The sequence below is a fragment of the Quercus suber genome, unplaced genomic scaffold (genome assembly GCF_002906115.3).
Source record: "Quercus suber isolate HL8 unplaced genomic scaffold, Cork oak 2.0 scaffold_286, whole genome shotgun sequence".
Taxonomy (NCBI): Eukaryota; Viridiplantae; Streptophyta; class Magnoliopsida; order Fagales; family Fagaceae; genus Quercus; species Quercus suber.
The window spans coordinates 445,396-517,484 of NW_027069742.1; the positions used below are offsets into that span (position 1 = coordinate 445,396).

Sequence of the window (72,089 nt, forward strand, 5' to 3'; positions counted from 1 at the left end):
CAACTATATCTCTTGGACTTAAGGTCATATATAGAGTGTCAGTCTTCTTTCCACGAGCCAATACTCTGGTTCCCTTTGTAATCTTCCAAGTACCACCAACAAATAGTATTGCATGCCCTTCATCATCAAGTTGTCCAATAGAAATCAGATTCCTCCTCAAGTCAGGAATATGTCAAACCTTCTCCAATAACCAAACAGACCCATTGGGCAATAATATTCAGACATCTCCCATACCTATAACATCCAAGGCTGAACCATCAGCCAAATACACCTTACCAAAATCACTTATAACATAATTCTGTATGATTTCTCAGTGTAAAGTGGTATGAAACAAAACTTCTGAATCCAAAACCCAATCATCAAGTGGACTGTCTACTACAAGAAGGAGTGCATCCTGTACATCTTCTGTTACAACATTAGCAGAATCATCTTCATTCTTATTCTTAGGACATTTGCATTGCCTCCTAAAGTGACATGTTTTCCCACAGTTCTAACATTGTACTTGTTGGCCTGATCTAGATTTACTTTTATTCCGATTAGAATTTCTAGATTTTGATCTGCCCTGATTTGAATCTCTGTCATTACTTCTGCCTCTTGTCTCAAGGTTTAGGGCAGAACCAAATCTTGAGGTTTCCCCTGCATATCTTCTACGAATCTCCTTAGCCATAATTAAATCTTGTATGTCATTGTACTTCAGCTTTTTTTTCCTGTAGAATTGCTCACTGCCATCTTCATTGCCTCTCAACTGTTTGTCAAAGAAGCCAAAAAACGATCAGTGCACGGATCTCATAATCAAAATCAATCTCTACAGACGACAATTGATTTGTGATAGTGTTAAATTCATTCAGATGTTGTGCTACTGATGCGTTCTCTGCCATCTTTAGATTGAACAGTTTTTTCGTCAAATGCACCTTGTTGTTTGCTGACGGCTTTTCATATATACCAGACAAAGCCTTCATCAGATCTGCTGTGGCCTTCTCCTTTACAACATTATATACAACAGACCTAGATAGAGTTAACCTGATAACTCCCAATACCTGTCTATCAAGAAGAGCCCATTCTTCAGCCTTCATAGTCTCAGGTTTTGTCCCCAAAAGAGGCAGATGCAATTTCCTCTCATATAGATAATCTTCAATCTACATCCTCTACTACGCGAAGTCTGTGCTATTAAACTTTTCTATTCCAAATGCCTTTTCTGTTTCCTCTACCATTGTTCCCACTCAAACCTAACCCTAGACTTTAATACCAGTTGTAAGGAATTCAACCCGAAATTCCCAAAACGTGAGAAACAAAAATAGAGAAAACACATGTTAAAAGAAAACAATTACACGCACAAGACAATATTTATGTAGTCCGGCAATTTGCTTACGTTCACAGAGTTGCAGGGATTTCACTATTATAAGGGAAAAATACAAAGTGCGGTTACATTGTTTCAATCTCTCAAGAATGACAACAACCAAGCCGGAGCGCTATGGACTAAACCTTAGAAAATCTCTCATTAAAAACAACACAATATTATTCGGGTCGGGTTGAGTTGTCAACCGGATCAAACATAACTAGGCTCCAAAGCCCAACACAGAATAGTTGTGTCTCTTCCTAACGAAGTGCCAAACGGCACAGATTGCCTTGGATTAATCATCATAGCTGTCGTGGGAAGCTCAGCCTGAATTTGGCGATGATGTAATGAATCATCAAAATCTTTTACCACTAATTGAATATCATCCTCATCTTCATATCGTGTGTCTAATTGAAAAAATCTTTTTTTTTTTTTTTTTCTGCTACCCTTCGGAGCCAACGAACGGAGCCATGGACCAAATTGAAAAAATCATCATCAGAGGAAAAACACCCCGTCTTCAATTGAGGACACTCATTGTCTTGATGGCTAAGAATTCCACATCTATAGCAAAAAATAGAAAGCCTTTCATATTTAAAGACAACCCAACTGGGCTCAAGATCTTCAATTTGAATTATTTTACCACGCATAAGAGGCTTGGTAATATCAACATTTACTCTTAATTCGAAGAAAAGGTCCCTAGGCAATACCACTCTAGGGTGCATCCACCATGAGAAGCTTGCCCATCTCATTGCCAATTCGAGTTCCTACAGCCTTATTCATACTTTTAATCCTTATTCATACTTTTAATAGGAATATTAAAAATACGAATCCAAAAGGGGGAATGACGGAAGGGGATGTTGGCTGGATTGGAATCACCATGAAATTGCTTCATCATGATCAATCTTTTATCAAAGGACTAGGGACTTTTATCTAATACAACTGTCAAATGCTCCTCTGAACAAAAAATAGCAAGAAAGAGATTCTGTCCGACCTCTTTAATAGTTACACCCTGAGAAGAACGCCAAAGATTCACACAAGTGGCTTTAAAAGCTTCCTGGCTGTAATCTTTAGTAGTTTGCAACTTGAACAAGATGCTAAACTGTGCCTGCTGTTTAGAAATAGCTACCTCAGAAGCTTCCACAGCCTTAATGCCTTTTTCCTCTTCTGACAGTTTGAAATGTTTCCAGAGTTATTCCGTAGATGCATCCATAGTAAGAGAATAAAACAATAGTAATAAAGAGCTATGTAAGATATAGGAAAAGGAAAAGGAGAAAGAAAAAACAAACCTTCTATCACAATCTAATAACAGAGATTGGAGAAGTTAATAAGTCTCACAAAGGGAGAGTGAGTTTGTAGCTTCCACAGTCAAAGACTACTGAGAGGCCTAAGAGAGAGAAGTCTTTATCACTCTCAGATAGGATAATTTTACTTACTCTAAAGAACTTTAATTGGTTGATATTGCAAAAGTTAATCAATTCATTTCAAAATTAATGAAAATGATTCAACAAATCTATATAAAATTATTCTATAAAATCTCAAGAGAAACCTTAATAGGTTGTCTTGTAATGATACTTATCCAAAGACCATTAAACCACTTTTACTGCATTCAAACAACACCAAAAATAGAACATTAGACCGACGCAAAATGTATCTGTCTTTTCTATTTTTTCCTAAAAAAATTATTAACAAAAAAAACCCAAAAGTCTTTATCCTAATCAAAAGTACTTAAAAAATCGCGCTTTCGGGTTGGTACGAGAATATGTAAACGTGGGAAAGATCCGGATAATTTTTATTTAGATAATTTTTATTTTTGTATAGCCGACAAACAAAGCCTTCAAGTCTTTTTATAATTGAAACTTTTTAAATGGAATCAAAGGAAACCTGAAACCCAAGCTAAGTCTTGCTTTGTTCAAAGGCGTTCTCCTCATTCTTTGGAAAAGATATTGTTGATAAGGTACTTGGGATTTCTCTTTCATTTTCACTGTCCTATTTGTTTGCTTTCTGATTGAAGATAAAAGCATACAATTTTGATTCATTTTGCTTCAAATTGTGTCCAATGCTTTGTTCAAAGGCGTTCTCCTCATTCTTTGGAAAAGATATTGTTGATAAGGTACTTGGGATTTCTCTTTCATTTTCACTGTCCTATTTGTTTGCTTTCTGATTGAAGATAAAAGCATACAATTTTGATTCATTTTGCTTCAAATTGTGTCCAATGCAAGGTTTGGGGTTTTGTTGATCATTAATTAATGCCTTGGAGTGATTTGGCATCTGGGTTTTGTTTCTTTGCTTATAAATTTAAGCTTTTATAGTGATTTTGTATCTGGGTTTTGTTCCTTTGCTCATTAATTAAAGCTTTAGAGTGATTTTATATCTGGGGTTTGGTTTCTTTGAAGTTTAGTTGGCTCTGTTGCACGAAATTTGAGATCTTTAGTGAGAGATATATAGGTAATGAAGGTTTTTTATAGGTTAAATAGTGAAAGACACTCAAAATTCCACAGGATTTTCAATGGATTGAGTGCTGTTCTCCTATTTTTCTTCTTCTGCAAGAAGGTAGATATAATTAAAACCCCTCTTCTTAAGCAATCTTCCTTGTTTTTCAACGCAAATTCGACTCCTCAAGCTGTTTTCGATGATAGCTCGGGTCACATTACAGTAATTCATCGTGGAATTGGTGAAATCCGTGCTAATGCATCGGGTTTAGGTGATGAGTCTGGTGAAAATAATGGTGTGAGCAGTTCTTCAGAGTGCAGTGGATTGCATAAACATGATGGTTATGCCAACCAATGTGAGTACTTGAAAGCAAATACGGAATGTTCTTTGGATGGGTTATTTGATTACTTAAGGTTCTTTTATTGTGACTGTCAAGATTTCAGCGTATTGGGGTATGCAGTGTTGGGTGTGTGGGTTGCCTTGTTGTTCTATCTATCGGTTACCACTGCAGCCGATTACTTTTGTTTTTCGCTTGAGCAGCTCTCAAGCCTGTTGAAGCTGCCTCCAACTGTTGCTGGGGTTGTGCTTCTGCCTCTTGGGAATGGAGCACCGGATGTGTTTTCCAGTATTGCTGCTTTTGCGGGTACAAATACAGGTGATGTGGGTTTAAACAGTGTGTTGGGTGGTGCGGTGTTTGTTACTTGTATTGTTGTTGGGACTATTTCTTTATGTGTTGCAGAGAAGAGGATTCAGATTGATCGGAATTGCTTCATAAGGGATATGAGTTTCTTTCTAGTAACTCTTTTGTCACTTTTGTTGATTTTGATCATTGGTAAGCTGAGTGTAGGGGGAGCCATTGCCTTTGTATTGATTTATGTGGTTTATGCAATTTCCATTGCTGCAAATGAGATTTTGAGGAAACATGCTTGGAGGTTGAAATTGGATGTTATTACACCATTGCTTCCTGTCCAACAAAGTGAAGGGGATGTGCCTATACATAGCCCCTTGTTTGAGACTGAGACCAAAAGTGATCCAACGCCTCTCCACAATTCGTTGCCTCAATTGATGTGCCCTTCAAATGGGGAAATATATTCAAACCAGACAATGCTTGCATTGGATAATGAAACCCCTCCGTGGGGGTGGAATGGTGAGAGCATGGAGAGCAATGGCTTATGCTCATGTTGTAAGCTGTTTTGTTCTAAGCTTTTTTTACTGATTGAGATGCCATTGACAGTGCTAAGGCGGTTAACAATTCCATTAGTCGATGATGAAAAATGGTCGAAGGCATATGCTGTTTCGAGTGCTACATTGGATCCCATTCTTCTGGCATTTCTGTGGAATACCCAAGATAATTTGGGTTCTGAAATTAGAATAATTACTTATTGTATTGGTATAGCAGTTGGTTGCACACTTGGTATTCTTGCGTTCTGGTATACTGTACCTGATCATCCACCCCAGAAGTTATTAATTCTCTGGGTTTTAGGTGGATTTGTTATGAGTATTGTATGGTTCTATATGATTGCTAATGAGCTTGTTGCTCTATTGGTGGCATTTGGTCTAATCGTCGGTGTTAATACATCCATCCTTGGAGTGACTGTTTTAGCTTGGGGCAATTCAGTAGGTGACTTGATATCGGATGTTACATTGGCAATACATGGCGAGGATGGTGTGCAGATTGCTTTATCTGGATGCTATGCCGGTCCCATGTTCAACACACTTATTGGTTTGGGGTTCCCCTTGCTGCTTGCAGCCTGGTCAGAGGGAGGTTCATACACAATTCCACTAGACAGTAGCTTGGTTTACACCATGGGGTTTCTCATAACAGCACTAATCTGGGCACTTGTTGTTTTACCTTTGTGTGACATGCGCCCTACTAGGACATTAGGAGTGGGCCTTATTGCCCTTTATTTGATATTTCTTTCTTTGAGGCTGGTCAGTGCTTTGGGACTTTTCTCATTTGCAATTTGAAGTTGGCATTTGGGTTATGTTGTAATTGAAGGACCAGTTTATCCAAAACCTTTGGTGCAGATATAATGGTATGACCGTATGAGTATTGTTATACAGACGCTACCCAAATTTGCAAATTTATTTTTATATGTCTAAATGGTATTTATCCCCAAAACAGTTCTCAAAAATTGGTTCTCCATGTGTGTGTTTCTTAAGTGATAGGTCATAATTTCAAGGATAAAATACAAAAAAGGTGTTTGGGCTAATACTATGTAATATTGAGACTCTTCAAAAATATTTAACTTGCTCTCTAAAGCACAAATGACACTTAACAACGTTTGAAAGTTCCCAACTCCTCCAAGTCTTTTGTTTCTTAACTTTCTTTCCAACAATTTGCCTTGACTGCACAAGTCTCACAGTAACTGCATTCTGACAATTATATGCAAAAGAGAGTGTCTAGGTAGTTAATAGTAGATAAACAGCAGTTAGAGATGGAGAAGGAAGGAGGATGAGCAAATGAATTTTCAAACGATGTTAAGTAAGGTTTGTATTTTGCCCAAATCTTGGAATAATTTTTGTATTTTTTTTCCCCAAGTTTTAATAGTGAACCTGAGGGCTTATTACTATTCTAACTTGAAATATTGTATGGCACAAACCACTTTGCGTGAGTGACCCAATTGTAAGGATTAGTTGGGGTCTTAAGTTCTGACTTCTGAGTTCGAACACTTGACCTTGAGGGAATCACATTGGTTCATTATCATCACTCTTTCTCTATGTGACTTTTTGAATGTTGTAGAGGTGAGTTAAGAGCCCCATTAACCAAAGTTAGCCCAACACCATACACCATGGTCTGGATTTCGTGGGTTGGGTCTTGATATATATATATTTTTTTAAAGCTCAAGTTGGGCTTAATATAAATAATTCAATTCGATTCATGCTATTAATAGTTTATTAAGAAAATATGACTCCTAATGCCTATTGCACAACTTATTTTTGGGGCCTTCCCTAGCCTAGATCATGAGTTATTTTTGGCTTGTTTGGTATGTGATTCCAAACAATAGTTTTCAGTATTTAAACACTGAAAATTGTGGTTCTTAAAAAAAAAAAAAAAGCATTACATAACACATGGAGAAGATGTGATGTAAGAAGAGATATTTAATAGGTGGAGCCGAGGTGAGAATAGTTATCTTCCTCTACTACATGACGTCACAGGAGCACGTTTAGTTGTCTGTGCCTAGATTTGCTAACATGCTCCTCCAGCGATGCACACGTCAGCAACGGCATCGGCACGAGCGCATGTTGCGCTTGTAAATCGTAAGGTCTTGTCACTTTGACTTTTGGAAACCTCGAGGAAACTATACCTATCCCTTGGTCTCATCCCATTTTGTAAAAAATATCTAATAATTTTGTTTTGGGTAAAAAAAAGTTGCCATAAGTATAATGATTAATGTTGTGTGTAATACATTTGGCTCTTCTAAATTATTTTATTTATTTTTCTCTAAAAAAAATATTGTTATTTATAAGTTTGGTTGTAACATTTGTTATTTATACATAAAAAGTTGTGAATGATGTAATATAAAGTGGAATTAAAAAAATGAGACATAGGATTCTAATTTAAAATTATATTTACATTTTTCATGGAACTAAATTATACTAAAAACATTGAATATTTTGAAATTAAGAGTGTTTGAAAAAAAAATTTCTTTGGAAAATAATTTAATTTTAAGTGTTCATTTAAAAATAACCGATCTAGCTTTTTGCTAAAAATAGAATACATAAAAATTAAAAGATAAATAAATAAGTTGATTGATTTTTTTTTTGAAAGTACTTTAGCAAAAAAAGTAAAGTAAGACCCCCAATAAGTAAAAATTACTTGACATTTTGAGAAAAACCATAGTGTGAGACCCCTTTAGTTAATTGTATTTACTTTTGACCAAAAAAAAAATAGTGGGTCACACAAAAAATAAGCTACTAAGACAAAAAATAAAAAGCTCATTTATTGCGAGACCCACAAACAATAGAAGAAAAAAAATGAAGCTAAAAACTAGTTCATAATCTAGTCTCAAATGCACTTAAAAAAGAAAAAAGAAAAAAGAAGCTAACTATTCACACATCTAAAATAAAAATTAGCAAAAGGTATATATTTTAATAAACAGTGCAAATAAGCTACCATAAGTTGTGGGGTACCCAAACAGACACTAGCATTATCTCTCATTTTTCAAATAAAATGCATATCAAAATTTAGATTAAAAAATTACGAAAAGAGTTTANATTGGTAATGGTGTTTTTTTAGAAATGTTTTGTTTACTCATTTTAGAGTGTTTAAACACTGAATTTGAAAATTCCTTTTACCAGTTTTCAGATTTCAAATAACGTTACTCAAAAACATTTTTGTAAATATTTTGAAAAACATGGGGGCACTTGATTAGCAACACATAAAGCTTCCTTTTTCAATTCCAACTAGGGGCCCACTTGTCAACTTAAAAAAAAACACACACACACACACACACATATTAAACACAATATATTTATTCACACACTGAAATATGTTATTTGAAACATGGTACTAAACACATTTTTTGCTTTATAAATACTGTAAATACGTGTTTTTACAATACTTTTTAAACTACAGTTTTTACATTATTTTAAATAACAATATTAAAAATCTCCAACCAAATAGTCTCTTAGCCTTCTCAAGTGGTGGCACTTTGATTTTTTTTTTTTTAAAGGAGAGGTGAGAATAGTTATCTTCCTCTACTACATGACGTCACAGGAGCACGTTTAGTTGTCTGTGCCTAGATTTGCTAACATGCTCCTCCAGCGATGCACACGTCAGCAACGGCATCGGCACGAGCGCATGTTGCGCTTGTAAATCGTAAGGTCTTGTCACTTTGACTTTTGGAAACCTCGAGGAAACTATACCTATCCCTTGGTCTCATCCCATTTTGTAAAAAATATCTAATAATTTTGTTTTGGGTAAAAAAAAGTTGCCATAAGTATAATGATTAATGTTGTGTGTAATACATTTGGCTCTTCTAAATTATTTTATTTGTTTTTCTTAAAAAAAATATTATTATTTATAAGTTTGGTTGTAACATTTGCTATTTATATATAAAAAGTTTTGAATGATGTAATATAAAGTGGAATTAAAAAAATGAGACATAGGATTCTAATTTAAAATTATATTTACATTTTTCATGGAACTAAATTATACTAAAAACATTGAATATTTTGAAATTAAGAGTGTTTAAAAAAAAATTTCTTTGGAAAATAATTTAATTTTAAGTGTTCATTTAAAAATAACCGATCTAGCTTTTTGCTAAAAATATAATACATAAAAATTAAAAGATAAATAAATAAGTTGATTGATTTTTTTTTTGAAAGTACTTTAGCAAAAAAAGTAAAGTAAGACCCCCAATAAGTAAAAATTATTTGACATTTTGATAAAAACCATAGTGTGAGACCCCTTTAGTTAATTGTATTTACTTTTGACCAAAAAAAAAATAGTGGGTCACACAAAAAATAAGCTACTAAGACAAAAAATAAAAAGCTCATTTATTGCGAGACCCACAAACAATAGAAGAAAAAAAATGAAGCTAAAAACTAGTTCATAATCTAGTCTCAAATGCACTTAAAAAAGAAAAAAGAAAAAAGAAGCTAACTATTCACACATCTAAAATAAAAATTAGCAAAAGGTATATATTTTAATAAACAGTGCAAATAAGCTACCATAAGTTGTGGGGTACCCAAACAGACACTAGCATTATCTCTCATTTTTCAAATAAAATGCATATCAAAATTTAGATTAAAAAATTACGAAAAGAGTTTATACATCCCTATAGCATAACCAAAATAAATAAAAAATTTATATATATAGAGAGAGGATTTTTTTTTATATAAATTTTAATCATTATTATGTGCATAAAGAGAGTTTATATTTTTGAAAATATATTAATTTCTAAAGTTATTACTATTACGTGCATTAAGAAATATATATTATAACTATTATAAAAATTAATAAATTATTCTTCAATTTAAGAAATAACTATTTTTAAACAAAGATTCCATTACAAGATCTACAAATATGTACTAATAAACACTCCATTATTTTTCGGGGAAAAAAATAGCTATAGCTTGTAATATATATCTTTTTTGTAGATAAGTGTAAATCACCGACTAAATAGAGATTATAAGGTAAGATTTTACTAATATTCAAACTTATGATCCATTCAATAAGAAGTGATCGATATTCAAAGCATATTTATCACGGTGCATGAGTAATGAGTGATTGTCTTATGTCAACAATTGCGGTTCAGCACTAATATGAGTGATTAAAGATATCAACTTTTGTCACTTTCATTTGCTAAATAATCAACTTTTGCTAAAAAATTAAGTACTTTTTGTCATTTTTGCTTTCAATAAAGACTAAAGTTTGAACTGGCATGCAAATCTACAACCCCAATTCATTGGCACCTGGCAAACAGAGCTGTTAATTTCACACTAAATTTTGCTGTGTTCCGAGGGTCAGTTGGTAAAAATATTCGACTCCCATGAATTTTAGAGACGACCAACAAGCTCATCATACGTGACACTCACGTGTGATCTCTGCTCAGTCGTACTTTTCACCTCTTTGACCTCTTTCTCTGTGTCTTTTACGTGAGCAAACGTTTCAGATACCAAAGCCTTTGTTGTTCTGAGCTGGTCTCTCTCTCTCTCTCTCTCTCCCTCTCTTGCATTCAGTCACTTATATATATCTTCAACTAACATCATCGTTTACCTATAGACTGCATGGTCTTATAGCTAATACTTCTACTAAGGCTTAGTTTGATTCATAAAAAGAAATAATGGAGATAGTTCAGTCTCATGATTCTCTTTCCCCTTCATCTTCTTTTAGTTCTTCAGTGGTGAAGCCTATGACTATGAGACCAGAATCACCGTCTCATGGGGGCTTTGATTTGTATGGGAAGCGTAGGCTAGTGCTCAAGGTTCATGCCGTGGAAAGAGAGATTGGTTTGCTTGAGGTCAGCTTTATTATTATTATTATTATTTTTTTTTTTTTTGTATTTTTCTTATTCAAGCTTGATGATTTGCATTAATATGCTACGTGGGGTGCTCTAGAAATCGTGGATTTGAACTTTGAAGTAATAAATTGACACTTTGAAATTTGAATGATAGGCTTTCTATGTTCTTTATTGTTTTTGTTATTTTTGGATAAAACATTGATGTATAATGCATCTATATTTTTGAGTACGGATTTCTGGGTTTTGAGAGAACAGTCGAATAAATTGTGATGTCCTTTCTATTTTGGATTTTCATGAGCGAAATCTTGGGAACCCAATAGGTTTTTCTTTCTTTGGATAAATATGGGTCCCAATAGTTGATTTTAAGAACTACTTCAATTTGTAGGGATGAACAGAAACATTCAGTTAATCTTTTTTTGCTCAAAATTAACATTCAGTTAATTTCTTAGATCACGAAGCACACAGATTTAATGATAGATTTTGATGACTTCATGAATATTCTTGCTGAGATCCTGTGGTGTATATATGCATGTTACTGCTTGACAAGAAGTTTTGGGGAAAGAATATTATCCCGGGTTCATGTGATATGCGCCCTTTTGTTTCTCTCTTTTATGTCACTTGTGCGGCTCCCAAGTTTTCATCTCTGTAGCCAATCTTTCCCATCCAATCTCCTGATTTCATAATTATTTTTCACTATATATATATATATGATATATTGTAATGGGAAAAAAGTTAAACGAATGTTTATAGCATTAGTTTATGAAATATTTTAAAAAATTATTTAAGAAATAAAAAAGAAATAATTAATTTTTTATGAATTTTTGTATTCTTTATAATAGTAGTGTCAAAACTTTTTTAAAATATTTTGTTAACAATTGTTCTAAAGCTACTCATTAATAAGACTCATTATTGTAATAAAGAAAACTAATTAAGTACAATTTTTTAGATGCAATATATTATGTTTTTTTTATTATTAAATTCGAATACATATTTGCATTGACAAATGCACTATAAATAATATTATCTTTTTAAGTGACTATTAGTTCACTGCAGCTATGTGATTACATTCAATTGAAGAATTTTATACATTGATTTAGAAAATTATACTGAAGATAATCAAAAGCATTCACATCAAATATACTAAAATAATTTAACTTATAGTAAATCAAAAAATTATTTTATTTATTTTAACATCTAATTTTACAATACACTCACATCAAATACTTTATTATTTTACCATTTCATTTAAATATTTTTCATTTTATCACGCAAGTCTCTCTCTTTAACTTTCATTTAAATATATATTTTTAATGTTTACCATCCAGCTAAAGTAAAGTGCTTTTTTTTTTTTTTTTTTTGATAAAGCACTTTTTTGTTGACACTTTTTTTTTTCATACCTTATAAACATAGTTTGTTGGCACTTTAGGTGTTAAGAAATTTAACTTTTGACACCTTTAATGTAGTGGATATCCTTTTATGTTTTTAGTGCTAAAATAATAGTTGAGCTATTTTAGCACATTTGATGTAATGTAAATGCTCTAATTCTTACATATTGAAAGTAGGATTAGTGATGAATCCATTTAAAAGCAAGGTTCCTTTGGTCATAATATATCAACTTAACGATGTGTGAAAAAAATAATACTCCCCCCTTTCTATACAAATAAATAAATAAATAAAATAAAATAAAAATAATAATTAAAAACTTGCTTACATGGATAGACACACGCTCGCTAAAGGTGCTTCTTTCTGGGAACGTACACAAAGGGCTGCTTCTTTTTAGCGTTAATTTGATTTTTATATGCTAGACTTTTTTTTATTTTTTTATCACAGGTATGATGTTTAGCGTTAAGGATCCTATCGTGCTCTTTCTTAATGACAATTATTGTATCGACTTTGTTGCAAACATAACTTTTCTACAACTTTTGAGTGGGGTTCAATTACTTTTGCATAGACCCATTACTAATACCATTTTCATTTTTACTACTCACAACATGCCATTTCAGCAAATTGTGAACAATGTGTGTCAATAAACTTATTTTTATTGTATAATATTTGAAGGAGGGAGCGAAGAGAATGGAAAATGGGGTGTCAATTTCTCTCTTTCATTCTTCTTTTTTTCCCTTAGCAAGTAGCTGTTTAGTAATTTACGTGTTAACCCCTTGTTTTTAGCATATTTAGATAACTATAAAGGAGTAATTATTCAGGAATTTTGGAATAATAATTCATCCTCTCACAAAATAGTACATCTTATTAATTAAAATGATGAAAAAATCTACCATTTATATGAGAGATGAGAACATTACTTTCGAAGTATTAAATAATTTTCCACTATAAGGGGCATTTTTTCCCATCAAGTAGAAGATAAAACATCTATTGTCTTTCTAGAGTAAGAATATTTATTTTTTGATGTATTATTAGAGATGATAATGTTCTTACAGAAGATTTGATTGCAAGCAGGAGGAATTAAAATCACTTGAAGGCATGCAACCTGCTTCCATTTGTTGCCAAGAGTATGTGTGGATTCTTTATTAGTATAAATTTCTGTCTGGTTTTTTCAACAAAGTATGCTATTATCCATGCAAATTTATGTTGCAATATGGCTTCATTTGACCTCTAACTCTCTATTTTCAGGCTAGACACCTTTATAGTGGCTAAACCAGATCCTTTTATTGCAAAGTATAACTCTTGAGCTTAACATTTCTTCAACTTTAATATAGGTTAATTTTACGTTTCTAAAGTTAGATGATCCCTCTCTTTCTAACAGGAATCAGGATATCCAAAAGTCCCATCATTTCTGGAAGAGAATCTGGTACCTTTCGATAGTCTTCTCTTTGTTTCTACTTCATGAAATATCTGCTCCTTCATTGAATTAGTTGTGGTTTATATTTGCATTTATAGGCAAAAGACTTTATTTAATTGGAAATTTTTGTTGCACAAGATCAATCTATTCATCTATTTGTAAAATGAACCTATGTTTAAAAAGAGACAAATATGTTAGACTAGTAGGCTGACAAATACGTTGATCCTTTTGTATGTTTTGTGGCTAAGGCTTTGTTATTGTATTGGGAATTGCAAAACTATCTTTTGTAATTGTTAATTTTTGCCAAATTATACAGTTTATTCATGACCACAAATGTAGAGTAATATGGTGAAAGTCTTAAACTCAAAATTCAATTTATTGGGACAATGAATGTTGAAATGAATTATATGCACATCTTAAATTATATACTATTGTTGACCAGGGCCAAATGTTGTCTCAAACTTCCATGGATTTGCTGCTTTAGCGGCTGCCAGATTCGTCTAAAATTGCCAAACTTATGTATCTGCTGTCGGCCATGTAAGTTCCAATGGCCTGGATGCGGCTGCTTTAAGAAGATAAGTTGTCAAACGTGTTGCAATTGCCTGAAAAACTCATGCTTACCTTGTTCCTGCTGCTGCTTTAAGAAGATGAGTTGTCAAACGTGTTGCAGTTGCCCGAAAAATTCATGCAATTGCCCGAAAAATTCATGCTTACCTTGTTCCTGCTGCTGCTTTAAGAAGATGAGTTGCCAAACGTGTTGCAATTGCCTGAAAAATTCATGCTTACCTTCTTCCTGCTGCTGCTTTAAGAAGATAAGTTGTCAAACGTGTTGCAATTGCCTGAAAAGTTCATGCTTACCTTCTTCCTGCTGCTGTTTCAAAAGGTGTTCATGTAAATGTAGAAAGGAAAATCTTTGTTCTGGTTGTCCAACATACTCGTGTAATCCATGTAATCTATGTTGTTGTTGTTAAAAAATTGTAAATATATATCGCAGCGCCTTCTTCAACCCCTTCTTATTTTAATAGTATTAGGATCCTATCAATTTGAAATACATCAATTTTATAGTTTAGATTAAATATTACACAAATCTAAAAGTGCATCTAATGCTACGTTGTTTAAAATTTTAAATGATGTGATATTCTATCTAGAAAATAAAATTTTAACCATGAAATGATGAAAAGCATCCAACGGTTTAACATATCTCCCCATAGTCTTGACTAGTGGACTATAATATGGTCTATATTCAACTTTAAATAATGACCTTCCACATTGATTACATTCATTATTTCTTAACGGTTTAAATTTGAAATAGTGATAATATCATGGCATTAATTAGAGCAGGTGATTGGAGTTTGAATCTTGTCTTTACTTTACCTATCATTTAAAAAGTTAAAAGTTACAATTGTTAGATCCTACTTTTAAAGAGTCCAACTAATGACAAAAATTCACAATATTTTTAAATTAGCCCATTATCTAAAACATGGGACATTAAAATAAATAAATAAAAGTTGTAGATTGTGGTGAGCCCACATATGAGGTGATAGGCTAATTTAAGAATATTGTAAATTTGTCCGTGAATTTTTGTTGTATCCTTAACTTTATTACTTATTAAAAGGGAGTTTTTTTGTTTTTATTTTTATTTATATGGGAATTAAAAGGGAGTTAATTTATCCACACATGAGGGTAACTTTAGAGTAACGGTTAAATTATTAAATTCACAAATTCCTAATAATTTTAGTTTTTTTGTATAATAATAGATTCTAGTTAATTCAATTAGTAAAATTTCTAGTTGGTGAATAAGAAATTTGATTTTTAATCTTAGTTTACACTAAAAATTTATTGGTGTCTTAATCTGATGATAAAAATCAATCATTATGAACACTATAAGTTTAAAATACTATCATATCTCTATATAAAAAGAAAAACAAAAAGTAAAAAGTAAAAAGAGAAAGGTTTGTGGCATAATTGGTAGCGTATCATCTAGATTGGCAAAACATGACGTTTTCTATTTGCTTTGTATGCCTTGTTTGATTGTGTTGCGCTGATTTTTTAAAGTTCCTGGCAAAGTCTTTTCACCCTTGCCATGTAGGACCAGATTGGGCACCTTTATGAAAGTCTGCCATTAGTGATATACATTAAACCAGGCATTCCTCCTTTTCCAAAAGTGGATCAAAGAATTCGGTTGGTAAAATGTCCTCTTCTGGCTAAGTGAATAGATATCTGCAAATGTTTTGCACATTATTTTACCAAAGCAATCATCAAATGGCCAGACCTGTTTTGGTCCCACAGAGACAAATGGGTTTGATTTTGTAATGCTACTCTATTTCTTAGTCATGATTAATGAGGCATAATGCAAAGTGTACACGCCTTGAGATTCAACATGGTTTTGTTAAATTCAACCAAAAAAAAAAAAAAACTCATGGATTTGACTTCCATGGATTTGCTGCTTTAGCGGCTGCCAGATTCGTCTAAAATTGCCAAACTTATGTATCTGCTGTCGGCCATGTAAGTTCCAATGGCCTGGATGCGGCTGCTTTAAGAAGATAAGTTGTCAAACGTGTTGCAATTGCCTGAAAAACTCATGCTTACCTTGTTCCTGCTGCTGCTTTAAGAAGATGAGTTGTCAAACGTGTTGCAGTTGCCCGAAAAATTCATGCAATTGCCCGAAAAATTCATGCTTACCTTGTTCCTGCTGCTGCTTTAAGAAGATGAGTTGCCAAACGTGTTGCAATTGCCTGAAAAATTCATGCTTACCTTCTTCCTGCTGCTGCTTTAAGAAGATAAGTTGTCAAACGTGTTGCAATTGCCTGAAAAATTCATGCTTACCTTCTTCCTGCTGCTGCTTTAAGAAGATAAGTTGTCAAACGTGTTGCAATTGCCTGAAAAGTTCATGCTTACCTTCTTCCTGCTGCTGTTTCAAAAGGTGTTCATGTAAATGTAGAAAGGAAAATCTTTGTTCTGGTTGTCCAACATACTCGTGTAATCCATGTAATCTATGTTGTTGTTGTTAAAAAATTGTAAATATATATCGCAGCGCCTTCTTCAACCCCTTCTTATTTTAATAGTATTAGGATCCTATCAATTTGAAATACATCAATTTTATAGTTTAGATTAAATATTACACAAATCTAAAAGTGCATCTAATGCTACGTTGTTTAAAATTTTAAATGATGTGATATTCTATCTAGAAAATAAAATTTTAACCATGAAATGATGAAAAGCATCCAACGGTTTAACATTTCTCCCCATAGTCTTGACTAGTGGACTATATTATGGTCTATATTCAACCTTAAATAATGACCTTCCACATTGATTACATTCATTATTTCTTAACGGTTTAAATTTGAAATAGTGATAATATTATGGCATTAATTAGAGCAGGTGATTGGAGTTTGAATCTTGTCTTTACTTTACCTATCATTTAAAAAGTTAAAAGTTACAATTGTTAGATCCTACTTTTAAAGAGTCCAACAAAAATGACAAAAATTCACAATATTTTTAAATTAGCCCATTATCTAAAACATGGGACATTAAAATAAATAAATAAAAGTTGTAGATTGTGGTGAGCCCACATATGAGGTGATAGGCTAATTTAAGAATATTGTAAATTTGTCCGTGAATTTTTGTTGTATCCTTAACTTTATTACTTATTAAAAGGGAGTTTTTTTGTTTTTATTTTTATTTATATGGGAATTAAAAGGGAGTTAATTTATCCACACATGAGGGTAACTTTAGAGTAACGGTTAAATTATTAAATTCACAAATTCCTAATAATTTTAGTTTTTTTGTATAATAATAGATTCTAGTTAATTCAATTAGTAAAATTTCTAGTTGGTGAATAAGAAATTTGATTTTTAATCTTAGTTTACACTAAAAATTTATTGGTGTCTTAATCTGATGATAAAAATCAATCATTATGAACACTATAAGTTTAAAATACTATCATATCTCTATATAAAAAGAAAAACAAAAAGTAAAAAGTAAAAAGAGAAAGGTTTGTGGCATAATTGGTAGCGTATCATCTAGATTGGCAAAACATGACGTTTTCTATTTGCTTTGTATGCCTTGTTTGATTGTGTTGCGCTGATTTTTTAAAGTTCCTGGCAAAGTCTTTTCACCCTTGCCATGTAGGACCAGATTGGGCACCTTTATGAAAGTCTGCCATTAGTGATATACATTAAACCAGGCATTCCTCCTTTTCCAAAAGTGGATCAAAGAATTCGGTTGGTAAAATGTCCTCTTCTGGCTAAGTGAATAGATATCTGCAAATGTTTTGCACATTATTTTACCAAAGCAATCATCAAATGGCCAGACCTGTTTTGGTCCCACAGAGACAAATGGGTTTGATTTTGTAATGCTACTCTATTTCTTAGTCATGATTAATGAGGCATAATGCAAAGTGTACACGCCTTGAGATTCAGCATGGTTTTGTTAAATTCAACCAAAAAAAAAAAAAAACTCATGGATTTGTTGAAACTTATAAGCTAACTTAAACAAGTTGTAAAGGGTTACCAAAAAAAAGGGTCATAAAGAAGGTATGTACTATGTAGAATGCAGAATGCAAATGAAATTGCTTTCAAAAATTGAATGTAAATGATTGGTCATTAAAGGCATTTTTTAGGTACTAGATTGACATGCCACCTTTATAGGAAGGTGAATTTGAAGATTTGAACATAAAAGATAGGTTGGTATGCCGTATATAGGTCTCAATGCTTGTTTCTTCTACAAACACCCAACTCAGGTGTGGTTATCTTGAAGTGATCAAATCAGAGAGTAAACACCAAAAGAGAAAGAAATATCCCAAATAAGCCAACTTAAAGCAAGTGATTATTATCACTAATTGACCATGGTACTAAATTCCAATTAGTTATTGGTATGTAGTTTACACAACAAAAACATAACATCATGTAGGAAAGATCCTTGAACTAACTAGGTGTGGGTATTGGAAAGTAGTGGACAAGGAGACAAAATAAATATGTAATTGGTAGCATCCCCTTTGTCACAATCGGAGTCAGACTTTTGGTATTGCTTAGTCAGAGTTTTGGTATTACTTAGAGGTTAAGCTAGGCTCACCTTTTGTTTGTATTTCAGCTAAAAAAAAGAAAACCATGTATAATAAATCACCAAATAACATCTTGGACAGGCATTAGGACATACCTTTTTTATTAAATAATTTTAACTTTGGGCATCTGTTCATGATGATTGCTCTTTTATTATCAAATAAGATACCAATTGGTTTTGGTGTAGGTAGGGATGAACTCTAGGTGGTTTATGATAATTGCTCTTTTATTATCAGACAAGATACCAATTGGTTTTTAGTATAGACGTGGATTGAATCCTAGATTGCTTATGATGATTGCTCTTTTATTACCAGACACAAATACCAATTGGTTTTTGGTATAATCAAATATTGAACTTTAGATTTCTTATTTAATTACAAAATATTTTATCAATTGAGTTAACTAAAACCTACGAATCTAGAGTCACAGTCTAAAAATTTTCTTACCATACAATGATTTTGATTTATTATTATTATTATTATTATTATTAATTTTTAATTAGTGTGAGATAGAGGGATTGGATCTGGAATAAAAATTCCACTAAAAGGGTCTTGAAATTACCAATATGGCAATAAAAAATTTCCATGTTGGTATAATTTTTCATTGCTAATCAATACAATTAAGCAACCTACTAACATGCGCATCCCTCCAAAATGAACTTCACCAGGAAAGAAGTCCATGTGCAAATATGCACATCACTGGATAGTGTATATTTCAATCCCTCCGTTGCTTATTAATTAACGGCTGTGCCATGCCGCATGTGTTGTCATTTTGTCAATAAGCTTTGATGAATTAGCCCCACCAAAAATTTGGGTCAATTGTATTTTGATTGATTCACTTCAATCCTTTCATAGTTTCATACGCCAAAAATATGGGCCGATTGTTTTTGATTGATACACTTCAAACTGATCATACACCAAAAATATGGGCCAATTGTATTTGATTGATAATCTTTCAAATCCTTCCTCCACCAAAAATAGATAAATTTTGTGAAACTTTTATGTCACAGTTTTTGTTGCAATCCAAACATGTGCATATGTGATTAATAGAGAAAAATTGATGAATCTATATGAAAGTAATGGTTTACCATTTATTGTGTTACACTACATTTTTTCCTAAGTAAAATATTTTAAATGTAAAATTTTTACATGTAAAACATTTTTAAGTAAAATATTTTTAAATTTTTAGTATGACATGTAAAAATTTTCATGTATGAATCGCCAAAACTAGTAGCTCAACTGCTGGTGTTGGAGGCCTGGTGAATGGATTGTTGTTTCAACATTTCCAATAACTTGATTGTCGACACTGGTCACATGAGCGGCAACTCCAATGACTAAATCACTGGACGAAATGGCCAAATAACCATAAAATCCTAACAATATAATTAGTTGTCAACGTTTTCAAACTATTTTTTTTTTTAGCACCTCGAGTCTCAGAAAATCGAGATATGCGCTCATACCTCGAGTCTTTGATGCTCGATTTACTAAATCACTCAAACCGATCATTAACTAATGTAACCGCCTTCTCTGGCAACTAGATTGCAAGAACCAACAGTTGGAAGGGCTGCTCTAGCGATCGGACTAGTCACCTAGTCAGATTGGGGGGTGGCCCACTTTGTATTTTTTGTAAAAAAATTTACAAAATTTTTAAAGGTAAAACATTTTACATCCTTTTACAAAATAATTTTAAGGTCAATAAAAAATAATTTACAAGTTTAACCACATTTTACATGAAAACAGACTACTAAAAATAGAATAGCATCTTTTGGAAAATACTTTACTTCAAAGGAACCATTATTAGTTGTGATAGAGGTTGTAACTAGGGCTGTCTAGAATGAACCGAGACCCGACCCACCTGAGGAAACTGACCAGATCCGACCCGATTCCGGCCGACCCGACTACTTCGGTGGTCGGCGGCGGTTCTTCAACCCCAGAAACCGATTCCGGCCAAAGTTTTCCAGATCCCGGCGAAAAAACCCAGATTTTGGCAATATTTCACTTAGATCCGGTGAGATTTTGACCGTATCTAGCAAAATCTCATCGAATCCGGTGAGATTTTCGCCGGATCTGGCCAAATCTCATCGAATCCGAGGAGATTTTCGCCGGATCTGAGTTTTCTCACCTTTTTCTTGCCGTCTTCTTGCCGTCTTCTCAGATCTGTGACTCCGACCACCACCTGTTGATGGTCTAATCCGCTCGATCCGATTACTCCGGCGGTTGGCGGCGGGTTCAATGTTTTGCCACCCGATTCCGGCGGGTCGGTTTTGGGTTGGGCACAAATCCGACCCGGATCGACCCGTGGACAGCCCTAGTTGTAACATGTAGTGTTGTCCTAGAAGAACCCTCAAAAATATCAAATATTAACCCCTATGTGTCCCCCACTGATTGGTTTAGGACCATCAAACACCACTTCCCCCATAATAAAAAATCCCACAATATGGCCAACCCATTCATTTATCGGCCACAGAAAACCAAACTGAAATTATGCAAGAAAGCCATTCCCGTAAAGCAACACCAAACAACTTGTCCTTTTATTTGCCACATGGTCCTACTCCCACGTATATATAAATAAATAGGTGTGTATAGAGTATAGATACACAAAAAAAAGATACCCACCAACCCTTTATCCTCAAAAAGATTCAGATTTCGGACCATTACCTTATTCTCTCCAATTCCTCAGGACTCAGTCAGAACAAACAAACACAAACCAATGGCCATTTCCTCTCTCCTATTCTTCCTCTCCCTCCTCTTCTTCCTCCCTCTCACACTCTCAACCCAATCAGACCGTCCACAAACCTTCATAGTCCACGTGTCAAAACCCCACAAGCCTTCCCTCTTCACCTCCCACCACCAATGGTACACCTCCCTCCTCAACTCTCTCCCTCCTTCACCTCACCCAACAAAGCTCCTCTACACATACCAACATGCCTCCAATGGCTTCTCTGCTCTCCTCACGCCTTCTCAAGCATCGGCCCTTCTTCACAACAACCCTTCTTCCATTCTCTCCGTCACACCTGACAGAATCTCTCATCTCCACACCACACACACCCCTCAGTTCTTGGGCCTGACCGAAATATCTCCCCTCTTGGATACCTCCGATGACGCCGAGAACATCATAATCGGCGTGTTAGATACCGGGATTTGGCCCGAACGCCATAGCTTTACCAACTCGTCTGTGTCTTCTGTTCCTCCTGGTTGGAAAGGAACATGTGAGACATCAGAGGATTTTAAGGATTCAGTTTGTAATGGAAAGATCATCGGTGCTAGAGCGTTTTACAAAGGGTAAGTCCAGTCTTACTTGGTGCGCAAGCAAAGAAAATTATAATTTTTACTTGTTGTATTGCAGTTTTGTAATCTATGTTAGTTTAGAATTTAACTTACTTTAAGGCTTTGTTGTATAATTGCCTGCTATGCTTCATTGTAAATGATGGTTTATTAGAGATAGTGGATAATATTCTGAATTGAAAGTAACATTGATCTCTAGTCTAAAGTTTTCAATTTTTTAATTTGGGGTTTTTGTTCCGTGAATTTAGGCATATTGGCGAACCACGTATATCTGCATATTGTTTTTCACTGTATTGTTCACTATTATTGCTAGATCGAAAATCTACTAAGTATATAGCAAAGATGTAGTCAAGTCAAATCTTATTTGGTTTACAACTAAAGAGATCATAATTATACTTGTATTTCAAGTCTTGTAATCTATATTAGCCTTGGTGCGCAAGCAAAGAAAATTATAATTTTACTTGTTGTAAACTACTATAAGACTTTGTTATATAATTTCCTACTATGCTTCATTGTAAATGATGGTTTATTGGAGATAGTGGCTAATATTCTAAATTGAAAGTAACATTGGTCTCTAATCTCGAGGTCTCATAGGGTATTTAAAATTTTCAATTTATTGATTTGGGGTTTTTTGGTTACTTGTTCTGTGAATACAGGCATGTTGGCGAACTACGTTAATCTTCATATTGTTTTTCTCTCTGTTTTTTTTTACCAATATTGCTAGATTGAAAATCTACTACAGCTGTTCATATAGCAAAGATGTAGTCAAGTCCAATCTTATTTGGTTCACAACTAAAGAGATCATAATTATACTTGTATTTCAAGTCTTGTAATCTATATTAGTCTTGTAATTTGTGTTTAGTCTATTATAAATACCCTAATAGTAATACAGTCCATTGTAAAACACGATTCATATAACAAAAATGTAGTGCTTTGCTTTGAGAAATCAAATAATTTTAAAGGTTGTGATTGAAAGATAATCGACCTGTATTCTAAATCTTGTAATTTCAAATTTGTAATTTCAAAACATGATTTGTATAGCAAACATGTTGTTATCAATGGCTTTCCTACATGGACATAGGCCATTAGGCTAAACCATGTTAATTCTTTGACTTTGTCTCTAAATGTTTGGTTTTCCTTTTTCTTTATTTATAGATATGAGTCTTATTTGGGGGGACCAATGGATGAAACAGAGGAATCTAAATCTCCAAGGGATACAGAGGGTCATGGGACTCACACAGCATCCACAGCTGCAGGGTCAGTGGTTTCTGATTCTGGTTTCTTTGAATATGCTAATGGTGAAGCTAGAGGGATGGCAACTAAAGCCAGGATAGCGGTGTATAAAATTTGTTGGAAATATGGTTGTTTTGATTCGGATATACTTGCTGCTATGGACCAAGCTATTGCTGATGGGGTCAATGTGATTTCTCTTTCTGTTGGGGCTAATGGTCATGCTCCTCCTTATGATCATGATTCTATTGCAATTGGAGCATTTGCTGCAGTACAGCATGGTGTGGTTGTTTCATGTTCTGCTGGGAATTCTGGACCTGATCCATATACTGCTGTGAACATTGCTCCTTGGATTTTGACTGTTGGTGCTTCTACTATTGATAGGGAGTTTCCTGCTGATGTGGTTCTTGGCGATGAAAGAGTTTTCGGGGGTGTATCATTGTACTCAGGGGAAGCTCTTGTTGATTTCAAGCTTCCATTAGTCTATGCTGGAGACATTGGAAATAGGTATTGCTATGTGGGTAGTATTCCGCCTTCGAAAGTGACTGGGAAAATTGTTGTCTGTGATCGAGGAGGGAGTGCAAGAGTAGAGAAAGGAAGCGCGGTGAAGCTTGCAGGTGGGATGGGAATGATTCTGGCCAATACAGCTGATAGTGGTGAAGAGCTTATTGCGGATCCACATCTTATACCGACTACTATGGTGGGTCAGACAGCTGGTGATAAGATAAAGGAGTATATCAAATTAAGCCAGTTCCCAACTGCAACAATTGTGTTCCGTGGGACTGTAATTGGGACTTCACCAGCGGCTCCAAAGGTTGCAGCCTTTTCAAGCCGGGGTCCAAACCATTTGACAGAAGAGATTCTCAAGCCAGATGTTATTGCTCCTGGTGTTAACATTTTGGCTGGATGGACTGGGTTTGCTAGTCCAACTGATTTGGACATTGATCCTAGGCGTGTGGAATTCAATATCATTTCTGGTACTTCTATGTCTTGCCCTCATGTAAGTGGCATAGCAGCCTTACTTCGAAAGTCTTATCCAAATTGGTCACCTGCTGCAATAAAATCAGCACTGATGACAACAGCTTATAATGTGGATAATTCCGGGAAGAATATCAATGATCTTGCTACTGGTAAAGAATCAACGCCATTCATTCATGGGGCTGGACATGTTGATCCGAATAGAGCTCTTAATCCTGGGTTGGTGTATGATATGGATGTTAATGATTATGTTGCATTCCTTTGTGCCATTGGGTATGATACTAAGAGAATTGCAGTGTTCTTGAGGCAGCCGACTAGTTCTGATGTATGTGCAAGACAATTAGCTACTACAGGAAAATTGGCTAGTGCAGGCGATTTGAATTATCCATCATTCTCAGTGGTTTTCAATTCTGATCAAAATTTGGTTAAGTATAGGAGAGTTGTGACTAATGTTGGAAGTTCAGTTGATGCAGTTTATGAGGTGAAAGTGAATGCTCCAACAGATGTTGAAATCAGTGTTTCACCAAGTAAGCTTGTGTTCAATGCAGAAAATCAGACTCAAACATATGAGATTACATTTGCAAAGGGTATTGGGTACAGTTCTGCTAGCTATGGTTCAATTGAGTGGACTGATGGAACTCACAGTGTGAGGAGTCCGGTTGCTGTTAGGAGGAGAAGTGGTTTCGCAACTGACATGTGAGTTGGCATTTGGGAAATTGGTTTGTCCCCACCCAAGAAGGGATGGAAGGATGGAGCTTTGCAAGTGGAGGTGCTTAATGCATATTTCATGGTCATGGTCTTTGTTTTCTATCATATTTGTAACTTAATTATCAGCCTCTTGTACAAAATGGAATTAATGGCTGATGAGGCACTGTAACTTAATGTTCTTGCATAAATCTGTAATATTTATGAGTATGAACCAGCATTAATTGCAACACTGCATATTGAGAAATGATAGTGTGATGTTAATACAATCTTACGTACAAATTCAAACTGGATTTTGAGTTTTATGAGTTGCTAGTATCATGGAAATCAAGAGAACAGTGTTTGATTGTTTTGGAACAATAAGTCAGATTGTTTACCTGAAATGAGGCTGCTACGGAGTTGCATAAAGGAAGCATGTAGAAGTCTTTACTTGTGCCTGCCTTGAACACTTCCAAAAACCAAAATATGTGCAGCTTCACACTCTTGGCCTTCATAAGCCAAAGGGTATTTCAGTACCTATTTGGCTATTTGGCTGTATGCATGGTCTGGCTAATACATATAACTAAGGAAAAGGCATACGGCCAAATAGTTAGTTATTTTCTTGTGAAAATTGAAGATCAATCTAGAAATAAACTAGTACAGGATTATTATTATTATTATTATAGTGTTGCAAATCAAATTTTTAAGCTAAATTGTAATTTACATCCTCTTAGTTTGGGGTTGTTTCTAAATCGATCTAGGGACTTTCAAAACTTTTAATTTATACATTCGATTATTACAATGATGTCAATGTATCCCATTCATTATGATTTATCACACTTTCAATGTTAACCCGACCAAAAACTATGTTTGTTTGTTTGTTTGTTTTTTTTTTTTTTTTTTTTTTTTTTTGGGGGGGGGGGGGTAGGTTAATGGTATAAGATTCTAAATGTATGTTGACAAAAGGAATAAATTGAAATTGTTACAGTATCCGAGAGCATAAGTTTCTAAGTTTTTGTAATTAAAGGATTGATTTAGATGAAATTTCAAATTTAGAGAGTTCAAATAATATTTTTGCTTTTTATAAAGAAGCAAACTGAAAAATTAAAGAATGTCGAGATGCATTTCATAATTGTGAATGTCATCACAGCCCAATAATCACAGAAATTCATGACTATTACCATAAGAAAATCATAATGGAGAAGGGATAAAGAGTTTAATAAGTAAGTTTATACAATCGACTTGACATCAAACAGTCGCTTTGGCCGAGTGGTTAAGGCGTGTGCCTGCTAAGTACATGGGGTTTCCCCGCGAGAGTTCGAATCTCTCAGGCGACGTTTCTCTATTTTTTTGCCTCTTCATTCAATCCTCACTACCATGTAGAAAGATGTTTCACACTTCCACTACCATTATTATTCTTGGGGACAGTTTCTATATTTAAAATAATAATAATAATAATAGTAAATCTTTTGATTTTTAGAAAGTAGAAGTTTCATTTTCAATCGCTAAATATAGGGGATATTTTGTTCCTAAAAAAAAAAAAAGAAGTAAATATAGGGGATATATTTGATTTTATACATAATTTCACAACATAGGTCAATATTTTCTGCCCACTATTTTTTTATATAGACCCACCAATTTTTTTTTTCTCTACCATTCACAATTAATAGCTTAAGTATCTAGTGAAATTGGGTAAGTTAGTAGAATTGTTGTATTTCAATGGGAGACAAGTTAGACAACTACTCACTAAGCATTACATAAAGAGATGTTTGGGGGTAAAAAGCCAAACCAAACTTAAGAGCCCTTAAGATCCTTAGTTTTCCTAGCTAAAGTTGTGTTCCACTCAATTACATTGTCTTTTTACATGTGAAAATTTGGAAGAAAAGTATATCAATTTACTGAAGATCGATAGCCAAATTACATCAATGTGTAACAAGAATGGGATGTCTCATCGACCAAATTATGAACTACGGCCTCCTCCAGAAGGTCTCTTCTTTGAGACATAATAACCAATGGACTTGGCAGCCATGGGTTCCCCCAAATTTTGATCTCTCACCCATCGCCTATCAGTACCCTGCAAAGCAATTCTCTATATAAATGTCAAGAAGTCTTGGTAATACTTATTGATTGGGACTTGGAAGAGCTACGATTATGTTAACTACTCACTATCCTATGCAATGCACAATATATATATTAACCTCATGCAATTCATTTAAAAATAGAGACGACGTTAAAACAAATGAGTAACTTCCCTAGATATTATACTTAAGATTTTAGATATTACAAGTTTAAGATCTTTTTTTTAAAATAAATTTGAATTTAGAATAGGTGCTCTCAACCCAAACCTATCTTCTCTCGTTATGTAAGTGCACAAAAATGGATTGAATTCACCAAATGAACCAAATAGAACTGAATGGGACCAAAGTGGATCAAATAGGACCGAAGGGGACCGAATAAGACTGAATGGACTGAATAAGACCAAGTAAGACCTAATGGACCGAATAGGACCGTATGGGACCAAAGTGGACTTTGTAGGACCAAATTAGACCGAATAGAACTAAAGTGGACCGATTGGACCGAAGTAGAATGAATAGGACCAAAGTGGATCGAATAAGACTGAATGGACCGAATAAGACCAAAGTGGATATATTTGGACTGAATAAGACTGAATGGACCGAATATGACTAAAGTGGACCGAATAGGACCGAGTAAGACCAAAGTCGACTGAATGCGCCAAATTGGACGGAATTGGACTGAATGGACCGAATAAAAGCAAAGTAAAAATACTAGACTGTATAGAATCGAAGTGGACTAAATAGGTGGTATATGACCAAAGTGGACCGAATAGGATAGACTAAGACCAAAGTGGACTGATTGGACCGAATATGACTAAAGTGGACTGAATAGGACTGAGTAAGACCAAAGTGGACAGACTAGACCGAATAGGACCGAATATGACCAAAATGGATCGAATAAGACTAAAATAGACAGACTAGACTGAATAGGACCAAAGTGGACTGAATAGGACTGAGTAAGAGCAAAGCCGACCGATTGGACCGAATGGGACTGAGTAAGACCAAAGTGAACCGAGTAAGATCAAAGCGGACAGACTAACCCGAATAGAACCAAAAAGGACCAAAATGGACCATTTAGGACCGAATTGGACCGTGTAAGACCAAGTAGATTGAATAGGATATATTCTTGAGTGATGATTAATTCATACCTGAAATAAAAAATGCAAATCAAATGTGAAATCAAAAGGAGAAGACATACTAAGAAATTTGTAACATTGCTCTAGTCTTTTTCTCCTTTACAAAATTTTAGGAACAAATAAATTTAGAGTTGAAAGTTGTAATTTATGATTTTTTTTTCCCATTGAATGGTTAAGAATTAAAGTGAATTAATCAATAAATCCCAGAAGTGTGTGTATGCGGGCGCGTGTGTATATATATATATATATATATATAATCAGAATCCTATAGACTACTTTTCATAGAAATAATCAGATTGGAAACATATTTTCAACAAGACTAACGCTAGTTTCACAATTTTTATTATTAACATTACAGGTAGTGATTACAACATTACCTACACATCAATAAATAACAACTTTTATTAGTTCCAATCGAAGTTATGGAAAAATTATGTTAGTGGATTTATTGATTCAATGAGTTTGTACGGTCAGTCAAAACCGTTCGAAGCACAAGCACGTTAAAAATAGCAGAGGAAAATAGCCATAAAAAAATCAAAAGAACATAATAAACGAGATATAAAAATAATAATAATAATAATTAAAAAAAAAAAAAACTTCATAACTTCACTGCTAGTTTTTTAAAAAAAAACATCACCGCTAACAAAATTAAAACGACCACAAAGTCCACAAGTAGGCAAATTAATACTTTCATTAATATCATGGAGTACTTAATACATTCTCATCCTTAAATTTGGGTCCCAAATGCTATTTTCGAAGCCTCAATAACATGTTGGCCAAAAAACAATAGGGTAAATTCTATCAAATAACATCATAGCACTAAAAAGCATTGAATTTCAGGTTATGCACTTTGAACTGCTGGCTACAAAGAAACTGAGGAGCGGGGCAAAAGAAACAATATGCAGTGTTCTTGTTGTCAACAGTTCTAGTGACCATACTTTTGGAACTCGCAGTGTTCATGTTGTCAACAGTTCTAGTGACCATACTTTTGGAACTCCCACTCGCTATTGTCTGCAAGGGAAAAAAAACACTTAATGAGAAGTCACAGCTCACAATATCTGAAGTATACAGAGCAGATAAGGATTAAGCCATTGCATGAAATATTAGATTGCACCACATGGCCCATGGACTAGAGGAATGTCCGGTTCCTCCTCCAATCGGAGAGAGCCATGGTTTGAATGCCCCGAGGCTCATGACCTAATGTTGTAAGCATAAATAAATACATTAATAGATTGCCATAAAATATAGTCCATACCCAATGGGCAAACTTGGCGAGTTTTCAACCATCGACTGATGCAGTGGAAGTGGAAGGCATGGTTGCAAACACCTACAGAAAAATAAACCATGTTTGTAAATAAAACAATTTAGCCATTGAAAAACCAAGGCACATATGAACAAATCAATTTTCACATTCAGAAAAATCAATTGGTCATCATCAGGCATATGATGACAAAGAAGATCCTTCTCAAAGAAGAACTCCCAAGTTATTAAACTTTGAATCAAAGCTTCAACGAGTAATGCACTATTTACTGTCAAACTACCTGCCAAAAGTGGGGGAAACTAAGACACAAAGCTTGAGAATACACATATCTATGGGAAGACATAGGTCATAACTGGGATCCTAAAGTTCACAGAACTATAATGTTGCAAACAGATACTTAAATTAACCAATAGAACAGAAGTTCTTCCTCAAAACTAAAGAGGGGGACCTGCACAAAGAAAGTAACAAACTATCAACAACCCACCATTAGTGCCTTCCCTTCCCAATCAAACCACCAACTCATACTCCGGTTTGTCCTTAAAGTTGAAGAGGGTGTTTAGACCATCCTCAGTTTGGACACAGTTAATTACTAAGAATACAGTGGGTTATGGAAAGATACACTGGAAAAACAAGATGAAGAGGATGTTTAACAATCCTCAGTTTGATAGAGTCAATTAATGAAAATGCAGTAGCATATGTAAAAACACCATTGTCCTTAAGAAAAAATTAAAAGAATCCTTGCCAAGATTAAGGAAAACCAAAAAGTCCTGACCATGAAACCACTTTTCCCTCCCCTATACTTGGGAGTAGTATTTATTTATTTTTTAAACTAATAAATGAGGCTCTTGTCCATGAAGAAAACCGCTGAAAAAAAGGACTTCCCTCATAGCGCTTAAACTTGGTGAAGAAAATAAAAATTACTTTCTTCTAGTAGACTATATATATAAGCGTTGAATTCCTCAATAGTTAATACTGATCACAAAATTTGGTGATGGACACTCATAAGGAACCTGTCATTCTATGCCCATTTGGCTACCGCCGTGCTGATACAAAGAACAAAAAGATTCCAAAAATAAGACTAAATTCTAATCCTAAATTTCAGATCCCAAGTGCCTTATCTAAGCATACGCACTAACAGAAAGTGATAATTAAAGTGTCAACCCTGATTGAGCCACTGCATATGCAACAAAGTTACCAAATTAAATGGGCCAAATCTGATTGATAGTGCATAGTTACAATACCTATCAAGCACTCACACTCCTAGAGTATGATTACCAAAGCTAGAAAGATAATAATACATGACTTTCAGACTTTTAGAGTATGATTATTTATTGTCATGTCCTCAATTCATAAACTCTGCTCATTTCGCAATACCTCGATATTATCTGAGGAATAAAGAAGCAAATTTTCAAATGTTAACGCTCAAATTTCTAAGATGTTTAAACCCCAACCATTACTAGAAGTTTCACTAGATCCTTAAGTGATAATCTTCAAATTAGCTTATAAACAAACTGAATCTATACACCTCGGAGCTCCCGTTATTCACTCCAACTCCAACTTCGAAGAGTAAACGAAATTTCCCATAATCTAATTTAAAAACTCAAAACAATTCACAGCAATAAAAGTCGATGACATGCAAAGTTTGTAATGGACAGACATATTTAAGCAAAAAAACCACACTACATCATCGGATAGTTTTAATATCCCACCATATCCACTTTGCGAGATGTAATCAAAGCCCGAAATCCTAATCACACATGGCTAAGTAATATCCCCACAAAAACAAGGAGACCAACTTCATCCTCTAATCCAAGTGGGGTTATACACATTTAACCAATTCAAGACCAAATACTCGCATAACCAACATTGTGACTAACATATCATATGAAAACAAAAAGAAACACCTCGCATGGAGATTGAAACACAGTTCACACATATTAATACTTTCCAAAACAAAACATAACTCCATTGTGGTTACTACATTAAAAAACAACCAAGTTAGCAGACAAACAAAAACCCATTTATTAATCACATACTCTCATTATTTTTCATCTCTCACTCTCTTATTTTTGGGTAAGATTACACAAATATTCATAAGAACAAGAAAAAAAGAAAAGAAAAGAAAAAAGAATTAAGGTTAGTTCTTACCCCAAGCAACAGTGCATTCCTCGCTAGTAGCACTAGCCTGATTCGCCTGACACTCAATGCCTAATCAAAACCCCATATCAGAAAAAACTCAAAAAAATTAAAACAAAAAAGAAAGCTCAAAATTAGGGGGTACATACAGAGATCCATGATGTGGTTCCTACAGATGGCACAGTTATCCACCACAATATCTGCAATCAAACAAAACCAACAAAATTAAGCAACCAAATTCAGAGAAAAACAAAAAGAGAAAAGAAGGGAAAATTGATAAGAGAAATAACCCCAAGCCCAGAGAGAAACGGCGTTCCACTTTTTGATTTCGAAGCGTTTGTTGTTTTTCTTAAAAGAAGAGGAAGACGAAGAAGCCAGAAGGGCTGAGCTTGAGGAGGCGGGCTCGGCCTCGGGTTCGGTGTTGGCTGGAACCATGGTCACGTCTGTATCTGCGTCTGTTTCCATTGCTTTTTCGCTTTGAGACTGAGAGAGAAAGACGTGGGGTTCGGTTTTCCCAGGTAAAGTAGGAGAGAAAATTCTGAGTACTGAGGAGTAGTGTGTGTACAACGCTCGCTGATGACAATTATAGGGAAAAAAAACAAAAGTCGGTTATACATGGCAAGGGGTAATTCTTACATGCTTCGTGAGAGCAATGCTCCCCCTCCTATACATGAGGGGTGGGTCTCAAGGTAGGACTCACGCATGGAGCACACATATTATATGAAAGGAGGGAGTATTACTCTCAAAATACCTAAGTTTTTTCTCATAATAAGTCGGATTGACTTGATACGAACTCGAATTAAATATAGACCAACTTGGTTTTGCTTTTTTTTTTTTTCTGAGGCCAACTTGATCCAAACCGGTTAATCTGTGACCTGATTCATTTTTTAAACTTCTTTTTTCTTAAAATATATTCCCTTTGTCTCTGTTTGTTTGTCATTTATTCTATTTTGAGATATCTCAAAATATTTTCTTATTTCTAAAAATAAAAATAATTAATTTACTAATGTTTCTATTATACTCATACTTTATTTTCAAAACTATTTGAAAAAAAAATAACAAATATTTGAAAAAATCAATTAATTGGGGCACTTTTATAGTTGCCTCATTAAGAATATCTTTAAAAAAAAATGATAAAAATTTATTTAAAGGTAATTTTGTAAACAATTAGTGATATTTTTTTAAAAAAATTGACTTTTCAAACAGAACAAACAAATATGAACTCGAGTTAAATATGGGCCAACTGGTGTTGCTTTTTTTTTGGTAGGCCAATTAGATCCAAAGGCTGGCTAATCTGTGACCCAATCCATTTTTTAAACTTCTTTTTTCCTAAAAATTATTTAAACGCTACGTAGAAAGGTGTACTAGATTGCTAGGTGCATGCCATTATCACAAAGGCACAATTAGCTTGTGTATGCCCCATTTTATTAAAAAAAATAAGGAGGTAAATGAAAGGGGAAAAAAAAAAACAAAAGGAAGAACTAAAGCATCTACTGTATTGTTTGGTGTCTACACTAATAAGCAGGAAGCACTAACCTTATAACAGAGTAACATAACACTAAGTAAGTTAAGACTACTAAGTAAGTAACTATTAGTCTATTACTAACACACTAAAGTTCAAGTTTGTCTAACTAGCACAAAGTGACAAACACAAATGTTGTGGTATTTTTTTAATAATGAAATTATAATGTTGTGTTGTATTTTTTTAATTGCAATTTTTTTAATGATTAGGAATTTGAGTATTATGAAAGTTCTTGTAGTGCCCAAAAAAAAAAAAAAAAAACTCAATTGGATTTGTACATAGAAGAGCCTAGACTTAGCAAAAAGCAAAATTCAAAGTTGGAAGTTCAAAATTACAATAAGTTTTAAAAAAAAAAAAAAAAAAAACTCAATTGGATTTGTACATAGAAGAGCCTAGACTTAGCAAAAAGCAAAATTCAAAGTTGGAAGTTCAAAATTACAATAAGTTTTCAGAGCTCTCTTTAATGGCACAGGATCTAATGAGCATTCCTATAACTATTGTTGCATCTAAATCAAGTTTTAGTATAGGAAAAAAAAATTATTACTCCATATCGATCACGTCTTTTTCTTGAGAATGTGAAAGCTATGTTATGCACTAAAAGTTGGTTATATGGATTTAAAGGTATTTTAAATAATTAGTAGAGTCATAGAAATTATACATTTTTAACTCTTTATTGATAAGCTTTGATTTGCTTTCATGGTACACTTAAGGTATATTAAAATATTTGTATTGTAGATGAAGATACTGATAAAATTGGCTAACTTGAGTTACAAGTCGCAAGTACGAATATTTGTAGTGCTGAATCTATTACCAACGTTGAGTAGAATGAGATATAATTCTTATAAAATATTCACTTGTTCTTATTTACTTAAATTGTTATGTTTATTTTTAGAGCTTTTTTAAAAATTTAGTTTATCTTTCTATATAATCTAACTTTATTATTATTTTAAATGCAAAATGAATTTGTGCACTTAATAATAAGGCAAATAACTTGACATGGTCCATGACATTTTGTTTTGTAATTTTTTTTTTTTGTTCTTTTATGATAATGATATCATTAGTGAACTTTGAATTTGAAGTATGTAAAGAATTTTAGTCATGCTCAAAAGTCAAAACTATCAGAATTGCAAGGATATGTAAGGCTTTATATTTTTTGGTTTGTTTATTTTTTCCCCTTCACATGTATAATAATAAGTTAGTAACAAATAGTCTAACTATTTGATTTAATTCATTCTCTCTAAAAATTTGGCATTTATTTATTTTTTTAATGTAAAAAATATGGGCCAACCTGACCTACAACCCAATTGACCCAACCCATTTTCAACCCGTTTAAAATGTCCCATTTTTTACTCGGCCCATTTTGATCTGCAACCCAATTGACCGAACCCAAACCCGACTCGACCCAATCATTTGCCATGTCTAGGTGTGATTTTTTAAAATAGACTCTTTAATTGGGGAGAATTGAATATTAATTCAATTAATAGAACACAAAAATGGATATTTTTATTAATTATTAACTGACATTGTTTTTCTTATACAACAATTATAATATGTAATATCCGCTCGTTATGAAAAAAATTTGTAATATTTTGGTGAGGAACATTACTTTTATAAGAGCTGAGTTGATTACTGTAGGGTCAGTTTTTGCGGCCCAAGCCCAATGAGGTATGGATTCGGAACCCACTGAGCCCAAAACAATAAATTTTGTAGAGAGTGGGCGAAAGGGCTAGGCAAATAATGAAAATAACAGTATTAAACAACAACACCAATGCGAGAAGTTGAATTAATGTGCTCTCGGACTAATATGAGTATTCTGTCCGAAGAGATGTTTTTCATTGATAATCAAAGGTTACTATTTCTGGAGCTACAACCATCTAATATCTCCTTTCTCTCTCCTGTTTTTCCTCCCCTTCTATCAGGGGTACCCTTCCTTATATAGCATTACCTTCTTACATCTCCTACGTCCACTTGTTCATCATCCAGGCTCCCACTTGAGTACATGTCCCATCATCCCACCTTTAGCCTTATGTGAGTGGCGGTAGCTGAGAAAGCACTGTTCAGGTGTCCTGTCCACATAAATGCGGCCAGAAAGGTAGGTACAGTGCATTAAATGTGGTGGTTGAAGTATGCCTCCTTGATATTTCTCCGTTGCCGTTATCTTTATGTGTGTCCGAGGTTCCTCTCCCTCTTGACACTTGTCAAATAGATCACTTGAACCTCCCATACTCGTGCTTGATCAAACCTCTTCGGATCCGAGGCTCATGACTACTCGGACATATGAGCATCTCCTCGGATGGAATACGTGTTCATCTCCAGGCATCCCCCATTGGCGTGGGCATCCGACTGAAAGCCCCATCTCCTCGGATGAAGAGTGTTCCTTATTCAGGGCCTTGGGCCCAATAAGTTGGGCTGGGTTTTCTCCCCCCACAATTACTAAAATACTTTTTTTATTGCAAATTAATCATGATATATCATTTTAACAAGTTGTGGAAAAAAAAAAGAGTTATGTTAATTACTATTTTAATATGTAATTATGGATAATTGTAATCATATTAGCACTTGTTTTTATTTTCAAGGATTTCTAATGAATTATTAATAAAAACGTAAAAAGTAAAGAAAGTTAAGTGTTACACTCAAAACTTCAAAAAATATGTATTTTACAAAGATATTAGACAGAGATTTTGCATATTTTCCCTTAATTTTTTTTTAAATTTCAATTTTAATGTATTTTATTAAAATTATAGATAAAACATGAATTTATGAAGAGTAAACAATATTTTGCTCACAAAAAATTTAGAATATATGTTAAAAAAAAAAAAAAAAAGGACTCGTAAGTTAATCATAGAATTGTCAGAATATTAATTCAGTGAATAATTAAGGGGGCTTTCATCAAAAAAAGAAGAAGAGAGAATAAATAAGGTGGGAGCATATATATATATATATAATAGTGTTTTAATTTGTTTCCAAATAAAGATAGTGAATGTGTTCATCTTAGAATATATGAGCTAATGGTAAGGTATCATGTTGCCATTATGTCTTCAATGGTTGAACAAGGTGTGGCCTCTATAGGTCCATTGACAATTACTTTTTGTGTTTGCTTACATGGTTGGGGTATAGATGTCATCATGATGAGGTTTTCTGTCAAGAAAGTGGAATAATAATGGTTACCAATAGACATTTATGACGGTGGAAAAGGACGTCCATTGGTTAATAGACTCAATGCATACAAGGAATCCTTGGGGATATGAGCCAGTTACCAAGTTGGCACAAAAAAAACAATTCAACTAAAAGTTCACATCATTGAGTTAAACTGTAATAATGGGATGAAAATAAGTGTGGCGAACAATTTATTTAACTTTTTGTTCAAAAATTTTTAGTGAGAATGTGTTAAAATATACTTGAATCTGAATAAAATTTTAAAAAGTAAAAAAAAAAAGTAAGGTTTTAAAAAATTATAATAAAAAACTAAAATTTTTTACTGAAACTAAATTTTTTTTTACTGAAAATATTATAGATAAATATAAAAGTTAGCAAAAATAGTATAACGAGATGCATAAATAGTATCAAAAAGTACAATAAATTTCATAAATAGTAGTAAAAATAAGCTGAATAGTAAAATAAGCTGACTTTTAATTTTTGCCAAATAATAAATACTGTGAAAATGGTAGTGTACCTGAACATTTTAGGGTTTTGTGTCTTTTTATATATATATTTTTTTGTAGAAACACAATTCTCTTCGGCCCATAATGTAAGCCCATGCACTGCCGTTTGTAAAAGCAAACGGTACTGTATCCGTATTCTCTATTCCAAGTGGGTGTGCAGAAGCCCATTTGTCGACACAAGGACTTCTTAGGGATATCAAGGCCCAGCTAGCTAAATTTCAATATAGGGATTTTGTGTGTAAGGACAAAATTTAGTTACAAAATTAGTTGTAATTTAAGACTATAACCTTATTCAATATATTTTTTTTATTGGAGCTAAATTTTGATAAATCTACCATTGGATTATATTTTTTTCTTATATCGTTCATACTTCTAAAATTTATAGAAAATTAAAGATTAATAGTTATGTAATCAATAAATTGTTTAAATTACAAGTTTTTGTAATTTAAAATTATACATAAAATATAATCTTATAGATCATATAGTAAATAATATTCAATTGAAACAAAATTGAAAATTTGACATGTGTATTAAGAGTGTAAAGAACATACAATCCAATTATTAGATTTTTGAAATATGTAGTAATGTTAATGATATTGAGTAGGGTTACACAATTTTATAACTAAATTTTGTCATTTTTAGAAACACAATTCTTTTCAGGCCATAATGTAAGCCCATGTACTGCCTTTTGTAAAAGCAAATGATACTGTATCCATTTTTCTCTGTTCTTAAGTGGGTGTGCAAAAGCCCACTTGTCAATACAAGGGCTACTTAGGGTTATCAAGGCCCAGCTAGCTGAATTTTAGTACTGGGATTTTGTGTCTATTGTTAGAAACACAATTCTTGTCAGCCCATAATGTAAGCCCATGTTTGTCAAAGCAAATGGTACTGTATCCATTTTTCTTTATTCTGAAGTGGGTGTGCAAAAGCCCATTTGTCAATACAAGGACTTCGTAGGGATATCAAGGCCCAGCTAGCTGAATGTACTGAGATTTTTGTGTCTATTTTAAGAAAACTAATTTAAACAAAAAGTGAGCTTTTAAAATATTTTGTAGAAATATAAGTAGAAAACGAAAGTCAAAAAGTTTCATTTTATTTATATTAGTAGTCATTAACTCTTGTAATATACGGAAATTTAACCATATGTTTAGAGAAGATCAACCAAAATTTAATTAGAATTTTCGTATATTACAAGAGTTAATAAATTTAAAAGGAAAAAGAAAAATATTGCCTAATTTAATTAGAATTTGTTTAAATAATATCAACCATAATTTAATCAAAAATTTTTAATGTTATTGTGTTGTTTTATCCAAAAAGACGGGGAGCCCTAATTTAATTAAACTTATGTACCTAAAAATATTTTATAACTCCAAAAAGCAAATTAGAATATATTTTATGATGATACATGAAAAATGGGATTTTTTAAAAGTCTACGTGGCATCATTGGAAGAAGTTAACAAAATGTCACATACATTCATTTTATGTACATTATAGATTAATAAAATTGACTCTTAATATATATATATATATATATGTTTTGACCTTCTATAATAAAATTTTGAACACACTGATCCAATATTTTTTTTTGTAAGCGCAACTAAAATAAATTTGAATATGATCCTCTTACCAACAATTTGACATTTTTAAACAAAACAAAAAGCCCAACAACAAACTAATTTGATCTTAAACCTTAAAAATAAATTTTTTTTTGTTAAATCTGAATGTGCTTTTAATTTGTTATTTGTTTAGTGGGGGTTGGGAGCGTGGGACAGGTCGAGATTGATTGAGTGCAAACAAAAAAAAGTGTTAACACAACACAAATTTTCTTAGTATTTGTTTGAAAATATCTTATATAACTTTTTGTTGAAAGGATAAAATAAATAGGGACTTACATGAGACTTGCAAATAGTAGAAAAAAGAAGAGGTAATAAGCTGGCTTATAATCTAGACCCAAATGTACATGATGATAACATAAAACACCACCATTGAAAAATTGTTCATATGGCTCGTCTACAGGAAACAGGAGGATGGCACAGCCAAGTTGCCTCGTCCGTCCTTAAGGACGGACGAACAAGGTCTCGTCCATCCCAAAGGACGGACGAGGAAGGCATGGCCATGCTAAGGCACGTCCACCCCTGGTTATGGATGGACGAGCCAAGCATTCATGACTTCACCAATAAGTCAAGACCTCCATTACTCGTACCGAGACACCGGTTCAGATGAAGCAACTTCTACGGAAGTTATGGGAGTTACCTCTGATTTTGATGAACTCCTCGACAATAGGAACGGTTATCAGAGAAAATAACCGTTCCATGCGCTATATAAACCCGATTCTGCGTAGAGGTAAGGGATTCTGACTCTTTCATTTTGGAGAAGAAAAAAAAAACACTTAGACATATTCCCTCTCTATTCCAGCCTTCTAACTTCATCATCGGAGGGTCTTAGGCCGGTCTCCACCGGTCTTACTCTGATTGAGTTTGGTTTTACAGGATTCAATTCTCAAGATTGTCAAAGTCTGAAGATTTTCAACCCACTGATCTTCGAGGAGTTATCAGTACATATAATATAATTGCAAAGAATAATAGTTATCAAAGTTGAATTGAATTGTTAAAAAAATTCTGCAGCAACCACTATCAAAAGTAAAATATGAAAGTGAGACTACAATAGACAAGGGATGTAGGATTGTGTAAGGGAAAAGGAATAAAACATATCAATGAGTGGAGGGGAAGAAAAATTCTATTTAAAACCACTTCCAATCAATTTGAAACTAATGCAAATTTTCTTACCAAAACTTATTATTAATTAAATTATAAATTTGGAAATTAAAATCCATACCCTTAAAAAATTGGTTGTTCGTTTTCAATATATTTTCATAATAATTTAATTTTCATAACTTATATTTGAAAACTATAAAATTATATTTTAATACTATATATATATATATATATAAAATTCAATAATTGGGAAAAAAGAGATTTGAAGACCAGATGTCTCTATTGAAAACAATAGGAAGTGCAAATTGAATGAGCTACAAGGCTCTTGAATTAAGCATTAAATAAATTAATTGTATCACAATAGTAAAAATTAGCAAATGACCTTTTTTTTTTTAATCTAAAAAATATCTAAACAGATTACTTAGGAATAAATTTTTTGTATACTCTACCAAATAATATTATGGCCAGATTTTTTCACAAGTTAAGAGCATCCACAGCAGTGTAGCTATTTTTTTAGCTATTTAGCACTACAAAAAGCTACTTTATCTACTTTACCTACTCATTTTACAAAACATCCAATAGCAGTGGATCTATTTTAGTTTTTAACATAATAAAATAATATAAACATCACAATAAAATAATATATTTATTATAATAAAATAATACATCCCACTATCAAAAAAACACTACAAACCGATCAATGGTACAATTCACAACCACTGCCAACCTAGAACAACCACCCACAACCACTGCCAAAAATCCAATATATCCAGATTTCAATAATATGAAGAAAGAAAGATTTCAACAATCATATCTACATGAACTTCCTTGCCCACTTGATCAAAACCAATAGAAAGGGTTGGATTACAAGGACCCACAATCCATCAATTAAAAATTAAGGAAAACCACAAAGCCCCCAAATGAAAATCAATGGATCCAAGCCTCCAAATGTCTATGAAGCACCCTAACCCATCAGTTTGAAGAAACAAATAACACCGGCCAAAAAAAAAAACCCCAATTGCAAAACTCAATCATTTTTTTGTTTTTGTTTTTGTTTTTGATAATATGAAAAACCCAATCTTGAAAAAAGTAAGGTTGTGGAAGAACTGCTCTTGCTTCCATTGCTGATTCTTTGTGATTGTCTTTGAAATTATTTTCTAGGTTTTGCTTTCAGACCCTGTTAACCAGAGCCTGAAGACTAAGGGAAGTAGAGAAGCTGGAGAGAGAGAAAAAGAAAGAAAACATAAAATATTTTTTTAATGAGAGAAGAGAGAGAGAGTTTAATATATATATATATATTTTATATATTTTAGCTTTTTGCTATAGTGCACAACTATTTATGGCTGTGTATTGTAGCAAGAAGCGAAAAATTTTTAGCTATAGGACCATTGCTATAGCATGCATTTTAAGTATTAGAGGTGCTAAAAATAGTTATATAGCTATTTGGCACCACTATTGCTAAATTTTTAATTCTAACATCAGCTATGTTCAACTAGGTATGGAATTTCATATGTATCTACTTATATTTATTTCTAAATGTGTTCATGTATATGTATGAGATTACAAAGCTAGTAAATATTGATAGGACTTGCCAAATAACACCCCTTATCTAAAAAAAAAAAACAACAAAAATGATAAAAGTAAGACACTTAAAATCAAATGACCCTCCTAACGTAATAACTAAGCTAGCTAATAAGTGATAAGACACTTAGCTTGTTATTACCAAAAAAAAAAAAAAAATGTAGAACTAAACTCCTTGTCCCCAAGGTATACTTATCATTAGGGGTGCTTGCGATGCAGTGTAGTTTTAAACAATTTTTAGCACTGTACTTTGTTGTGCAGTTTAGTCAAAATAATAACTGTACTACACCTTATTTTTGTAGTAACATGTGCAGTGCAGTGCGGTATAAAGTTTAGCTAAAACTATAACCGCACCGCACCTCACCTCATTTTTGTGGTTACATGTACAGTGCGGTGTATAAAATGAAGTTTAAACAGTTTGAAATCGGTATATTTTTCAAATTTTGGGCTTTTCCTACTCAGTCCAAAACTAATTTTTCCCTTTGTTTTGGGCCAAGTTTTAAACTATTGAGTTTGTTTTTCTCTATTTTGGGTTGGCTTTCCTAGTCAACATTTGCTAGGGTTATTAAACTATTATTATTATTTTTTTAAAAACTAGGGTTATTAAACTATTAATAATATATTTAATATTTAATATTAAAAATAAATAAATATATTAATATGAGAGGGCGCAGTGCGGTGCAGCTTATACAGTTTTCATATTATAAAATTGCAAACTACACTGCATCATGTAGTGCGGTGCGGTATAATTATGCAATTTTGCGAGTGGTTTTAGTGCGGTTTGGTGAACACCCTTACTTATTGTACATGCAAATTAGACTATCAAAACTATGTAAGAGAATATGTGATAGCTCTAACAGTACATTTAAGTGAAAAAGTCTAAGAACACTAAAAATGAAACTTTTAACACTTAAAGTCTAGAGAAATAGAAAGAATAACATGGAAAGTAAAGAAAGCATGGGAAAAATGTGGAAAACCCTTTGAAAGGGATGAAAACCAATGGATGAGTAAGGGGGAATGTCCCTCACTCTCTTGAGCTTTATATTATGTAAAAATGAAAGCCTTTGTACAATGGTGATGTTCTTTCCCAAAGAGTGCATTTTTTCTCTACCTCACTTTCCTTCCCAAACTTTCTAGCTTTTCCCTTAGTTTCTCCCTAGGTTCTTGCCTTAATGGTTCAGCAACATGCTCCTCTTATAATATGAGGAATGTTGCCAGGTACATAAGGACAAGTGTCAAATTGTAATTCCTCCATTAAATGCTAATGCAACTATTGTACTATGTAATTGTTAGAGGAGAGAGAAGCATGCCAATGTCATGGTAGTGGAATAAAGGGCGGCTCTGCTATTACGTGGTGGGCAAACCTTAGACAAGGAAATGGACATTAGGGATGCTAGGAGTGATACACTAGTCTTTAACAGTGGTTCAGCACGAGCTCAACTAATAAGGGGTGTTATAGCATCTGACCATAGGGGTTGCTATCTCCCTTTTGCGCAAGTGCTGTTTATCCATGTCAAGTGCAAATCTCACTCTTGCCCACCATGTTCACGCCATTGGCACAGGTCAAAGATCCTTTTCTTCAGCCAGCGTTCCCTTCCTTTGTTCATAACTGCTCCACATGATAGGTGTAATGTACACTTATCATTCTATTTTCGCAATATATCCACACGTAAATAGTTCCTGTCCTCGAAATTCTAAAAATCATTCGTTGTCCCCACTTCATTAATCATCCTTATTTTAGTTGGGCCGACACCCTTAAATGAGATTTATTATTAAAAAAAAAAAAAACAAAAAAAGCAGCCTTATATATATATATATATATATAGTCTATGACTAACACAAAAAACTTAATTGGTAAAAAATAAAATAAAAAACTTAACAGTTCATTGTTTCTCAAAAAAAGAAAAAAGAAGGAAAAAAAAAAATTCATTGGTACTATGTCTACTTACCCAATCCCTAATAACAAGAAACATTATTGTGACTTGTCTAAAGGACTTATTGACTATATAATTAAAATACAAATGAATGATTATTGGAATTGTCACTCAAAAAAATTAGAGAAGATTTTCTATTAAAATAAAAATTAGAGAGGAATCTTCTAAACAAGAAAAATGCATGTGTTTGGTTGGCATAAATTTAAGGTGAAAATTTAATTTCTTGGGAGTTACTGAAATTATGAGTGTTCAGCTGATTAATATGGTGAAAGTTTGAATATCTTGGACATCTCCATTCTTATAATTTATGGGATTCTAAAGTCTCACATGAAAGTTAAGAATTTAAAAAAAAGCAGCCTTATATATATATATATATATATAGTCTATGACTAACACAAAAAACTTAATTGGTAAAAAATAAAATAAAAAACTTAACAGTTCATTGTTTCTCAAAAAAAGAAAAAAGAAGGAAAAAAAAAAATTCATTGGTACTATGTCTACTTACCCAATCCCTAATAACAAGAAACATTATTGTGACTTGTCTAAAGGACTTATTGACTATATAATTAAAATACAAATGAATGATTATTGGAATTGTCACTCAAAAAAATTAGAGAAGATTTTCTATTAAAATAAAAATTAGAGAGGAATCTTCTAAACAAGAAAAATGCATGTGTTTGGTTGGCATAAATTTAAGGTGAAAATTTAATTTCTTGGGAGTTACTGAAATTATGAGTGTTCAGCTGATTAATATGGTGAAAGTTTGAATATCTTGGACATCTCCATTCTTATAATTTATGGGATTCTAAAGTCTCACATGAAAGTTAAGAATTTACATCTCCAATGTCTTGCACTTAATTGTAAGCTTATCAAGATTTCGATCCATTTATTCACTTAACCCTAAACTAGTTTGTTTGGAACTACTAAACGCCATGATCCAACTACTCATGAATTCAAACAATCGAAAGATTAAACTCATGAAAATCTTAAAAATTCTTAAAAAAAAAACAAAAAATACCAATCCATCACTCCCGAAAATTTTATTCAAATGGATTTATTCCCATGCATACTTGAACCACAGCATGATTAGACAAACTTGCAGGTGCAGCTAGCATTAGCTTTCAATCTATTTTGTACTATAATCTTATCATCTTTTTTAATAATCAGTTTTCTGAGTCAGATCTAGACCACCTCCTCAAAAGCTAGACGGCAAAAAGAAATCTTATCATCTTTTTTAATAATCAGTTTTCTGAATCAGTTTAATATTTGGCTTTGATTCATTCTGGGGGAGACAAAAAGAAATCTTGTTTATTTGGTTAAATCCAAACTTGGCACACATGGCTAGCATGGAGTTTCTAAAAGAGTTTGTACGGTCATGCGTAATATACGATATACAGACAGGACAAGGCAGGTATATAGTCAGACACAGTAAGCCCCATTAGTTAATTAGAAATTACAGCAATAAAAAGCATCTACAAAACACCAAATCTGTCATCATTGTATACGTAATACACATTACAATATTAATCAATAGGTTCTTTCTCATTTCTTAATCAATAGGTTTGTCTGGATGTATATTGTATATTGAATCATAGCCTATAGAAGAAGAAGATTAATTAATAAAAAAACCAAAAGAGTGATGTAACGATGGGAATTTGAGGGTTATTTTTGTGTGTACATTCTTGTACTGAAAGCAATAGATTTTACACTTCCAACAGGAAAAAGACTTATGTGGACTAAGTAAATGTTAAATGGGATTCAATAATTTGGCAGTAATTAAACACTATATATTAGATTTATCTGCATGTCTATCTAATCTCATGTCAGAGTATTTTAATCAACTCGTTTTTTGTGTATGTGCTCATGTGAGAACCATGTTTATTTCCTGTTTGTCTTCTTCATATCTTATGTGTAGAATAGCCTGAAGCTTCTAAAATAAAGTATCGTTAATAGCTATGGTAATTTCAAGTTATACATCGTTAAAGATCAAGGTTATCAAAATCGGGATTCTAAATAGAATCGTGGGAGTTAGGTGGAATTGTGGATCGTAGGATTGAATCGTGGATCATAAGGTCCTATACTATTTGAGAAAAAAACAAAAAAATATACATTGGTATGTTAAATAATCATGTAAATTATACATTCACTGATATAATTACCATACATCCCTACATTCATTTGTAAGCATCATTTAAAAAGGCTAAAAATCTCAAAACGTGATACTCTATTGAGATATTTTTTATTTGGGTCCAACTGATGCTCTCTTTACATTAGAATGGAAAAGCTTGGTTTATTGGAATTTTATTTTTCATTTGGGTCCAATTGAGCCTTCTATCAAGTTAAAAAAGATTACAAGAAATCAAGGTCATTTGGGATTGTCAAAATCGAATGATCCTACTAATCCTGAACGATCGCAAAGATCCTTGAAAGATCCAGATCATTTTGGGTAGGTGAGATCGTAAAATCGTAAGATCGTAGGATCCAGATCAGAATTTTGACAACTATGTTAAAAATATATTAGCTCATTAGCATAGTCTCAAGCCCACCTTCTATATGTGTAAGTCAAGTTATATATTGTTAAAGATATATTAGCTCATTAGTATAGGCCTAAGCCTTCTATTTGTGGAAGTTTTTTTTTTTTTTTTTTTTTTTTTTTTTTTTTTTTGTGAGAGAGTTTCAACTTATGGTTGGGATTGAACTTTTAATTGGTTTTTGGTGTAGGACAAAATTGAATTTTAAATTTCTTATTCAACCATCAGAAACTTGATCAGTTTAGCTAACTGAAACCCACTACTATACATCTTTAATTTATAAAAGTGTAGTACAAATTCTATTACATTGAACATTAACATGGATATATATATATATAGTAAGCTAAACCCTACTAATAATAATACAAGTAGGAAACTTGACTTACACATATAAAAAGATTAGGCTTAAATATGTTAATGGGCTAATGTATCTCTAAACCTCCGACATGTGATTTCAAAACTCTAAACCTTAGGAAGAGTTATCTCATGCAATGAGTATATATGCACCGGAGCCTCAGCACATGTGAGTTTTTACAGGTATAAGTGTCACCAATTATAATATACTAGCCGAATGCATATGTTAACTGTAGGGGATACATTCTCAAACCTTAAAAGAGGAAATAAAAATTGTAAATCTACTAGTGAATTGTTTGGAACTTAAAGCAAAATACATTGTGACACAGAGAAAGGATAAAAATACTCTGTTTACTAGTCACATTTTAATTGTGTTAATACGATGTAAAGGGTTAATATCATAGACATAGAGTCACCTATTGCTATTTATTCCAATGTTTTCAAAACTGCGAAGAATGAGGATTTGAATCCAAATTTTTTACATTGAAAAACTAAATAATGTCACTTGACCAGGATAGTCCTAACCATACAAATACTAAGTTAAAAAACCTTGTTATAATATTTGCTAATCATTATGATTATCTACTATCTTAATTAGTGGGTTTTCTAATCTTTATATGAAAATGATATGGTAAGTTCTAAGAGTCGCTCAACTAGTGAATTTTTATTTTTTTGGTCGAATAAAATCCCAATAAATTGATTCATGTTATGGAATGATGATAAAAAACATTTATCTTAGAGTGAATGTTATAGGTTGACATTGTATCGTATCTATCAAAATTATATATATATATATATATTTATATCATTTTGTAATCATGCATACCCCTAGACTATTTCTTTCCTTTTCTTTTTGGTTTTTAGATAAGAATTTTTGACCACTTCATAGAATTAGATTCAAAACAAGAAGAGGTCTTTTTTTCTTTTCTTTTTTTAAAATAAAAAATTGGCCTCAAAGGCAATCCAAAAATCTAATGGGGGAAATTAGTTTTGCTGTTATTTTGGGAGTATGATGCATGTCATGTACACAAATTGGCATAAAGAATCTTTAGATTAACACTTAGGAAAGTAACATTTTTTTTTCAATGATTGACATAATCTATTATGATTAAAAGAACATCACTTTCACTTGTATTAAACATTAATACCAATTTTTGTATATATAAAAAAAAATTAACACTAATTTTATTATGCACTAATCACAACAAATCATAGTAAAAAAAAATGTTGAAAAATGGTGTGCCCCGACCTATTGGGATTCTTTTTCCACAACAAACTAGGCACCCAGCTAGCTCAAATTCCACGAGCAGTCTACTGATTCTACTCTTCCCCTTGCATGTTCTTGTAACCTGTAAAGCACAAAATAAATACACAACTTAATTAATTCCATAATATCTAATCCAATCCCCTCTCAACTGGCCCTCATACCCAAAGATGCTCTTTTGTTCTCATTTAAATTGTCAACGTAACCTTCTTTAATTCTCCATAAGTTATCGCCCCAACCTTTTAATTTCTCTCCTAGCCTCCACAATCTCTTTCTTTCTCCCTCTCACACACATCTCAAGCACATAGTGTCACATGGCTCAAGATCATGAACCTCTCAACCCAAACCCAACCCAAACCCACTTCAACCCAATTTGCCGGTTCCCGTCACGTACCCGGATCCCCCTCCGGCGACGGAAACTACCGACGGTCCGCCTAGGAGGGAATAAGAAGCCTAGGAGAGTGCTTGCCCTAGCCAAAATATTCAGGAGGATGAGACTAAGGTGGCTCAAGTTGCAGTACAGGATAATGTTGAAGAAACTCAAGGAGTACTATAAGAATATGATTAAAGATATGAAGGAAGCTAGTGCAACCCTTGAGACTTTCCACCATAGGGTTCTCTTGGAAGCCTCGCTTGCTGTGCCAGTCATGGGAATTTCTTTCAATAGCTATCCATATTTGCCTGGTTCAGATCGCCCTCGAACACTCACCATGTGAAAATCTCCAAGGTTCATTTACTTCTGTTGCTTTCTCTACAACCTTTATTGTTTGCTTTAATATTAAGTCAATTTGAATTAATATGTATGAAAGTTAAATGAACATGTACAATAATGTCTTTCCCAGCTACCAATTATATATATCTTTTCATATGTTAAAAGTATCAATTTTTTGTATGCATGTACGGACAATAGTGTTGGTGGAAATTATAAATAGGAAGAGAAATGTAAATCTTACTTATGGAGAATCTTTTAATAGGCCATGGCTGGGAAATTAAAGGAACTTTTGTAATTCTCTCTATCTAGTTTCTCTCCCTCTGTCTCTCTCTCTCTCTCTCTCTCTCTCACAGATTTCTTATTAACCACAACATGTTGCTATGAAGTTTAATTAATGGGGTTGGATCATTTGGAATTTTCTTATTAACTACTGTAACAATTTGATTACAAAAAGATCACAAAAGGACTTGGTAATCAAGTTCCTTATTAACTTTTTTTTTTTTAATTACCACATCAATTTGTAAAATTTATGTAAATAATTTGTCATTTTCTTAACATCTATCAATAAATTTTGAACTTCGAACTATTAAAAAATAATCTAAAATTATTTACCATTTAGGTGAAATATATATATATATATATATATGAACATATTTTTTTAGTGCAGATCCAAGTTACAAGGTCATATACTCAAGTCACAATCATCTATATATATTACAGTTTTTATAGCATTATCATGTGCTGTAGGTAAGGTAACAAAGCTTAAAATGGGGAAAAGATATCACATATTCCAATTCAAAGTTCAAACTGGCTTCTAGATCATCATCTAGGCATGCAAGCTGTCATCACTTATAGTACAACTCATAAGTTAAAACCTATACATCATCCTTAGATAATTTTGTGTTCAACATTTACATTGGGAAGCTTAATTTATTAGTTAGTAGTCAGTGCTGCACCAATTAGCTTTTTTTGGTTTTGGTTTTTGGAAGAGCACTAATTAGCTTTTACATCAACTACTTCTGAGTTGTGACTTTTGAGACACCGGTGGGGGCATTAATTAAATACATGAAGAGTCATTTTCCCTAAATTTTAAAGAAGGCTATTTGTTGTTCACAAAAAAGAAGGCTATCTGTTAACTGACGTTATAAGGAAACAAGTTAGGTGCATTTATTAGTCTATGAAATACTGATTTTTTTACAATTTCTCAACAAACAAAAAAAGGGGTTAAAATGTGAACATATAATATAAAATAAAAGCAAAAAAACACAAATTTTCATAATGAATTTGTGCATGCAAACTTTCTCCACAAAAAAAAAGCATGCAATTTAGTGAATTATTGATGAGTGTATTTTTCTTTTTGAAAAAGATACATTGCAACTCATAATTGAATATTCATTACTTTTTATGGGTTTCAATAAGCTCAATTAGTAAAAATTTTTATGGTTGAATAAGAGATTTGTGGTTCAATCCCCACCTATACTAAAAATTAATTGGTGTCTTGGTCTGATAATAAAGAACTATCATTAGGAACAGATGCCATAGGTTGAAACTCTTAAAAAAAAATATTCATTACTTCTTAACATATATCTTTTGGACTCTTCTAAGAATAAAACTATTATTTTTTTCTCTCACATAATCTCACTAATTAAATTCATTATAAATAGTACCAATGAAATGTAAAGAGTGAGCATTATTCTCCAAATATTGAATAATTTTCCCTGGATGAAGACCAGTTTTTATTGGTTAAGAGGCTTGTTCTAACTTCTAATTGAGAGTCAACCACCAAAGTTGGTATGCAAGCAAAAGCATACTCATTTAATTTGTTGATGAAAAGGAGGAATGATGAAACTCATTGGCTTGTGCCAATTAATGATTTTGCATCTACCTCGAATTGCTTCAATTTCCACTTTGTTTGACGGTATAATAGCCAGTTTATGGAGAAAGCTTGTTTTACCTATAGGTAATTAAGTATGACAATCTTATTAACAGCTGTCTTTAGAATAATTATTAATAAATCATCTTAAGAAAATTTTTACAACACTACCCGTCTATGTCTCTTTGACCCAAGCCTATCGTTTGTGCTCTAGATTTGACATCATATATAAATTACACACTGCATATTTCTTTAATCAACCACTATCCCTACCCTTTTTAAAAGGAATAATGAATTCGGACGAGGATCTATTAGGTAGACACATATAATAAAATAATAATGGTTTTTAATGAATCAATCAATAAGAATATTGATGATAATTAAATTCTTCCGTCATGAAAGATCATGGTATATATATAATATAATATAATATATATTTTTCTGGTTAGACAAACAACATCATAATATCATGTTATATACAAGTCTATTATTCTTGGTCATGACTCATTCAGAGATGAGGCTAGTTAAAAATTCCTTTAAGCTTTATCTCCATCCTATAAAATATCTTGAAAATTTTAAGTTCCAAAAAACATATACTATAAAACATTGTTCACAATTACCGAGTTCTCCCAGAGAAAGAAAGAAAAAAATTTTTTTTTTTTTTTTTGACGAATGAGAGTGTTCAGAACTTTCGAATATCTGACTATTCTCTCGAATGTATGCAGTCCTCCTATTCCCACACACACACCTCAACCAGCCAACAAGCCTATCATAACCAACTGACTATAACTGACATAACTTAGTTAATTTGGTAATTTATATACATAATGAAGGATCTAATTGGACTGCCCAAGTTATTCATACAAACTATAAATGAGACAACCATCTCTAATAGTTAATATACAAAACTGTCACTGAATCCAAGAGGCTAATATCGCTTATGAATTTGACGTTCCTCTTAATATGTATCTATGTATTTTTATGATATATGCATAGAAGATATATCACACCTATTTCAGATTGATACCTTGTTTTTTTTTTTTTTTTGGTAGAAACAAAGTTCTTATTTAATTATAAACATTCATACATCAACACCTATAGCCGGCCTTTGGGCACACAGTCTATTATTCTCTAGGCCGATCATATCCCTTACATAACACGAATACACAAAGTAGGGCAATGTCATATATAGTCAAAATTTGCTTTTACTGTTGGTGGTTCCCTCATTTCGCAAAACCTTCGAATTGATACCTTTGCTTACTATTGTTATACACGAGTGATAAAATACTACAAATATGACTATCAATTTGGCAATAAATATTGATGTGACTATAATGCTTATGTCAAATGTAATGTATGATATGTATTTGTTCTAAGTTTTGAATATCAAACCCATGGAATTGGAAAATGACTCCACATAACTTTTCAAACACATCGATTTATAACTTTTATATTAAATTGTTTTCTATCCCAAAGTTTTTTTCTTTAGAAAATACAAGGTGACCATAGTTTCAATTCAATAAAGAGTCTGATCTTTCAGTTCTCATTTTTTTTTTCCTTGGAAACAAAAGAAGTTATGGGCTCAAAGTGAAAATGGATCCACTCAATCCAACTAGTCAAGCCCAGATTTATTGGCATACAAAGTAAAACGACAGGCCCAAAATTATTGCCACTGCCCATTGACTTCTTATTTGGGCCTACAGCACCGGATCCTACTTGCAAAGTTGCAATAATTTGTGTAGGCTGATGTTTCTTTTCTTTTCTTTGTCGTCTTTTTTTTTTGGGTTGAATAGAAACTTTATTGATGCAGCAAATGTAGAGAGAACCAGAGGAACTGGGCCTCCGGCCATCTCTATCTAAGGTTTGGACAATTTGAGACAATAGGGTGGAGATGAGAATCGACCCAGTCCAGAACATAAGTGCAACTCACTGGGCTAAAAGATGGACAAACACATTACCGTCTCTTTATATACAAAAGAGAAATCTACATTTACAAAAGATTTCGCCAAACTAAGAATATCCTCAATTGTAGCTTTGATGCTTCAATAATTATACTGTTAAATCCCCTGGCTGCTGCTATATGGATAGAACATCAAGTTGCTTCAGCTTCACCAAGCATAGAACTTCTAGGGCTAATTTGCTGTGTCCATGCCTCAATAAGATTCTCTCTATGGTCTCTACTTACCACAGCCACAAAGCTATTTCCTTCTTTGATAGCTGCATCAAAATTCAACTTAATCTAGTATGATGGGGGAGAATGGTATTGCTTTCATAAACAAGATTTGAAAGCATACTCAGTTGTGATCTAAAAAAGGACGTTTACTCGTTAACTTGGACAGAGTCAATGGATTATCAAGGCCAGTGGTTTAGGTCATAATTTATGGGTGATTAGGAAGGCCTACTGCACTTGGAAAATGAGGAAATGAGGTCAATTTTAAGAATCAAATTGAATCAATTTACAGACTTTGGGCTGTTTGGTAGAGTAGTTTGAGATGAAATTTTTAGTTTTTTGAGTGTTTTTGATATACGTGTGGGTGAAAAAATACGTGGAAATATGTGAAAAGTTGTTTAAAATTTGAAACTCTAGGAATTGAATAGGAAAATGGTCAAAATTTTAAGAACCAAAATTGTTGTTTGCCTTAGAAAATAGGATGTTTACTCAATTTGCCCACAAATGGTTTACAGTTTACACATTTACTTATGCACACCCCCCCTTTCCATGACATAGAGCTTGCAATTTCTATATGTTGCAAAATTGCAACCTTGTGCTACTCTGTATCAAGGAAGTGAATCTCGTACCGTACCGGCCGGTATATACCATACCGGCCAGTGATCGGTATGCTCAACCCCTATTTCGTACCGGAAAAAATACCGGGCATACCGGCCTTGTACCGGCTGTACCGGCGAAATCCGGGTGTTCCGGCCGGTAAATGCATACCGGCCGAAACAAGAAAAAGAAGGAAAAAAAAAAAAAAAAAAAAACGTTGTCACACTCTCATCTCTCCACTCACCGGCGTTGCTTGCAGTTTCTCAAACTCGTAGCAGATGGTTTTTTCTCCCTCAAATTCCAGACTTGACCGGCGTTCTCTTTCTCTCTTTCAGATTTTCTTTCTCTTTCCTCTTTCTTGGTTGCCCGGCGTTCTCTTTTCTTTCCTCTTTCTTGGTTGCGTCTAACTCAAGCCCAAGCCTGACTTTCAGCTTTTTTTAAACACCTAATAAAGTTTGACAGCTTGCAAAAGTGATGTATAAAATTAAAAGCAACTTTTATATGTCAGATTTTTTTTTCTTATTTTAATTTATTCCTAGCTCCTAAAAAGGGTCAAAGTTCAGAAGTTCTTCCATATGTCAGATGTTCCATTTTTTTTTTTAAGCCCACAAGTTAGTTCACGTGTGAAAGCTTAGTATTTTAAATTTGACATAATTTTTAATTCTTTTTATAGATATAGATGTATAGATTTGGACTTGGGCTTGGGCTTGTATGGAGTTTAAGATTACAAATTAGTTTAATNAAAAAGAAAAGAAAAGAAAAAGAGCTCCAACTAAAGTTATAATTAGCACAATGACATTTTTTTTTTTTATTTATTTTTTTTTTTTATACAAGATAGAATTTTTACTTTAGCCTAATCTCAGTGTATATGTGTATGAAACTTTCTTCTAAAGACTTGAATCTCGACTTTTACCCCCCACACCCTATAAACACTTATACTTGTGGAGTGACCACCGCACCAATGGTGCGTGGCGGTCACAATGACATATTAAAATTCAATCACTTCAACTGAATGCTTTTCCACACATTGAAATTTGAATTTGACATATCTTTAAAAAAGGAAAATTATTCAATATTTTTAACATAATATTTTCTTCTTTCACGTAATAGTAAATCCCAATAATAAAACTTTTTATTTATGTAAGAGTAATGAATATTACTTGGAAATACTGAATATGTATTTTTTTTTTTTTTTTTTGACGAATGAGAGTGTTCAGAACTTTTCGAATATCTGACTATTCTCTCGAATGTATGCAGTCCTCCTATTCCACACACACCACCTCAACCAGCCAACAAGCCTATCATAACCAACTGACTATAACTGACATAACTTAGTTAATTTGGTAATTTATATACATAATGAAGGATCTAATTGGACTGCCCAAGTTATTCATACAAACTATAAATGAGACAACCATCTCTAATAGTTAATATACAAAACTGTCACTGAATCCAAGAGGCTAATATCGCTTATGAATTTGACGTTCCTCTTAATATGTATCTATGTATTTTTATGATATATGCATAGAAGATATATGCACACCTATTTCAGATTGATACCTTGTTTTTTTTTTTTTTGGTAGAAACAAAGTTCTTATTTAATTATAAACATTCATACATCAACACCTATAGCCGGCCTTTGGGCACACAGTCTATTATTCTCTAGGCCGATCATATCCCTTACATAACACGAATACACAAAAGTAGGGCAAATGTCATATATAGTCAAAATTTGCTTTTACTGTTGGTGGTTTCCTCATTTCGCAAAACCTTCGAATTGATACCTTTGCTTACTATTGTTATACACGAGTGATAAAATACTACAAATATGACTATCAATTTGGCAATAAATATTGATGTGACTATACATGCTTATGTCAAATGTAATGTATGATATGTATTTGTTCTAAGTTTTGAATATCAAACCCATGGAATTGGAAAATGACTCCACATAACTTTTCAAACACATCGATTTATAACTTTTATATTAAATTGTTTTCTATCCCAAAGTTTTTTTCTTTAGAAAATACAAGGTGACCATAGTTTCAATTCAATAAAGAGTCTGATCTTTCAGTTCTCATTTTTTTTTTCCTTGGAAACAAAAGAAGTTATGGGCTCAAAGTGAAAATGGATCCACTCAATCCAACTAGTCAAGCCCAGATTTATTGGCATACAAAGTAAAACGCAGGCCCAAAATTATTGCCACTGCCCATTGACTTCTTATTTGGGCCTACAGCACCGGATCCTACTTGCAAAGTTGCAATAATTTGTGTAGGCTGATGTTTCTTTTCTTTTCTTTGTCGTCTTTTTTTTTTGGGTTGAATAGAAACTTTATTGATGCAGCAAATGTAGAGAGAACCAGAGGAACTGGGCCTCCGGCCATCTCTATCTAAGGTTTGGACAATTTGAGACAATAGGGTGGAGATGAGAATCGACCCAGTCCAGAACATAAGTGCAACTCACTGGGCTAAAAGATGGACAAACACATTACCGTCTCTTTATATACAAAAGAGAAATCTACATTTACAAAAGATTTCGCCAAACTAAGAATATCCTCAATTGTAGCTTTGATGCTTCAATAATTATACTGTTAAATCCCCTGGCTGCTGCTATATGGATAGAACATCAAGTTGCTTCAGCTTCACCAAGCATAGAACTTCTAGGGCTAATTTGCTGTGTCCATGCCTCAATAAGATTCTCTCTATGGTCTCTACTTACCACAGCCACAAAGCTATTTCCTTCTTTGATAGCTGCATCAAAATTCAACTTAATCTAGTATGATGGGGGAGAATGGTATTGCTTTCATAAACAAGATTTGAAAGCATACTCAGTTGTGATCTAAAAAAGGACGTTTACTCGTTAACTTGGACAGAGTCAATGGATTATCAAGGCCAGTGGTTTAGGTCATAATTTATGGGTGATTAGGAAGGCCTACTGCAAGAGTTTAAGATTACAAATTAGTTTAATCTATGAATTTATATATATATATATATATGGGCTTTAAAAACTATATATATATATATATATATAGCGGTAAATCCGAAACGGTACACCGGTATTGACCGGTATCCGAAATATATCGTATCGCTGGCCAAACCGGTACAGCCTCCGGTACGGTATTGACTCCCTTGCTCTGTATTGTTGGTATAAACTGGGTTACTTTGACAGATTAGGAGCATGATTATACGAATTTAAAATTAGTCTCTCGTTTGTCATGATAGTCTCTATGTGCATATGCCTTCTGTTTTGAGAAATGATATGTCTATAATATTTTTACAATAAATCCTAAGTGACAGGTTGTTACTGGTTGTTATTGTTAGGGCAAAAAAGTAATCTTAGTGTTAGTTTCAAATTTGAACCGATAACAACTAACCACCTGTGATTTGTTGTAAAAATGTTGTAAAATTGTTGTAGAAGTAGCATCTCTCTTCTGTTTTTGCATGGAGATAGAGAGGTTTAAAAATTGGCATATATTATAAGTGGGTTCGATTTTGTATATGTAGAGCCTAATTATATAAACACTATTATTTGATTTACACATAATGGGTATATTTGGTTAGGCATTTTGAAAGTTTAAAATAGCATTTTTAAAACCCAAACTCCGCTTTGCAAACATAATTTCGCAATTTCTTTACAAACTTTCATTTTAAAATTAAAACACAATTTTCCAACCATTTATACAAACACGCTCAATAGAGGATGAAAATTACTTGGTTGACTAACATGACAACAAATTATTTGACTTAAATCTGTGAATACTTTCCTTATAAAAAAAAAAAAAAAACTGTTAATACTTTCCATAGTCCATTCTACGGAAGTGAACAAGGCTTTCACTTTCCAAGAGCCCATCATGTTGGGCTTTTAGAGTAAAAGTGGCTGGAACAATGAGCAGTAGTAGGCCTTATAGTCTCAACAAGTACATGGCTTTAGATAACCCAAACTAAGATGAAGCCTAATAGAATTTGATTAACATTGTTTTTGTTTTCCTGGGTCCTAATCGAACTGCTTTTCATTGACGGCAAATTAATCTAGCTAATCCATTTCCAAAGCATTATAAATATTTGGATTGGGAAAGTTGGTCCTTTTTGTTGGAAAAAGTAGAAGCATAAGATATTTAAATTTGTCCACTTCGAGAAAGAAAGTAAACTTTCACTCAAGATTGTCCAAAAAAAAAAAAAAGGTTAACTTCCACTCAAGAATCTTGAGATTTTTGCATCTAGGACAATAGAGGAGTAGAATAGGAGAAATAAAATAGTTTTGGTTTTTTAAGTTTTGCAAATATCCCTTGTGATATTATAGTTAGGAAAGAAGCGCCTAATGAATGATGGAATTGAAGAGTGGGAATTACTCGTGTTTCAATTAAATGCTTCAAGGAGTTATGATCTTAATGCTCCTTCTAGTGTTTGAAGTTTGAACAATAATTTTTTGACCGATACAATATAATTTGAAATTATAGTGTTTGTTTTATAATAATTATCTTTTATCATTCAGTTAATAGATCAATGATCAATGAGTTTCTTTTTAGTATAAATAAGATTCGAACTCAAATACCATATTTAATAACAAAAGATTATATTCGTTTGAGTTAACTGAAATTCGCTTTGAATAATCTTGTTTGAGTAGCAGCCTAGCGTGTAGTATTAACTTGAAATAAATAGAGAAAATTTTATTTGGAAGAGTAATACGTGTCCACTTATATACATATTACATATTTTATATCTTTTTTGTAAATTCCTCGTGGTTGGCTAATTGAAACATTATAAAAATTGCATGCGGATTATTCAGTAAAGAAGTTTGAGCTTTATTTTAAACATTATAAAAAATATTTTAATGAGGAAAACGTGGTTCCTTAAATTAATAATGGTAATTAAGTGCTCACTTGGACATTGCCACACTAAAGTTAAACAGACAAAATAAAAACAAAATGACTAGAATAATTAATTGGCACACATGTTCTGAGCTCAATAGTATATAAGAAAATTCATTAAAAAAAAAAGTATATAAGAAAAACAAAAAGTAATCATTCTCTGTTGGAAACTAGAAAGAAAGTATGTTAAAGTTTTTCTTCTTTGGCCGAAGAAAAGGAAACAATTTTTTTAAGTTCACGAGCGTTCTGTTGAGAAAACAATGACTTTACTTTAATGGCCGTGGGTATTTTTTTTTCTCTCTCATTAGATCTAACTCGTGCGGATATGAACAGTATAATTAAAAATAATTATAATTAAATATATATAGGTTCAAATTATACTTAGAATAAGAGTTAACACATTTTTTAAGTTATAAATGAGTTTTACTCTAATTTTTTTTTTAATTTTTTTACTTTAGTTTTTTATGATATACACATGAGTTTACTATTTTTTTAAAAAAAATTGGTTTTTTTTTAATGGTTTAATTATATTAAAATCTTCATCTTTTGTACAACATTAACTCACCCATAACAAAAATTGAAAAAACTTAGATAGGACATATGACCTAAAATTAGACATAAATTGGAATCCAATTTAGAATTTAATTGGATTTTCTCTCAATTTTGACTTTAATTATATATATATATATATATAATACATGAAAAAAATTCATATATATATTTTTTTATACAAATCTACTAGTTGACATGTTATGTCATTTCCTCGGACAACCAACTCCTTAAACTTACCCATTCCCAAAGATAACTAAAAGCTCTAAAAAAGAAAAAGAAGAGTGAAATCAAGGAATTTGGGGTCACTAGAAAAGAAAACTTACAGAGGTTGACGATACTCTTCAGCTAATGTCCAGTCGAACCAAGTTCAACTATATGCGTCAATAATGATAATCGCGAAAATGATGAACCAGGCAAGTCAAACAAGTATTTATACTCTCCTTATTTTCCCAAATGAAACCGCTTTCTCATAAAGGCAGGAGATCATGCCGTTTAAAGTGGGGAACGTGGTGCGTCAAAAATTTAATGTGGGCACCCATTAATTCTCGAAACGCTAAAACGCGCATCGGGCAGTCAAGAGGCGCCAGCATCAGTATAAACTAAAGTGAGGCCATTCGTCCAGTGGATCCGCATGTATCAAAACCTCCTCCCCGTTCGAGGGAACGTGCAGCAGAGTTTTGAGGGGCTATTGTGGGTCCGTGGGCTGATAGCCTCAGTCCATCATATAGCAGGCCCAAGGCCCATGCCGAGGAGCGCAAGCTATTCTGAGAAGAAGGGGGAAGCCTATTCTCTTGAATCCACGCGAGGATACCTTGTCCTCGCCTGACAAGAGTGATTTCAGGGGAGGCTAACCCCAGGTAAGCTGTCACTCTCGCATTTAATGCACTCAACTAACCCCCTGGCCGCATTAATGGAGAGGTAACCCTTGGCAGGATAACGTTGGTCAGAGTGAGCCACTTGAGTATCGATAAAGCTCTGATGGGATGGACGACCAGAGNTACAAATCTACTAGTTGACATGTTATGATTAGTGTATCTGCACTAATATTAGTGGTGAGACTATGTAAAAATAATGTTGTATCTTACCATTTAACACCCCAAAAAGTAGTGAATAATGTTTTTAAAAAGGTTGTGTCTTTTATCATTGGTCTCAATTTATTTTTAGTCATAGGCTAATGAAGATTCGCCACTTGACCTAAATAAATAATGGCTAAGCCAGCAAGAAATTACATTTCTAAAATGGGTGAGACTGCTTTTTGGTTTGGCAAAAGAGGAACAATAGGATTCTAGAATTCTTCTTTACACATCAGATTAGTTGAATTAGAAGAATTCAACTAAAGTTTGATTAAGGTGCATTCATCAAGGACCAAAGAATTTTAGCGTCTTTGGTTGGCTAGGTAGGAAGAAATCCTTTAGTGGATTTCATAGAATACACATTGCTTTAATGTGCCTTTTCATTAATATTGCATTTAAAATCGCAATAGAATAGTGTTGTACTCATTCTCATGATCTTGTCCATACGGACCATACCTATTGGGTTTTGCTATGATAATTCTGGGTGGTTTTGATCCTAGTTTTTTTATAGATAATATAAATTTTTTGTTTTGAGAAACGAAATAATATAAATTTGAATGCATTGTATGTGTTTCATAATGATTACTCTTTATTATTATAACAATATATTAATTGATTATTCTTTATTAATAGATTTGAACCAGAGTTCAATTGAGGTCGAATTGGGATGATATTATATATTTTTTTAATAAATCTAGTCTTAATTGTATATAAATATATATTAATTGTCTATCTTTGACAATTAAAATTGTGTAGCCCAGTAGATATCAACTGGGACATGTTATGGAACCTCTAGTCTTGCCAAGAACGAAATTTAAACTATTTTTAATTGAACAAATAGGAGATAGAAAACTGGCCTTTGGACCCGTTTTCTATTAACCTAGTCGGTCCACCCAATTCGGTCTGGATTCCAAAACAATTATTATTTTTTTTTTTTGTGCGCGAGATTGATGAACAATTATCATGGTGTCTATGGTAACAAAAACTAACCATCTCATAATGTTGTAAAAAGTGATTGCGATTTTTTAATTTTTAATTTTTTGCATAAATGATTGCGATTATTTTATTGTTTAATCTCTTGACGTTACTCTTTCTCATTTGGAATTGTCCCATTATGGGGTACCATCATGTCTCTCCTAAATCAAGGAGCAAGATTCGTGTCCAAATTATTCTTGTATTGTTCATGCGTGAATCATGATATTTTAAAAGTCTTCAGCTGGTAGCATTTGTTGCGGCTGGTTTTCTTGAATTAGGAGAAGAATGAATGAAAGTTCCTCTCAAAATCACAAAAGGAGAAGAAATTTTGTGCTCCAAAATTTCTGTCATTTGTTAAAGCAATAACTAATCATTCCTGTTTGGTTTATAACGTGAAACATGTTATTTGAAGGTCTTCAAAGTTCAAACTGTAGTATCACTATGGATATTGAGGAATTTGATTGACAGTAGTATTAATAAACTATTGCTTATTACTCTTGTAATAGTAGATTAGTTTGTAATCTCATGCATATGCATGGATATACTTAAAGATATACAATAAGATAAATAATATAATTTCTATACATATATAATTAAAATATTATTGAGAGTCATTTTTATATTTTGTTAACTATTTAAAAATTTTTGTAAGGATATTATTAAATATAAACTGTAAATTGTTCATTTTTTTTTAATTATTGTGAAACTTTTTTTTTTTTTTTTACAATTCATTTATTCTAAACTCTTTGGTTTTATACTTAATAATTCACTTGAATGAATATTTATGATATGGTATCATATTTGATTCTAAAATTAAGAAATAAAACTCTTTGAAAATAAATAATTTAGGACTCATGACATAAAATTAGAACTTTAATTTGGAATTCTAATTTGAATTTCTTTCAGCTTCACCTATTATTATATAATAATATAGATAAAAAGGCGAATAGACAATCAACAGATGGAAGCAAAAGATAGGAAGATAAAAACTATAAAAGAAGAGCTAGTAAAGCCAAACGGAGGAGGGAAAAAAGAAGGGCCTCCTCGGCCACAGGCCGAGGAGCATTCCCTCATTTGTAAGAAAACACTTAGCCATTTATAAAAATAAGTTTGGGCATGGTGATCAACGGCCAGCACCTAAGCCTGTCAGCCCACTCTCTATAAATGTATTGTTTGGGCTTGTTGGGCTGAAAACCCAACACTCAATTCAAATTGAGTCCTTACAATTACTCTTTATTATTATAACAATATATTAATTGATTATTCTTTATTAATAGATTTGAACCAGAGTTCAATTGAGGTCGAATTGGGATGATATTATATATTTTTTTAATAAATCTAGTCTTAATTGTATATAAATATATCTTTGACAATTAAAATTGTGTAGCCCAGTAGATATCAACTGGGACATGTTATGGAACCTCTAGTCTTGCCAACAACGAAATTTAAACTATTTTTAATTGAACAAATAGGAGATAGAAAACTGGCCTTTGGACCCGTTTTCTATTAACCTAGTCGGTCCACCCAATTCGGTCTGGATTCCAAAACAATTATTATTTTTTTTTTTTGTGCGCGAGATTGATGAACAATTATCATGGTGTCTATGGTAACAAAAACTAACCATCTCATAATGTTGTAAAAAGTGATTGCGATTTTTTAATTTTTAATTTTTTGCATAAATGATTGCGATTATTTTATTGTTTAATCTCTTGACGTTACTCTTTCTCATTTGGAATTGTCCCATTATGGGGTACCATCATGTCTCTCCTAAATCAAGGAGCAAGATTCGTGTCCAAATTATTCTTGTATTGTTCATGCGTGAATCATGATATTTTAAAAGTCTTCAGCTGGTAGCATTTGTTGCGGCTGGTTTTCTTGAATTAGGAGAAGAATGAATGAAAGTTCCTCTCAAAATCACAAAAGGAGAAGAAATTTTGTGCTCCAAAATTTCTGTCATTTGTTAAAGCAATAACTAATCATTCCTGTTTGGTTTATAACGTGAAACATGTTATTTGAAGGTCTTCAAAGTTCAAACTGTAGTATCACTATGGATATTGAGGAATTTGATTGACAGTAGTATTAATAAACTATTGCTTATTACTCTTGTAATAGTAGATTAGTTTGTAATCTCATGCATATGCATGGATATACTTAAAGATATACAATAAGATAAATAATATAATTTCTATACATATATAATTAAAATATTATTGAGAGTCATTTTTATATTTTGTTAACTATTTAATAAACTGTAAATTGTTCATTTTTTTTTAATTATTGTGAAACTTTTTTTTTTTTTTTTTTACAATTCATTTATTCTAAACTCTTTGGTTTTTATACTTAATAATTCACTTGAATGAATATTTATGATGTGGTATCATATTTGATTCTAAAATTAAGAAATAAAACTCTTTGAGAATAAATAATTTAGGACTCATGACATAAAATTAGAATTTTAATTTGGAATTCTAATTTGAATTTCTTTCAGCTTCACCTATTATTATATAATAATATAGATTAGTGGTAGAAGGAAACTAAAGATATATGGAAATTATCGTTTCTCCCACAAGTTTAAATTTCTTATCTTTCACGTTAGGGTTTTGACAAGTGAAAATTTTCAGTTAAGTAAATATAAGATTCAAAATTAGATTACTTCTTATTATACCATGATAAATTATCATTTTTTTTTTTCAAAAGTTTAAATTGCTATGAAATAATAAATTTTATCATCTAACTATTATCTTGACAAATCCAAATTTCTAGATAAATACTGAGCAAGATTAATAATTTTTGAATGGTTTTCGTGAAACATGCTATTTGAAAGTCTTGGACTCATAAGAAAATAACTTATAGTGTGATTTTTGCCTTTTTGGTTGACAGTAATCTCCAATGGCCTGTTGCTCCATCACTGGCGAGCATCTAGGAATTAAGTTAGTATGTGGACTTCAAGGATGAAATAATCCATGCTTTTGGGAGTTTTGGCATTGTAGTGCAAGTCAAGTTGTAGCCATTCTAGGTTGGACATAGCTGCTCGATCGAAGAGTCGTAGGGTTAACAAAATAGTATCCTATTCATTAAATTTTAATGGAACTATTTGGAAGAATTCAAAGTTTTTTGGGATTTGTTCTTTTGATTCCTTTGACGAATAAGAACAAAAAAAATTATTATAATGTGAACTGATTGGGACTTTGATGTCCAAAAAAACGCAGTAATATGAGGTCACATTCAAGTGAAGATTTGTGATCCAGAAAAAACAGCACTTGCATGTAGTTGGGAGGAAGAAAATGATTTTTACACAACCCGATTCGGATATTCTTCAAATGAAGAGAGATTTTCTAAAATCCTTGATCATGATTGAATAACAATCATATAAATAACACATTAAAATTTATCATTTATTTTCTTTGTTTTTAAACACTTTTTATGATATATTTAGGTGGTTCTGTAACAATAGAATAACCATAAATCTCAAGTTTATGAGGCAAATAGTATAACATCATTTCATCATTATTGGTGACTCTTTTGTTAAAAGGAAATCCATTAATTAATGTAAGAGAAACAAAAGGACCTTGGCCAAATTAAGCCATTTACATTAGTAACATAAATCCATTTTGCTATCAGATGGGCAACACCATATTGATCCAAGTGAAGTTGAACTGAATGAAAGGATGGGATTGTATTTGTATGAGCTTCTATATAAATATATATATATATATATATGTCTTCAACCATTTGCCTTATCTCTCAACTCACGTTTTTAAGAACTCTTTACAAATGGGTCTGCAACCTCCGTAGCATTAATCCCCTTCAATAATAAGTTTTAAGAAATGTTACTAAACTCCAAACTCCACTGTCATTCTCATCACTACTATTTAACTCACGCACTAAACTCATGCAAGAGGAATTGATCCATGATGTTGGTGATTCTTTTTCACATGTTCAATTCCTCTTGCATTAAAAGCCATAAACTTTGAAAAGAATCTTAATTCCTAAAAGAACAAAAAGAAAAAGAAAAAATCAGCATGATTTGTGTGCTTGAATCAAGGGAGTCAATTTCATATCGGAGGCTGTACCGGTTTGGCCAGTGGAACGATATATTTCGATACCAGTCAATACCAGTGTACCGTTTCGGGTTTACCGCTATTTTATAAATTTAATATATATATAATATTTTTTTAAAAATAATAACATCCTGAAATTTAAAATTTATTATAAAAATATTATAAAAATATTATAAATATAATATTTTTATTTTTGTTTTGGTACACGTGTATCAATTTTCAATTGCCATCATCTGCCAACAAGCTGTTAATCACCTCCACTCATCCTCTTTTACTTTTGCAATTTATCTTTCTTTATTTTTACCTTGATTTTATCTCCTCCACATGTTTACCTCTACTGATGAGTCTTATCTCATTTCAAATTTCAAAAAGCAAGTCTTCTCCTTACCTTTGGTCAGTTATCACGTGGGCACTCAAAAGAAAACTCAAAATCTTTGAGAAACAGTGAGACATAAAAAAATGAAGAAGAAGAACATCAGAGCAACACAGACGTTGCAGAGAACACGAAGAAAAATGGATAGCTAAGCAGAAAAGAGACCGAGATACGTGAAAGATGCATCAAATCATGAAATTTTGTTGAGAAATTATCTCAGGTGAGTGAAAAATTTCAAAGAAATCTGAGTTTCTGTTTCGGGCCGGTATTCATTTTCCGGCCGAAATCTGGTATTTTGGCCAGTACAGCCGGAACGCTTCCAGTAACGTCGGTATTTAAACCGGTACGGAATGAGGACGTTTCTGTACCGTTCCAGGCACCGGTACGAAAAATATCGGCCGTACCGGCCGATATGGTACGAAACTGACTACATTGGCTTGAATACCTCTTATATGATCCAAAATGTGATTCTACCGTCCAAATGATCCATCACCCTAATATAGGCCCCTACCCATGAGTTCTCTTGGGACAACTTGTAATTGAATTAATATAACTCTATTACACTAACATACCTTTCATGCACGTCACTTTAATTTCGCATGATGCATCAACCATAACTTATCATATTAATAATCGTAAATTTGTGTCAGACTTATTATTTTCTTATTATGAGCGAAAACAATAATCAATATAAATGGAGGTAAGTCTTTTGTCGGTGCTCTATTTTCATATGACAAAATACAATATTGACACGTGATTAAAATTTTAACAACACGTGTGGTTCGTGTCAACTTTCACCAATGTTAAGTGGGTCCCATCAAATCCATGTGGGTCTCCCTCTCAAAAAACCAGCTCACTTGTAGAGTCGTAGACAACATAAACCCTAAACACATATAGGCCGGTGGATCATCTGCTGTGGACGGTCCCACACCATGTTTTTTTTGTGGCGGCAAAGGGTATTTTCGGAAATGAAAATTATTTGGGCAATTACACGTGTGTACTTGTATTCGCGGCCGGTGATTGTGTTGGGTAAAGTGCTTTGACTTTTCCTTGTTTGTGGGTCAATGTTTGAAAGTGTCTAAGGTCAGTTTGGGAAAAAAGAGACCACATTATTTGGCCATAAAATTAACACTTTGTTTTCTATTTTTTATTTTTATTTTTTTTATGTGATAAAAATAAAATTGACATTTACACCAAGTCACCAACCTTAATAATGGGAAAAAGACAGTGAGCTTGGCATGGAGTGAATCAAATAATTCGGCAAAAAATAGGAGGAATCAGGAGAATTATCATTCATTTGCTTTATCATTACTCCTACTCATTACTCCTACACTATGCCCCTCATCTATAGCCACAAATTAATCATATATCCCTCATTTTCCTTCTTCTTTTTTTTTTTTTTTAAAAGAAAACATTTGATAAAAAAAAATCCCAAAATTAGTTGATATTGTGATTTCCATTTTGTTATAGCATTGATTAAACCCAAATATGATTAAAAAAAAAAAAAAAAAGCTTGCCTAAAAATTCCTTCAACTTGCTATGTGCAAAGCTGTTATTGTAGAGTCCAAATTTTCTGTCCCACTCTTTCTGCTCCATTATATACTCCACAAATCTTTTATCTCACTCTTCATGCTCCACTATATACTCCACAAATGAAAACATGCCACATGCCCATCTATTTAATTAAATGCTAAATTTATGCCTTCTATTATTTTAATTACCTAAATATGATAGGTTATTTATTTATTTATTTTAGGAAATTGAAATAATAGAAGGGGTAAATTTAACATTTAATTAAATAGATGGACATGTGACATGTTTTCATTTGTGAAGTATATAGTAAAGTAAGAAGAGTGAGATAGAAGATTTGGACTCGTTTGTGTATATTATTAAGTTTTAGTTACATGACTTTTTTTTTTTAGAAAACTTTTAATTACATGACCTATTTAATAACTTATTTGACTTGTTTACAAAATTCATGTTGATGCTTTTATGATTTGCAACATAATGGATTGAAAGAGATTCTCCAAATTGATTTGGAGAAAAAGTTTGTCCAAAGGTCAAAATTTAAGAGTGTTAGTTGAACTATAAGGGTATGTTTGGTACACTGAATGTAGATTACATTAGGAATAGTAATCTTTATTACTGGGAATAGAAAACATTGTAATGAAATAACTATTACTATTCATAAGTTTGGTTGTTACATATAGAAAACTTGTAAAAGATGATGTATAAGGAAACTTTATATTTTTGGAAATTTATTAATTTTAAAACCTATTATATAAACTAAGGAATAACTATTACATTCATTTTAAAGATGAATAGCTATTCTTCAATTTAAAGAATAGTTATTCCAATGTAATAACTAATCCATGTAATAAACATACAACCAAATGACCGCATTGATATTATACATGAATAACTATTCTATTACAGGGGCTATTACAGCGTACCAAACGTACCCTAAGATTATTGAAAAATATATCAAGGTTTAATATATATAAGGCGCATCATTGTTTTCCACTTCTTTTCCAATTTCTATCATAAACCAAACAACTAATATTGCAATTTATTAAATATATCTATAAAATCGTAAACGTCAAATAAGTACATAACATATTTTTATTTTTCTTCTATTTGTAAAGCAAACAAGTGAAAAATGAATTATTGCTCCATTTTTTTTTTCTTATACTTTATTTTTTATTTATTTTTTATTTATAACTTATATCCTAACATCAGTTCAAAAGGGCATTCTCTTCGCTTTCATTTCTCTCTCTTTTCTCTTCGCTTTCATTTCTCCTGCAAATAACATCTCTATTAAGAGTGAGGAAAGACTAAAGAGGTGTAATGGTAATAATGTTTGCTTTGCACTTTTCATATGAATTATCTAACACAAAAAATTAATTAAGCCTCTGTTTGGATACTAATGAAAAATGAAAAATATTTTATTATTTAGCTTATTTTTGTTACAATTTATGGGTTCCACTGTATTTTTTGGTATTATTTATGGGCCTCACCGTACTATTTCAGCTGACTTTTACTTCTATTTACAGTACTTTTAGCAATAAAATTTTAATTTCAGCAAAATAAGCAGTATCTGAATAGACTCTAAGTTGTTTTTACATTGCGAAAGATAGATGGATTTATTCTTTTTTTGGTTGCTGGATGATAGATGGACCTATTCTATATTCAAAGTTCTGCGTTTGAATTTGGAAACTTTTTGACATAATGGAAATTTTTAGACTTTAAAACCATTAAATCTCTACCTAGTATTTTTTATAATTTCTTCCTATTAATTACCTCCTCGGACAGGACCCAAGACCCAATATGTGATTTGGGCCCTTAACCCCACAGCTACTATTCATGGGTTCCACTACACTTTTTGGTACTATTTATGGATCCTATCGTTCTATTTCCGATAACTTTTACCTTTATTTATAGTATTTTTAGTAATAAATTTTTAGTTTCAACAAAATAAGCGGTATCCAAACAAACCCTAAGTTGTCTTTACATTGCAAAAGATAGATGGACTTATTCTTTTTTTGGTTGCTGGATGATAGATGGACCTATTCTATATATTCAAAGTTCTGCGTGTGAATTTGGAAACTTTTTGACATAATGGAATTTTTTAGACTTTAAAAGTAATTTAATCATATAAACTCAAATTTTTTCTGGTTGATAGACTATCTTCTTTTTTGGAAATTGGTTTTTTATAATTTCTTTTTGGACTTTGATGACCTAATAAAATCAAATATGCGGAACTAAACAATAGTGTTATAGTAAATAAATACAGGGGAGCTTTCCCGACATTCATTTATTAATAGATCAACAATCTTTTGGTGTGTTTAATTTAAAATGATGAATTGAAAGAGACAGAAATTAAAGAGAGAAATCAAGAATCAATCAAATACTCAACCTCAGTCAAAGCCTTAAAGGTTGAAAAAAAAACATATAATCAATCAAGAATATAAAGAAATTCACTTTCATATTGTTTTTGAGTTTGACCTAATCAAGAAATATTTGTCAAACCATGTGAACTCTCCAATTATTTTCTTTTGTAACTTTTTATTTGGGGTCAAGACTAATGGGAATGGTCAATAGCTAGATACGACACTCAAAATGTTAATAGTTGGGTAGTCAAATATAAGATATTAATTAGAAAAGTTCCACGGTTTCCCTCAATTTCTATGGTCCTAATGTACAAATTTTAATTTGCTTGTATTTAGGCAAACTTGTTTCTTCTTCTTCAAGGCAGAGGAAGCTTTATTTTATTCAAATTTTGATGTGCAAGATAGTTGAATATTCAACATGGCAAAAGAGCGAAAGACCTCAAAGACCAATATTGAGTAATCAGTGGCATTTTTTGAGTAGTCTTTGTGTATTTTTCGCATTTTTGTTTTTAAAATTCTATTGAATACTGGAGATTGACTAAGTGATTAATGACTTAATGTTTTACCTAATAAAAAAGGCCAATTTCTTTATTCTTACGAATGAGAAGAAGTCAAGGCATGACTGGCGTTGTTACTGGTTGGTACAGGCATCACCATCACATGAGAACATTTCACAAGGGATTTTTGTTAAGAGTTAAAAGTATACTTAGAATGGGATATCATATATATATGTCTGACGAGATACAAATAAATTATACTACATAAATCTTACGAGTTTGAGGGGCGGCTCTACAATACATTATTCTCATTCAAAAAAAAAAATTATATATAAATATATATATAAAATATATATTTTTTTTGTTAGTTTAATACTATAATTTTTTTCTTAAAAGTATTTTTGCACACCGTGACTTAAATTTTGCACACCTTTATTATAAGTATTTCCAACTTTAAGAATAAAGAGACAGTGTTTGTGAATTGAAAGTGTCACTATTTTTTATAAATTTATATTATGTGTGTGAATGTGTCTAATATTTATTGTGTGCATTTCTTTTTGTTATAATGTTATTTGTGTGAATTATGATGTGTCTGGATGTTCGTGTGTACAATATAAATATAATATAAATTTATATAATTTAATAATTAAGAAATAGAGATGATTTGTTACATGTGTGTGTATTGTTATTGTGGGGGGTAAAAACTGAGAGCCACTTAACGGGCCTGGAGTACCGGGTTAAGAAGTATCATATTTCCGAAGAGATATAGTTGGGTAGGAACGGCCCATTTGAAGGTAAGAAGCCCAGAAGTAGAGGGGGAGTACTGTCCGAAGAGACCACCACGTGTCCGAAGACATCTCACTTCTCGGCCACAAATAGTCTTGATCAAACAAACGTGAGGAAGGTCCACACAATCTTCCCAGCGATCCCAATGATAATGATAAATTCTGGGTAGGTCTGGGGATGATCAGAACAATAAGATACCTAAAGGAAAAGCTGCCACCACCGTATTTAATGCACTGCAACAGCTTTTCTGGCCGCATTTATGTGGAGAAGACCCCTGAACAGTGCAACCTCAGCTACCGCCACTCACCAAGAACTAAAGTAGACACCTGACGTGACGTGCACTTGAGTGGATATACATTATTCTCATTCAAAAAAAAAAATTATATATATATATATATATAAAATATATTTTTTTTTGTTAGTTTAATACTATAATTTTTTTCTTAAAAGTATTTTTGCACACCTGACTTAAATTTTGCACACCTTTATTATAAGTATTTCCAACTTTAAGAATAAAGAGCAAGTGTTTGTGAATTGAAAGTGTCACTATTTTTTATAAATTTATATTATGTGTGTGAATGTGTCTAATATTTATTGTGTGCATTACTTTTTGTTATTATGTTATTTGTGTGAATTATGATGTGTTTGGATGTTCGTGTGTACAATATAAATATAATATAAATTTATATAATTTAATAATTAAGAAATAGAGATGGTTTGTTACATGTGTGTGTATTGTTATTATGTAATAATAACTTTTTGTTATAAAGTTAGTAAAATTTGAGAAAAAAATCATAAAGTTAGTGATTGTCCAAGCATTTGACTAGTTAAGTAGACACTAGTGTATAATTTTATGTATGAATGAATGTGGTTGTATGTGTTAATAATTAATACAAAACCAATGAGTTTAGTTTAGTCATTTAGTTTAAAATATTTTTATAAAAACAATAACAAATAGATAATAAAAACTACATAAAAATAAAAATGTTAGATAAACCTAACAAAATAAAATGATTGTAGGCTCATACCTACCCACAATGGCAATAAGTACTCATAATTCAAAATTTGAATACTTATAGAAGGATATTGTAAAACTTTATGTATTAATTTTTTTTTTTTTTTGGTTGGTAACTCGATATATTCAAGTTCTTTTTTTATTAAATTTTTTTAATGAACTTCCTAAACAAAATTCTTGGAGCCGCCAATACGAATTAATATTAATCTCAATTGATAAATCTTAGCAGGTAGAGTTTGTTTTGTTGTCGAGTAAAAAACCTGAGTTCAACTACATCAAAAAGAAACTCATCAGTGTCATGAATATCGGATGATAAAGAATGACCATCATGAAAAGAGTTTATCTAAGTTCATTCCCTACGGTTGTAAGAGGGAAAAAAAAAAATCCTAAACAAGGCATTTGGTAGGACACTAACATGTAGGAAATAACACAATACTTATTAATAGGTAGTGCATTTACCTTCACATGGCCTATTTAATGAAACTTGACAAGATATGGAATTGGAAACTTAAAATGAAGGCATTTTCTCATGGCAGTATTAGGATGATTTTTGAACTCCATGAATTAATTTTATTAATTTATTAGTTTTTTAGAGACAAACAGACATGCAATGAAGCGGAAATTTGATTATACTTAAAAAGTTTTACTCTTATCATTGACTTTGCAAAACTTCTGTTCATACTTTATATTATAATATAGCCAATTAAGTATACGAACTCTTGTTTCAATAGTGCATTATGATCTTGTTCAAGTGTCAAATTGTCTGGGAAATATGGATGGTCCAAATTTGCAAGAATTTGTGTGATTCCATTTTTTTTTTTAATAACAAATCTCTGTAAAATTTGTTAAGATTGTTTCAATAGTGCATTATGATCTTGTTCAAGTGTCAAACTTTTTGCTATAGACTTATATATCCAAAAATAAAGTAATACTGATAATAATAAAAATCTGCTATTGACTATTTCTCCGGCTTTTCTAGACTGCCCCTTTTTTGGTGTGGTCAGGATTTGGCCAACTAGTCCTAGGCAAGCATGGGGACCCTTTGTCTGAATTCATTTTCTTATATTAATGCGATTGATTTCCTTCCCAATTGTCCCTTGTTTTTGTCAAGCAAAGATGGGTAAGGAGATGGCTAGTTGTGGAAACCCTATTTGACGGTGACTCTAATAATTCATACTCGCTAAGAGATCAATGATTAAAAGGCCTATACAATACGAGGGACAGTCGTCTCTCTCTTGAGTGGGTTCATCCATAATTTGCTCTTGCTAGAAATTCTGAAATTGTCTCAAATTCTTAACTTGACTTGGTTGGGGTTTTTTTTATAGTTCCGCAACAGATATCTCAACCTAACTAGCTAGTTTCAATAGTGTTAATTAGTTGGCATCTTAAAGTGAATCAACATTACACACTTCAAATTAAAGTTCAAACATAGTACATAGACCCCATAATCAAATTATGTGGGAATAAGAATTTGCCACCGAAACTACTCATCCTAGGTGGTCCTAATTGCCTCTATTCAAGAAAATTTTGGTGGTCAATATCCAATATGCTAAGTTAACAAACCTAAGGACCTCATTGAGTTTATCTAATATATCAGTATGAAAGCAACATATAAAGTAAGGTCGGTCCCAAATAAATACGCAACCCACAAAATTGGTAAAGTTGTTGAAGTCATTTTGTAGTTCTGTACTTCTCTTGTTTCACTTCA

General features: G+C 32.4%; 5 protein-coding genes and 1 non-coding gene across 7 annotated transcripts; 5 read left to right on the plus strand and 1 right to left on the minus strand.

The window, feature by feature from the left end:
* The first annotated feature begins 3,399 nt into the window (after positions 1-3,399).
* LOC112001690 (cation/calcium exchanger 4-like) lies at positions 3,400-5,827 on the plus strand. The gene has a single exon (XM_024033868.2). It carries the CDS (start codon positions 3,785-3,787, stop codon positions 5,732-5,734), a length of 1,950 nt encoding a protein of 649 aa, XP_023889636.2. The 5' UTR covers positions 3,400-3,784; the 3' UTR covers positions 5,735-5,827.
* Positions 5,828-10,218: 4,391 nt separating this feature from the next.
* LOC112001695 (uncharacterized) lies at positions 10,219-14,540 on the plus strand. Its single transcript, XM_065782018.1, has 5 exons — positions 10,219-10,734; positions 13,192-13,244; positions 13,366-13,410; positions 13,499-13,543; positions 13,977-14,540. Exons 1-5 carry the CDS (start codon positions 10,558-10,560, stop codon positions 14,503-14,505), a joined length of 849 nt encoding a protein of 282 aa, XP_065638090.1. The 5' UTR covers positions 10,219-10,557; the 3' UTR covers positions 14,506-14,540.
* A 6,637-nt stretch (positions 14,541-21,177) lies between these two features.
* Positions 21,178-25,060, plus strand: LOC112001640 (subtilisin-like protease SBT1.4). The gene is made up of 2 exons (XM_024033814.2): positions 21,178-21,875; positions 23,034-25,060. The coding sequence occupies exons 1-2, from the start codon at positions 21,304-21,306 to the stop codon at positions 24,784-24,786; spliced, it is 2,325 nt and encodes a 774-aa protein (XP_023889582.1). The 5' UTR covers positions 21,178-21,303; the 3' UTR covers positions 24,787-25,060.
* A 965-nt stretch (positions 25,061-26,025) lies between these two features.
* Positions 26,026-26,107, plus strand: TRNAS-GCU (transfer RNA serine (anticodon GCU)). The gene has a single exon. It is a non-coding gene; the product is annotated as a tRNA-Ser (tRNA).
* A 2,547-nt stretch (positions 26,108-28,654) lies between these two features.
* Positions 28,655-31,975, minus strand: LOC112001674 (RING-box protein 1a). Of its 2 annotated transcripts, XM_065782019.1 has the most exons (6): positions 31,669-31,975; positions 31,528-31,578; positions 31,391-31,450; positions 29,237-29,308; positions 28,941-28,992; positions 28,655-28,892 (listed from the first exon to the last, which is right to left on the minus strand). In XM_065782019.1, exons 1-5 carry the CDS (start codon positions 31,841-31,843, stop codon positions 28,955-28,957), a joined length of 396 nt encoding a protein of 131 aa, XP_065638091.1. In that variant the 5' UTR covers positions 31,844-31,975; the 3' UTR covers positions 28,655-28,892; positions 28,941-28,954. The 2 variants fall into 2 exon arrangements, with proteins under 2 accessions (XP_065638091.1, XP_023889617.1); XM_024033849.2 differs by having other exon boundaries at positions 28,655-28,992; positions 31,669-31,971.
* Positions 31,976-47,056: 15,081 nt separating this feature from the next.
* LOC112001696 (uncharacterized) lies at positions 47,057-47,970 on the plus strand. The gene has a single exon (XM_024033874.2). The coding sequence runs from the start codon at positions 47,255-47,257 to the stop codon at positions 47,654-47,656; it is 402 nt and encodes a 133-aa protein (XP_023889642.1). The 5' UTR covers positions 47,057-47,254; the 3' UTR covers positions 47,657-47,970.
* Positions 47,971-72,089: the final 24,119 nt, after the last annotated feature.

Coding starts and splice junctions, on each gene's coding strand:
- LOC112001690 (XM_024033868.2), top strand. CDS start 3,785: ATGAAGGTTTTTTATAGGTTAAATAGTGAAAGACACTCAAAATTCCAC.
- LOC112001695 (XM_065782018.1), top strand. CDS start 10,558: ATGGAGATAGTTCAGTCTCATGATTCTCTTTCCCCTTCATCTTCTTTT. Junction 10,735..13,191: donor GAGAGATTGGTTTGCTTGAG/GTCAGCTTTATT, acceptor GATTGCAAGCAG/GAGGAATTAAAATCACTTGA. Junction 13,245..13,365: donor GCTTCCATTTGTTGCCAAGA/GTATGTGTGGAT, acceptor CTCTATTTTCAG/GCTAGACACCTTTATAGTGG.
- LOC112001640 (XM_024033814.2), top strand. CDS start 21,304: ATGGCCATTTCCTCTCTCCTATTCTTCCTCTCCCTCCTCTTCTTCCTC. Junction 21,876..23,033: donor GCTAGAGCGTTTTACAAAGG/GTAAGTCCAGTC, acceptor CTTTATTTATAG/ATATGAGTCTTATTTGGGGG.
- LOC112001674 (XM_065782019.1), bottom strand. CDS start 31,843: ATGGAAACAGACGCAGATACAGACGTGACCATGGTTCCAGCCAACACC. Junction 31,579..31,668: donor CGTTTCTCTCTGGGCTTGGG/GTTATTTCTCTT, acceptor GTTTGATTGCAG/ATATTGTGGTGGATAACTGT. Junction 31,451..31,527: donor GAACCACATCATGGATCTCT/GTATGTACCCCC, acceptor GGTTTTGATTAG/GCATTGAGTGTCAGGCGAAT.
- LOC112001696 (XM_024033874.2), top strand. CDS start 47,255: ATGGCTCAAGATCATGAACCTCTCAACCCAAACCCAACCCAAACCCAC.